This window comes from Carex rostrata, chromosome 19 (genome assembly GCF_964058835.1).
Source record: "Carex rostrata chromosome 19, lpCarRost1.2, whole genome shotgun sequence".
NCBI lineage: Eukaryota > Viridiplantae > Streptophyta > Magnoliopsida > Poales > Cyperaceae > Carex > Carex rostrata.
Window position 1 is genome coordinate 5,748,646 of NC_135936.1, and position 72,089 is coordinate 5,820,734.

General features: G+C 35.9%; 4 protein-coding genes, 1 long non-coding RNA gene and 1 pseudogene across 5 annotated transcripts; 5 read left to right on the plus strand and 1 right to left on the minus strand.

Annotated features, from left to right (window-relative positions):
• Positions 1-26,831: 26,831 nt before the first annotated feature.
• LOC144571486 (abscisic acid receptor PYL8-like) lies at positions 26,832-30,327 on the plus strand. Its single transcript, XM_078320782.1, has 3 exons — positions 26,832-27,222; positions 28,250-28,468; positions 29,830-30,327. The coding sequence occupies exons 1-3, from the start codon at positions 27,028-27,030 to the stop codon at positions 30,031-30,033; spliced, it is 618 nt and encodes a 205-aa protein (XP_078176908.1). The 5' UTR covers positions 26,832-27,027; the 3' UTR covers positions 30,034-30,327.
• On the plus strand, positions 28,480-29,582 carry LOC144571487 (uncharacterized). The gene is made up of 2 exons (XR_013517524.1): positions 28,480-28,875; positions 28,914-29,582. It is a non-coding gene; the product is annotated as an uncharacterized LOC144571487 (long non-coding RNA).
• Positions 30,328-36,014: 5,687 nt separating the features above from the next.
• Positions 36,015-39,578, plus strand: LOC144571969 (uncharacterized). Its single transcript, XM_078321364.1, has 4 exons — positions 36,015-36,031; positions 38,484-38,904; positions 39,213-39,359; positions 39,456-39,578. Exons 1-4 carry the CDS (start codon positions 36,015-36,017, stop codon positions 39,576-39,578), a joined length of 708 nt encoding a protein of 235 aa, XP_078177490.1.
• A 375-nt stretch (positions 39,579-39,953) lies between these two features.
• On the plus strand, positions 39,954-41,222 carry LOC144572029 (uncharacterized; annotated as a pseudogene).
• Positions 41,223-60,546: 19,324 nt separating this feature from the next.
• On the plus strand, positions 60,547-63,723 carry LOC144571970 (putative polygalacturonase). The gene is made up of 6 exons (XM_078321365.1): positions 60,547-61,096; positions 61,398-61,518; positions 62,042-62,216; positions 62,331-62,401; positions 62,672-63,047; positions 63,344-63,723. The coding sequence occupies exons 1-6, from the start codon at positions 60,764-60,766 to the stop codon at positions 63,585-63,587; spliced, it is 1,320 nt and encodes a 439-aa protein (XP_078177491.1). The 5' UTR covers positions 60,547-60,763; the 3' UTR covers positions 63,588-63,723.
• A 259-nt stretch (positions 63,724-63,982) lies between these two features.
• On the minus strand, positions 63,983-66,351 carry LOC144571973 (uncharacterized). The gene is made up of 2 exons (XM_078321369.1): positions 65,719-66,351; positions 63,983-64,545 (listed from the first exon to the last, which is right to left on the minus strand). The coding sequence occupies exons 1-2, from the start codon at positions 66,241-66,243 to the stop codon at positions 64,294-64,296; spliced, it is 777 nt and encodes a 258-aa protein (XP_078177495.1). The 5' UTR covers positions 66,244-66,351; the 3' UTR covers positions 63,983-64,293.
• Positions 66,352-72,089: the final 5,738 nt, after the last annotated feature.

Sequence of the window (72,089 nt, forward strand, 5' to 3'; positions counted from 1 at the left end):
TGGTAATGTTGTAATCGTGTATTAAGAAGAATAATGTACTTTTTTTCCTTCACTAGGTTTTTATCTCATATGATTTTTCCTAATAAGGTTTTAATGAGGCATATTTTGATATAATGGTCATCTAAAGGGAAGTGTTATGAATAAAGTATTTAAGGATGTCCATGTTGCAACTCTCATGAGCAATTACTTCAAAACTTCTTCTTCAAAAAGTATGTTTCTCTCCCACATTTATCAATAGAGCTAATTTAGTTAGCTTGTAATTTACATTTTCTAGCCTATAAATAGAGGTTTTGTATGGATGTATTAGACACATCAAAAAACATATGAAAAAAAGATAGTCATCTTTATACTTTATCAATATCTTGTTATTATTCTTTTGTTTTATTTTATAACAAGACATCAATTTTTTGTTGTTGTTTGTGTGTCATCTTTTATTTGTTTAGCATGTACTATATATGTTTGAACTATGGATCCAAATATGTTCTATTTCATAAGTGATGTGTGTACATTTAAATTTTTGTATAAAAACAAGCGGTCAAAAAATAAAAATTAATAAATTATTTTAATGTGGTTAAAAGTTTGCATGTGCACACATCAACTCTAAAATAGATTGATTTAGACAGTTTAGATTCCTCATATGAATTCAATTCGATAAATTTAGAATTATGCTAACCAAATTCTCGTGATCAGCATATATAGCACAAACTAACTCTGCTCCTTTTACGGTATAACTATCGGTTCCTTTGTGTTTTATTACATAATTTTTTAGTATGCTATCTAATGACAAAAATAACTATATAAATATTCTTTTTGGGCAATGATTTATCGTCAAATCTATACACGCTAATAACGAACTTCGAAACAGTATAACATGAAACCACTATCAAATTCATACCAAAAAATAATTCCGGTTTGAAAAATCAAAGAATTTTCCATATTTGGGCAACCTTTTTTTAGCGTTTTCCTCTTGGCGTAAATGGAGCTCCAATAATAGGTGCCTTGCTCTTTTACCTTCCTTCCATATCCATTCCTACTTATCAAGCAATTAAAATTTGTGGCAGTGGATTTAGAAAAAGAAGTTAGCGATGTTTCCGTGCTGCGCGCATGGGCAATTCACATGGTGCCATGTTAGGGCACATGCCCACCTATATTAGGGAATACGGATGTATTATTTTTTATTTTTTAAATAGAACCGCAAAACAGTAGATACTACAATCTTTGATACATGTTTATCCTTACAAAATAATACTGTTATTTTTTTTCTTCGAGCACACCTTATGTAATATATATTTTTCCTACCCATATATATATAAGTAAATGTAATCGTAATTATATGTGATTGTTATTTAATAAGAAAATTATATAGGGGTGCAAACAGACCGGATATATTATCCGTCCGTATTTAGATCTATGTTCAAAAATTAGATATGAATATATGATATTCAAATATCTATGCGGATATGAATACATATGTAGTTTTTTGTTATTCTTAACAGTACCTAGAGGTGATGACTATAATATCTTAAAGAATCTTAGACATTTTTCGTAATGATAGGTAAAACAAACAATAACCGCAATCAATCAACAATGAAAAGTAAATAGATAGATTAAATTGACACTCGGGGATATTAATGGAGTTCGACATAAAACGCCTACTTCTTCGGGGCAACACAACCTCGTCGGCATGTCTTTCCTATTACCCAATGAAAGAAATGATACAACTCATGACACGTGAGTCCCATACACGTGAGAAGTCACGGCCTAACTCGTATACAAGGTTGAACCTAGAAGCATGAGTTGGAGAGTCCTACAAGGAGGATCGTCAGACAACTATGGTTATATGTGAGCACAAATGCTCGAGCCGATAAGCCCTTAATGACCTACAAGCAGGAAGTCACACGGCTATTCGAGGGGACCACTAAAGTAGATCTTCACGCTATAGAACAACGAACCAACACTCTAACTAAATCTAGAAGTCAAGTGAATTTGAGATTATCAAAAGAGTATTGAAGTTTTGGCTCTCTTAAAGATGGAAGCTCTCAAGAACACAAAATTAGTATTTTTTTTTTTAAAATTTAGATAGTGCTAGCTTAAATCTGAACTTAGAGTATGAATTATATTTAGAGAGGGAGCTTCAGATATAGGTATTTGAACGATCTATTTAGTACGGTAATTTTTTGTTCGAATCGATACAAATATATTTGAAATTAGGGTTTTTACCTTTTTGAATTATATACTTAATTATCGTTCGGTACGTTAATTTCAGTACATAATAGATAGTATATTTCATCCTAATTATGTGTAACTTGAATAGCGTATAGTATACTTAGTATCTGTTCGAAACAGAGGCTATCTAGGGATTCCTTGTGAACAAAACTTTCCGTTCTAAACGGTTGCCACCATTTATTCAGTACTGAATGCATAAATATTTGAATATAAATAATTAAAATATAAAATTATATTTATATGCGCATAAATATTCAAATATCACATGTCTTTATTTAATTTTCAAATACAGAACATATATTATCTGCTTTGTTTTTCACCTCTAATCGTTGTTCATTTAAACATGGTAATAACGTGCACTTGTATATTCTTTGATGGGATATGGCAAAAAGTGCAAATTGTACTCGAACATTTTTTTTAATGAAAAATACTTCTTTACAAATAAAGGGAGTGGATATCAATTAGCTAGGGGCCGAACCGTGACAAGATAGGACAATTTGTTAAGATGGAAGAATCATTTTACAATTATTTGAACATGTATATTTTTACATTTTTGTTAACAAAAATATAATAATAAAAACATATTTATCAAATTATTTGAGCTAGAGGATGACAAGTGCCACACTAGGAATCATGTGTCTCTGCCCCTAATTATTAGTTATATTATTAATTTAATCTTTTGAAAATATATTATCAAACTTTTTTTTCATAATTCCTCTACAAATATTGAAGTTGAATTCCAATGATCTCATTATATATTTGTTTTAAATAAATTTTCTTATATGGAAATATTATTTTTTTTCTTGTCTTTCCGCAAAAAAGTTGCATTTGGAGATAATATCAAAAAGGAGAGTGCTATACTAAGTGCACAATTTGTGATTTTGAGAGCTGAAAGAATTTTGTATACTACAATACCTAATTTACCCTTAGTTTTTAAATTCTTAATAATCTCACATCTATTTAATTCTTTATATATCTTAATTAATTAATACTTACAAGTATGCATGAAAGGAAACAATTAAATTCATTTATATACTAATAAGGAAGTTTGATTCACAATTTTTTTAATCTGCTGAAATGATTACACAAAGATTATTAACCCCCTGAAATGAGCACACAAAATAATGTAATCACAGCTGGTGATAAGTAATAATCCATAATTAATATTTGTTTTAAAAATATTGATATAAAATCAATAATCGATCTATTATTAAAAAAATACTTGCCAAAGAACTGATTAAATATATATTTAGGTTGGCTAAGATTAAAGTGGTAGTTTCTGAGCTTTGGTGCTACCAATTCGTTTTTTAATTTTCAAAGTTCAAAACGTCGATCCGAACCGTTCAAGTTGTTCTCCATATTAAATTGTGCCTGGAGACCAAATTTTATATTTTTCTGAATTTTTTTACTATTTATTAAGCCACTTTGAAAATCGCTAATCCAACGATGGCTTAACAATACAGTATATATATATATATATATATAGAGTTAGGCTGGGGTGCTATGGATAGCATAGAGGCCTCTATGCTACGGCTCAATATTTGTATTTTCAAAATCCAAACGGTCGATCCGAACCGTTCATCTTATTCTCCATATTAATATCTGCTTGGAGACCAAATTTTACATTTTTATGAATTTTTTTACTATTTATTAAGTATTTTACAAAATTGTTGATCCAACGGTGGCTGCACAAAACAGTAAAACCGTTGGATTAGCGATTTTCAAAGTGGCTTAATAAATAGTAAAAAAATTCAGAAAATTATAAAATTTGGTCTCTGTTCGCTTCTCAGAGTGTGCTTACAAAGTTTCAGGTACAACAAGTTGTACCAGTTTAAACCTTGAATTTACTCTCGTCTAAGGTTGCAAGTGCACAACCCTATTCGTGTAGTATATTAAGGTATCGATCCTCAGGGACGGTTTAATTCGATTCTAAATTTCTACAAATCCGAGTTAAGTACTAGAAGTGTGAAGGGTTTGGTTTGAATTCGTTTCAATTTCCTAATTTCGGGTGTCAATTCAATTAACAGTAAATGAAAGCAATTAAAAGTTTTGGTTTTGAACAATGATAAAAGGCGTTCCTAGGGTTTCAGGTTTCATCCCAAACTTTGCCTTCTCTGGACCTATCATGCGACTCGCATCATCTCTGATGCGACCCGTATGATGCGACTCGCATCATCTCTGATGCGGGTCGCATGGCCCTCGAGCAGAGCTGACATGTGTTCGTATCTAAGTTGATTTCTTGTGCGAGGCTTCAACCTGTGGCTCTCGCCTACTGGTATCTAACCTAAATTGATTGTCTGGTTAACTAGAAGTATCTACAACCTTTCGATAATAGAAATTTCACCTCTCGGCTACTATTGATCTTAGATCTACCTCAAATGCTCAATCACAATTACAAGATACATCAAGGCCAAATTACTAGAAGAGATGCTATAGACATCTAACAGTAGACAATCAAGAATCAATCAAGAAATCACAATCAAGCAAACAATGAATACTCAAACAACAATCACACAAGTTCAAACTTAGATCGAATCATCATGCAACTCAAAGACAAGGTTTAGAGACTACATCCTAACCCTAAGAACTAGAGATCTACTCAAGCATAGCAAAAGAAAGCATAAAAGAGAGATAGAATAGGCAGATCATAATGAAGCTCGAAGATCCAAGGTGGATGGGAGATGATCTTGAAATCTTCCCTTCTTCTCCTCTTCTTCAATCAAGCTCCAATCTCCTTCTTCTCTCTTGATCTCTGCTCTCTAAGTGTACTCGAATCTAAAGGGGGAAAAAGCTCTCCGAATTCTGGCATAGGACCTCCTTATATAGGCAACAGAGTTGACTTTGGGCTTGTCAGATTTAATTTGAACTGGGCGGCAACAGTTGATGCGACTCGCATCAGGTAGATGCGACTCGCATCAGATGGTCTTCAAGAGAGAGCAGTGAGGGTCGCATCGCAGGTCGCTTTGGGCTTGGATGCGACTCGCACCAGATGAATGCGACTCGCATCAGAGCTTCCTGAAGTCTGCCAATTGCCTGATTTTGCCCAATTTCGCCTGATTCCTGCAAAGTAAGAACCAAAACTTAGCAGTACCACATTCTATGGATGTTCAATGTAAAAGGCACCCTTTGTTGGTTCAAAACATAGATTTTCGTATGGAAACAAGTCGAAATGATAGGTCTAATAATGTGATAACAAATTCCCCCAAGCTTAACCTTTGCTTGTCCTCAAGCAGAAATCTAAACATTGGTACCAATCTAAATTCTAAATGCGAGTTTCCTAAATGTAAGAATTTATATGATTTGTTTCAATTGGGAACTTTTTTAAAAATCATGTTGGTATAACTTGGACTTTCCTATTTAACCTTGATTCTCCACACAAATCGACCAACCAAACTTCAAATTCTGAAATATTTGAATACTTGTAAAGCTGAGCACTTGAATCAATCAAGTTATCATTTATCTATTTAACTATTGTCCTCATTTGTGGAGATTTTCCCTTTTTAACAAGCTTGGAACAAGCTTAGGTCAGAAAGTTGCAGACTTCGCGTGTTGATATGTGCAAAATTTTTTTTATTTTTTTTATTTTTTTATTTTTTTTTTAAGTGGGAGACGAGCTCAAAGGCGCCCTAAAAGGACTTATTGCCAGTACTCTTATGTTCTCTGTCTTTTCGTTTCTTCTCTTTTTTTTTTATATATATATTTTTTTGTTTTATTTAGGAGATGAGCTCAAAGGCGCCCTAAAAAGGACTTATTGCCAGTACTCTTGGTTTCTTCATTTATTATTATATTTTTATTCTTTTGCACATATCATGAATACACACATCCTTTGATATTCATTCATACCAAATGATATCCCAAACTTTCTTTATCAATAACCCCCATTTTCCTATTTGAGAAGGCACAAGTCAATTTCTAAATGAGTTTCTCAATGCATTTCAAGTTTTCATCATTACAAATGGTCAAAACATTCGTCCTCATCAGTTTGTTGGTTAATTATGGGATAGTTCGAATCTCCTAGGGTCATCCTGATCAACACCAACAATTATTTTTTAAAGTTTCCAATTTACACAATCACACAAATATCTACCTAAAAATGCAATAAACAAGTAAACATGGCCTAAGTGAGAACGAATAAATCCTAAAAATCCTAAAGTCACCCCCCCAAGCTTAGTCTGAGCATTGCCCTCAATGCTTCAAGACTCTAGGATAAAGCAAAGGGAAGGGGAGAAGAAAAACAAACCTGCTCAGTCATCGGAGGGGTCGAACCTCCAATCGCGCAAAACATCCTCAATGTCACCCACTCTGCGCTGTAAGTCGTAGAGAATGGCACCCTGCTCAGACCTCATGTCATAGACGAGGCTGTAGATATCCTGGATAGTGGGTGAGGGAACTGGTGGTGGATAGGAAGGACCGGCATATGAAGTGGAGGGGCCAGCATGATAGGTAGATGTGCCTGCCTGGAAGGGAGATGTGGCTGCCTGGAATGTGGAATCATGGAAGTGCATAGGAGAAGTGTAAGGGTGGGTAGGAGAGAGAGGGACATCTGGCATGGCGACGTCATCATGGACTGGAGAAGTGGGCTGGATAGGAGGAGAAGGTGGCGCCGGCTCGTCTGGCAGGGGCTCGGTGAAAAACCAGGTGCTCTCATCATCGAAAGACAAGGGTGCAAGGCGGAGAGGCATCAGATGCAAGCCATGACCCTTCAGAGCCCAGAAGTACCGAGAACGGTGGCCAGCAGGACCGCGCTCAATCTTTAGAAAAGTCGCCCGCTCGTATGCCCTGGCATCCAGGGTGAGATGGCCAGTAGAGAGAGTGAGGCCTGCGGTCGAGACGCCAAGCCTGTCAGCGATCAGGGTGACATAGGCGCCAATGCGAACAGCGCCACCCACCTTCGTGTTGCGCTGGAGATCCACCCAGTGACGGACCATGAACAACATCAGGTCCGGTCGCACCAACTCAGCCTCAGGACGGAGCATGTGGTCCATAAGGCAAAGGTCCTCCTCATTGACTCGGGCTGCAGTCTCCCCGCGTGCGAAGATAGAGCAGCCGATGGTGCGCTGGATGCACCGCAGTACCGGGTGAGAGATGGCAATGCTGCGGTACTGGGCACTGGTGGCACTCATCATCCCAGAGATCAGACGCCAGAAATGAGCCTTGTCGAACCCCACACGATGGTCAAGGAAATCGGTATCGGGGTCGCTGTCAAATCCGAACCACTCACGGAGTCGGACCAGAGTGAGCCGGTGCGTCTGGTTGAGCATCTGGAACTTGATGTAGTAGTTGCCATGCACATCCTGACGCAGCTTGAGAGAGGAGAGGAACTCGAGGGTAAGCTCGGTGTAGCAGTTACGCTCGATTGCCCAGAAGGCGGGAGTGAACCCGATCCTTCCAGTGAGACGAAGGAATTCTTCGCGAACCCCAAAGGCATCCAAAGTGTCGAAATCGACTCGGCGCGTGTTCTCATAAGTGCGCTGCCTGAGGTAGAGAAAGCGTTCCAACATACCATGGCTGGAGAGAGTGAAGTGAGGGGCTGGGTAGTCTGCTGCTCGGGGGGTTTCCCTACCCGAGATGGGGTCAGAGTCATCAGAGTTGTACTCTATAGTGCCCAACCCAGCCCCTGCTTGTGCGGGAGAAGGGTGATAGGAAGACTGAGAAGAATGAGAAGAAGAAGAGTGAGAGGAGTTACCACTGGTGCGAGCTGAACTGGCACCTAGCTGAGACCAGTCGTGGTCCTCAGACTCTGAAGGAGAGGGAGTAGGGTCTGGTATCCCCTGTTGGATACGGAGATCCCTCTGTCGGCGGAGCTCGGCTTGACGTCGCTCAAAGTTATGCTTGGTGCGACGCTCGTTGAATGTGGGAAAATCTGGTGTATCTGACATGGCTGTGATGCGAGTCGCACTGTTGTTGATGCGAGTCGCCTTGAGATGATGCGAGTCGCACTGACTGGTATCTGGTGGCAGGGACGATCCAGCAGAGGCGGAAAAAGAAGGAAGGAGAGGGTTTTGATCGTGAGTGGAGAAGGCGATGGAGAAAAGGGTGAGGAGTAGGTGTTTCGGCAGGGGTGGATGGAGAGTTGATCGGTGAAGAGGTGGTGAAGACCGACGGGTAGGAGAAGAAGGGTTTAGGGTTTCGGTGGAGGGTTTCGTTGAGGCTCGCACGGAGGTGATTCGAGTCGCAACGAAGAAGAATAAGAAGAAGGAGAGGTGGGGTTCGCTGGGCAGAGGAAGAAGAAAGGAACAGGGGGTGCGGGTGAGGGTTATATGGTGAGACTCGCGTCGTTTGGGCGCACCCTTTTGATGCTGCGTCGGTTCGCATTGATGCGAGTCGCATCATGTGGGATGCGAGTCGCATCGAGTGATGCAAGTCGCATCTGAGATGATGCGAGTCGCATCAAGTGAAAGTTGGTAATTCTTTTCGATAAAAAGGAAAAAATATCTAACTAATCTAACTAAAAGTAAACTGAAAAGGCTTGGGTTGCCTCCCAAGAAGCGCTTGTTTCAGGTCTCAAGCTCGACCTTCTCTGTGCTAATCCTCTGGTGAGTCGGGGTCAGAGAGGTCTTGAACAACCCGCTCCTGATAATCATGATCTGCCACATAGTGCTTGAGACGCTGACCGTTCACTTTGAAATCCCCACATGTGTCATTCCCAATTTCAATCACACCGAAATGGTGCACCTTTCGTACCACAAACGGACCTGACCATCTGGTTTTCAATTTCCCAGGAAAGAGTCGCAACCTGGAATTGAACAAGAGGACCAGATCGCCTTCCTTGAAGTCGCGAGACATGATGCGTTTGTCATGAATTCGTTTGGTTTTGTCTTTGTAGATCCTCGCATTCTCGTATGAGTGCTGACGCATCTCTTCCAATTCGTGCAAATCGAGGATACGCTTCTCTCCAGCTGCTAACAAGTCCATGTTGATAGCACGAGTGGCCCAGAACGCTTTGTGCTCAATCTCAACTGGCAGATGACACGGCTTTCCATACACCAGCTTGAAAGGGCTCATCCCAATCGGTGTTTTGAATACTGTATGGTAGGCCCAGAGTGCGTCACTCAATTTCGAAGACCAATCCTTCCTTGTTCTTGCCACGGTCTTCTCCAAGATAGATTTGATTTCCCTGTTGGAGATTTCAGCTTGGCCGTTCGACTGAGGATGGTAAGAGGTGGAGACCTTGTGCGTCACTCCATGTCGCTGCAGGAGATTGTTGAATTGACGGTTTATGAAATGCTTCCCTCCATCGCTGATGACAGCTCTTGGCACTCCAAAGCGAGGAAAGATGACATCATTGAATAATCGCTTCACCGCGTCTGAGTCAGCTCTTCGACAGGCCACTGCCTCGACCCATTTTGAAACGTAGTCAACCGCAACTAGAATGTACTCATTTCCACATGAAGCTGGAAATGGTCCCATGAAATCTATGCCCCACACGTCGAAGACTTCGACCTCAAGAATGGAGTTGAGAGGCATCTCATTGCGATTAGTGATGTTCCCAGTGCGTTGACACTTGTCACATGACATCACCAAGGTTTTCGCATCCTTAAAGATAGATGGCCAGAAGAAACCACATTGTAAAACCTTGGCGGCCGTTTTGGAGAACGAGGCATGTCCGCCATAGGCGGATGAATGGCAGTGCTCGAGAATGGAACGTGTCTCTTCATGTGGTACACAGCGTCGGAGGAGGTTGTCGATCCCTAACTTGAAAAGAAAGGGATCGTCCCAGAAAAAGAATTTTGCGTCAGATTTTAGCTTTTTTCTCTGCTGGTAAGTCATGGCGTTTGGTAGGATCCCAGAGGCAAGGTAATTGGCCATGTCTGCATACCAAGGGTCTGGATACCTGCTCAGGCGGGTCGCATTGACTCCCATGCGAGTCTCATCATGAAGGATGCGAGTCGCAAGACACTCCATGCGAGTCGCATCAAGGTGAGCCAGAGTTGAAGCGGAGAAAAGCTGCTCGTCAGGAAAGGAATCATCGATTGGCAAGTCGGCAGAACTCTCGTCATCCAAACGGAGTCTGGAGAGATGGTCGGCTACGGTGTTTTCGACCCCTTTCTTGTCTCTGATTTCAAGATCGAATTCTTGCAGGAGAAGAATCCATCTTATCAGCCGAGGCTTTGCGTCCTGTTTTTTCAACAAGTACCTGAGCGCGGCATGGTCGGTGTAGATGATGATCTTTGAACCAACCAGATACGACCTGAACTTGTCAAGAGCAAAGACAACAGCAAGAAGTTCTTTCTCGGTAGTCGTGTAATTCATCTGGGCAGGGTCTAGCACCTTGCTAGCGTAGTAGATGGCACATGGCATCGTTCCCTTCCTCTGCCCAAGAACAGCTCCTACTGCGTAGTCGCTCGCATCGCACATGATCTCAAAGGGAAGAGACCAGTCAGGTGGTTGCAGGATAGGTGCTGAGATGAGAGCTTCCTTCAAGCTGTGAAAAGATTTGACGCATTCTTCAGTGAAGACAAAGTCAGACTCCTTGATGAGCAGATTGGTCAATGGCTTAGCAATCTTGGAAAAATCCTTGATGAACCGACGGTAGAATCCAGCATGTCCAAGAAAGCTTCGAACTCCTTTGACGCTCGTCGGAATCTCTAGTTTCTCGATCACTTCGATCTTGTCCTTGTCGACTTCTATGCCTTTTGAGGTCACGACATGTCCAAGGACGACTCCTGACTGGACCATGAAGTGGCATTTCTCCCAGTTCAGAATGAGATGGACTTCCTCACATCTCTGCAAGATCTTGCACAGGTTGGTCAGACAAGTGTCGAAGCATGTTCCATACACCGAGAAGTCATCCATGAAAATTTCAACCTCTTTCTCAATGAAGTCTGAAAAGATGGCCATCATGGCTCTTTGAAAGGTTGCTGGTGCATTGCATAGACCAAATGGCATCCTACGGTACGCGTACGTACCGTAGGGACAGGTAAAAGTGGTCATTTCTTAGTCTTGTGGGTGAATCGGTATCTGGAAGAAACCAGAGTAACCATCCAGATAGCAGAAGTAGGAGTGATCTGCAAGTCGTTCGAGGAGTTGGTCAACGAATGGCAGAGGGAAATGGTCCTTGCGTGTGGCTGCGTTCAGCTTCCTGTAGTCGATGCACATGCGATGTCCCGTCACCACACGGGTTTGGACCAGTTCATTCTTCGCATTTCTCACCACCGTTGCCCCTCCTTTCTTTGGCACCACGTGGACTGGGCTCACCCACCTACTGTCAGAGATAGGGTATATAATACCGGCGTCTAGAAGCTTGAGAATTTCTTTCTTGACTACCTCTTTCAGGTTCGGATTGAGCCGTCTTTGGTGCTCAACAGATGGCTTGTGATCATCCTCCAAGAAGATTCGGTGTGAGCAGATGGACGGGCTGATCCCCTTCAAGTCGTTGATCGAATACCCAATCGCCCCTCGATGAAGTGTCAATTTCTCCAAAAGCTTGGCGGTTTGTTCGGGATTCAATTCGGCGTTTACTATAACGGGGAGAGATTGATCTGGTCTAAGGTACTCATACCTGAGGTTGGCTGGTAGAGGCTTGAGCTCAAGAGTGGGTTTCTCTGCCTGGGCTTTGATGCAAGTCGCATCATGTTCCTTGCGAGTCGCATCACACTCCTTGCGAGTCGCATCAGGTGTACTTGAGTCGCCTCTATTAGCTCCAAATTCTCCAGACCTTGGGATGCGACTCGCATGGGGTTGATGCGGGTCGCATCCAGTCTCACCAAAGGCAGCTGCCTTCACATCTGCTCCACATACTTCCGAATTCGTTATTTCAACTTGCATTTCAGACAGAAATTCGAAGTGCTCGTTCATACTCTCATTGGTCCGCTCAAGAAGGTAGTCTTCTACCAAATCCGTTAAACATTCTTCGATCACATCTACTCGGAAACAAGATTCGGTTGAAGGATACTTCATGGCGCGGTCGATTTGAAAACACACTTTCTCTCCTCCAAAGTTCATGGTCAGCGTTCCCTGAGAGACGTCGATGATTGCACCTGCTGTTCTGAGGAAAGGTCGTCCCAAGATGATGGGGACTTCCTTATCCTCTTCCATCTCCATGACAACAAAATCGACAGGTACGAAATACTTACCGACTTGAACTGGTACGTCTTCCACAATGCCAAGTGGTAGTCGTACCGAGGAGTCTGCTAGTTGTAATGACATTCGCGTTGGTCTGAGCTCACCTACCCCCATTCGCTCGTAGATCGTGCGTGGCATGAGACTCACGCTTGCTCCTAGATCGCAGAGAGCTTTCCTGATTGTCGCCTTTCCTATGATGCAAGGAATGGAGAACTTACCTGGATCGTCCAATTTGGGAGGTAGGTCGTTCTTCAGAATGGCACTGCATTGTTCTGTCAACTTCACCGTTTCATTTCCCCCCAAGCTTCGCTTATTGGACAGAATATCCTTCAGGAACTTGGCATAGGAGGGCATTTGAGTCAAGGCATCGGTGAACGGGATCGTGATTTGCAGGCCTTTGATCACCTCAGTGAATTTCGCGAATTGTGCGTTCAACTTGTTCTCAGCTAATCGTCGAGGAAAGGGCACAGGTGGTCTGTAAGGTTTTTCAACTCCTTTCCCTTTCTCTCTGTCAGACTTGTCAGATTCCTTTGATGCGGGTCGCACTGTACCAATGCGAGTCGCATCCAGAGGTTCTTCTGGAGTCGATGCGAGTTGCACTGTGGTGGTGCAGGTCGCATCAGGGTTGATGCCAGTCGCATCAGGGGTGGTGCCAGTTGCATCAATTAGAATCTGATCAGTTGGGAAAGCTGGTTCATCGTACTGGGTCCCACTCCTCAGTGTGATCGCCTTAGCTTCTCCTCTGGGGTTTGGTTCTGGCTGCGCTGGCAGTTTGCCAGATTGAGGTTGGCTAGAAGTGACGATATGACTCAGTTGCTCCAACAATTTGCTTTGGGTGGCCATTTGAGTTGCCATTGATTGCATTTGCTCCCACATCATCTGGTTCATCTTCCCTTGCTCGTGTGTGAAGTTCGTCGCATAGGGAGGCACATACGGTCTGGAAGGGCCAGCTTGAGGTGCTCGGTTGTTCTGATTGGGGAAGGAGGCGTTTTGGTAGAAGTTTCTGTTGTTGCCTCCTCCAGAAGAATTGTTCCAGTTGTTGCCGGATGATGGATTGATGAAGGAGTTATGGTTGTTGGTGGGGTTGGTGAAAGGGGGCCTGGGAGCATTGTTGAAAGGCGCAGGGTTGTTTTGATTCCTATTCCAATTCTGTTGTTCCATTGGATCCTTGGAGTAGGATCGGTTGAAGGGAGGTTTTGGAAAAAAGGAAGGTTCATTGTTGATGGAATTTACCTGCTCGCTCTCCTCGTCAGCTTGCACCAACGGACATTGCTCGTAAGCATGTCTCTCATCACCACACATGACGCATGCTTGAGGTTGCTGTTCAACTGCTTTGACGCTGAGCTTGTCCATCGCTCTCTGCATGGCGTCCATCTTAGCGGTGAGAGCTGTGATGTGATCCACCTCGTACTTGCCACCTCCTTGGCTACCTCCTTGGCCTCCTCTTCGTCTTGAATTGTCACGGCCGGACCATTGCTGGTTCTGCGCCATGCTGTCTATCAAGTTCATAGCCTCTAAAGGCTCCCTCGACATCAGCGCGCCTCCAGCAACAGCGTCGACGTAAGCACGAGTGCTTTCGTTCAAGCCGTCATAAAATGTTTGGATCAAGAGCCAGTCTGGTATACCGTGGTGTGGGCAAGAGTATTGCAATTCTCTAAACCTTTCCCATGCCTCATTCAGGGGTTCATCAAAAATTTGATTAAAGCTGGTCAGGTCATGTCTTACCTTGGCAGTTCGTTTATGAGGGAAAAATCTGGTCAGAAACAATTTGGACAATTCCCTCCAAGTCAAAACTGAGTCCCTAGGTAAAGATCCTAACCATTTCTTTGCTTTGTCCCTAAGAGTGAAAGAAAATAGAGCAAGTTTGGTGTAATCAGCATTCTCACCGTTGGTTTTGATGGTCGTGATGCACTCGAGGAATGTTTGGAGATGAGAGTGCGGGTCCTCGTGGTCGAGTCCATGAAAGGTGTTCTGCTGCACCATGTTGACAACTCCCGGATTGAAGTTGGGTTGTTGTCCTGGAATGCGCGGCAACCGGATTGCGCCTCTCACATCTCCAGCCCTTGGTACATTGAACTCTCGCAAGGTCCTTGGCATGAAGACATCCATGTCGTCGTCAGACTGGTCAGTCAAGTCTTCTCGCTCTCTATTTCTTTCTGCATCCCTGTCCTCCCTGCTCGGATGTTCTGACATTGTCTCTGTGATGCGAGTCGCCTCAGTAGTGATGCGAGTCGCTTCGGTTGTGATGCGAGTCGCGTCAACCTCTGTGCGAGTCGCTTCAGTCGATGTCTGAGCAGGAACTGTGTCTTCTGGAGGTGTTTCGTCGAAGAGTGGTCCTCTACTCCTCAGTTGGTAAGTCAGCTTGTATTTACCTGCAGGAGGGGGGATGAAAGCCAGTTTTTAGTAATAAAGAAGTAAAGCAAAAGAAAAGATACAAACTAAAATCTAGATTAACTAAGAAAAGTGTAAATCTAGAGAGGAATTGATAGCCGTCCCCGGCAACGGCGCCAAAAACTTGTTCGCTTCTCAGAGTGTGCTTACAAAGTTTCAGGTACAACAAGTTGTACCAGTTTAAACCTTGAATTTACTCTCGTCTAAGGTTGCAAGTGCACAACCCTATCCGTGTAGTATATTAAGGTATCGATCCTCAGGGACGGTTTAATTCGATTCTAAATTTCTACAAATCCGAGTTAAGTACTAGAAGTGTGAAGGGTTTGGTTTGAATTCGTTTCAATTTCCTAATTTCGGGTGTCAATTCAATTAAAAGGCGTTCCTAGGGTTTCAGGTTTCATCCCAAACTTTGCCTTCTCTGGACCTATCATGCGACTCGCATCATCTCTGATGCGACCCGTATGATGCGACTCGCATCATCTCTGATGCGGGTCGCATGGCCCTCGAGCAGAGCTGACATGTGTTCGTATCTAAGTTGATTTCTTGTGCGAGGCTTCAACCTGTGGCTCTCGCCTACTGGTATCTAACCTAAATTGATTGTCTGGTTAACTAGAAGTATCTACAACCTTTCGATAATAGAAATTTCACCTCTCGGCTACTATTGATCTTAGATCTACCTCAAATGCTCAATCACAATTACAAGATACATCAAGGCCAAATTACTAGAAGAGATGCTATAGACATCTAACAGTAGACAATCAAGAATCAATCAAGAAATCACAATCAAGCAAACAATGAATACTCAAACAACAATCACACAAGTTCAAACTTAGATCGAATCATCATGCAACTCAAAGACAAGGTTTAGAGACTACATCCTAACCCTAAGAACTAGAGATCTACTCAAGCATAGCAAAAGAAAGCATAAAAGAGAGATAGAATAGGCAGATCATAATGAAGCTCGAAGATCCAAGGTGGATGGGAGATGATCTTGAAATCTTCCCTTCTTCTCCTCTTCTTCAATCAAGCTCCAATCTCCTTCTTCTCTCTTGATCTCTGCTCTCTAAGTGTACTCGAATCTAAAGGGGGAAAAAGCTCTCCGAATTCTGGCATAGGACCTCCTTATATAGGCAACAGAGTTGACTTTGGGCTTGTCAGATTTAATTTGAACTGGGCGGCAACAGTTGATGCGACTCGCATCAGGTAGATGCGACTCGCATCAGATGGTCTTCAAGAGAGAGCAGTGAGGGTCACATCGCAGGTTGCTTTGGGCTTGGATGCGACTCGCACCAGATGAATGCGACTCGCATCAGAGCTTCCTGAAGTCTGCCAATTGCCTGATTTTGCCCAATTTCGCCTGATTCCTGCAAAGTAAGAACCAAAACTTAGCAGTACCACATTCTATGGATGTTCAATGTAAAAGGCACCCTTTGTTGGTTCAAAACATAGATTTTCGTATGGAAACAAGTCGAAATGATAGGTCTAATAATGTGATAACAGTCTCCAAGCAGATATTAATATGGAGAATAAGATGAACGGTTCGGATCGACCGTTTGGATTTTGAAAACTTGAATATTGAGCCGTAGCACGGGAGGCCACTATGCTATCCATAGCACCCCAGCCTAACTCTATATATATATATATATATATATATATGCTAGCATGCTATGCATAGCATAGAGCCCTCCGTGCAACGCCTTGGATTTCGACTTTTCAAAATCGTAACGGTCGATCCGAACCGTTCATCTTGTTCTCCATATTAATATGTGTTTGGAAACCAAATTTTACATTTTTTTGAATTTTTTTACTATTTCTTTAGATTTATTGAAAATCGCTGTTTTTTTAAGGTCCAGATTTGCTGAAAACAGCGATTTTCAATAAATCTAAAGAAATAGTAAAAAAATTCCAAAAAATGTAAAATTTGATCCCCAAACACATATTAATATGGAGAACAAGATTAACGGTTCGGATCAACCGTTTGGATTTTGAAAAGTCGAATTTGGACCGTATGTATTTCGACCCATATACATACGACGAAAATGTATTAAATGCATATCCGAACCCGTTTTCTCTTCCTTCTTCTCCTTCAAACCTACCCGACTCCTCAGTTCTCTCTCTCTCTATATACTCCGCTGCCCTCTCTTCCTACTCCGGCCTCCACACTCAATCATTTCAAGGGTTCTTTAGTCTGTTCTTCTCTCCTCTCTTCCCTCTACCCGAATCTCCTCTCCAAATTACTCTTCTCATCTCTCCATAAATCCTAGCCAAAACCCTCCGCTCAAATCTAGCAATCCGATTGTTCAATCGACGATCCACCTTCACCACGTGCTTCTCTTGCTTCTCTCCTCTCGGATTAGTTCTTCATTCTTCAATCGGTAAACTTTCATCTCTTATTCAATCTAATGGCACCAAGGAAAGCTATCGGTAAAACCAAGAAGAAAAGAGCCCGATTGGAAGAGGGTCAAGGTAGCGGTAGTAACCTAGAACCAAACTTTGAATTTCACCAAACCAACCGTTATCTTTTTCGGGACATTGTGGGATATGAGAACTTCATGTTCCAAATTAAAGACCGGTCTCTATTGGATTGTTATTACTTTGATAAGTCTAAGGTTATCTTTCATCAACCCGAGGATGATAAGACCATTGCATAAATAAACCATTGGAATTGGAACCCTCTTTTGAATTGTTGTGAACCATATACCGACATCATTACCCGTACCTTCTACGCCAATCTTACAATCCAAGAAACCCCATTTATTCTCTCTTCGTGGGTTTGCGGGCAAGAAATTATCATTTCTCTTGGGAACATAGCCGTATGGCTTGAACTACCAAATGAGGGTGAAGAAACTTATCTTCTAAGGGGTTCGACACAATCGGCCATTGATATGGCTGATAATTACAAAAGATGGTTTGACCGAAATAATATTGGCGGGGCACCTCTATATGTATCATCTCTTCTATCCTTACACCGGTTGCTTTTTACCTTCATCAACAATATCCTTATCCCTAAAGCAATCCTCAAAACCAACATTGAATGGGGTCCCATGTATTACCTACGCCACCTTATTCAAATGGATGACAAAACCTTCAATATCCCATATATCACCCTTCGCCACATGAGAAGCGTCTTTATAAGCAAGGTCTCTCGGCTGCCATATGCTCACCTCATTCATAAGATCATTCGAGCAAATGGTATTGCAATACCCGAGGAGCAACAATTTTCCATCCCGATTCATTTGGTTGACCATTTAACAAGGATGGTTTGGGTCCAAGCTTATTCTCCTTCGGGACTAAAATTTGGTCTACAAGCACATTCTAGTATGGAGAACATGTTGAGTGCTTCAGATAGACCGTTTGGACATTAAAAATGCAAAAATAACTTATAAGCATATACCATCACATGCCATCATATTTTTATAACATATATATATATGATTCATCCTAATTATATAATCTAAATAGCGCGGTCAACCTTGAATGATACAACAGGACTTGTGATCCAGAATAGTAGAATTATGGCAGCAGGAAACCTCAACATCATGAAGAAAAACTCGTTTCTAGGCAGACCTTGAAACATTACTCTGGTGTAGTATATATGGAGTCATTCCTAGATAGCTTCATCTATCCTGACGGTTGACTACTTGATTGGAACAATTCTAAAATAAGTACCATGTACTATGTGGAATATGACAGCAGAGGTCTGGGTTCATGGACATGTGCCCTGATCCGATAACTTGGAATTCATATCATCAAAGATAACCAAATATTTATATTTAGATTTGGACTGTCTGATCAGACTCCGCACAAATATTAAAGGAGCCTCATGTTTCCCACTGATGGTTATTTATATTATAATTGATTATTTATGTTTACTTATCTTAAAAATTTCAGCAATTTGAGTATGTAGTTTTTTGAAGTTTCAGTGTTGTTGTCTGTAGCATACTTAAAAAGAAATATATTATAAATCATAAAAGGAGAATGGGGTGTCACTGTAGCGAGGAACAGTGACACCCCCGCAGTTAAGCGTCTGATGCGGGATGAAGCGCCCCCATTTTCTAATCTGACGTCCGCTCTCGTCATCAGCCTGAAATTCATCCCTCGATCGAATCTCGCTGTCCATCTGGCGCTTCAACTTTCTCCTTCGCTGCCTCGAAAACTCTACAGGTGTCCCTCGCTCTCTCCTCTTTTACGACGGCCGCGTGTCCCCAGGCATCCCACACGTGTTACTCGATGCGCCCACTGTTTATTCTTCCTGTTCTCCTCCGCATTTCGTACCCTGGAGATATCCTCCTTCCCAATTAAGCCTAGTCTTCGTTGAGCTCTTCTCTTCCCTTCTTCCTCGGCCAATCTCCTCCGTCTGTCACCCTCTTGCGCATTCAGCTCTTCTCCTTCCCTTACGCCTCCTTAAGTAATCTTCTCCACTGAAAAGACCCTCCCCGCTCTTCTTAATCGGTGTTTGCTTCCTCATTCGGTAAGCTCTTTTGCAGTCTACCACAGCATTCTCCCCATTCATTTTAGCATTTCTCAACTAGGTCGGTAGTCAACTCAATTCTCATTGCTTCTAATTTCGTCGCTCATTTTTCCATCTGCTAATTTCTGCCTGTTTCTCTGACATTGCAGCTTTCCCAGGTGGAGGTACATAATCAGGCAACTCAGGAACAGTTAGAACGAAAGGAATGAAACCGGTGAAGATCAGCTTCCTCTAATTCTCCACTCTTACTAAGGTATATTCCCTCTGCCACTGAGTCCTATTGTTACTGATCTGGACCAGGGTATGTAATTTTTTTCATTGAGGATTATTGTTGTGATGTTGATCTTATCAGTGGTTTGAGACATGATTGTTAATGGTACTGTTATTTACCAGTAAGTAGGGATTCGAATTTTCTGGATTTTTTTTGTGTTGCTGGTGAGCATAGGGGAAGGATTTAGTGATGCAGGATCGATGTCCGCTCTGATACCATTATGTTTTTAGAGGAAATTTAAAGGAAATGATGAACAATTGTTCTTTATGTTGTTGTTCCATCTTGAACGTAACTATTTTTTTTTTTTTAAATTCTGAACACTGACTGCCGAGATTACATAAACATCTTAATTTGGATGTAACTATGGCTGTTATTTTACATCCTTTCCATTTTTAAACATGATTTATCAATTTTTACATGACAAGCTTCTAATTGGTTTCAAAAATAAATGGGTCTCGGTTAGTTCGAAATTTTTTTACTTACATGCTTCATTGAGCATCTTCCTTTCCATTTTTCTTATCAAGTCAGTTAAGATTTGTTTGAGCTATGAACAATTGTTAAATTTTATCAATTGTAACTTTGTAGGTTGACTCCTAAACGACATCAAACTTTATCAAAGATGATGTTTACTGATGTGTTCTATGTACTATAATGAATTTGTGTATAGGTTGTTGGATATTCAACTGGATGTACTTTAAAATTTAAATCAGACTCACTTCCATGGAGCATCAACACTGGAATTTTTAGAATTGGCAAAAAATTCTCCCCCATGTATGCCAACATATGGAAAAAAAAAAAGAGTGAGAAAGTAGTGATTTCTTAATATATTTTTATTAGATTTGAGCAAATAATCTCTACTAAATCATTAATACTGTTTTCATTTGTGTAGTACATCTCCAGTGAGGCTACTATGCTTCAATTTGATAAAGCAAAATATTCTTCGAAAAACCCCAACCAAAAACCTGCAGTAAAAAAACCGCAGTTATTTTCATAAACCGCTTCCCAGAAAAACTGTGTACCAAAAAAAATAATTATTTATTAAAAAAAAAAAAAACCACACCTATGCCATATTCAATACTCTATATGTGGACTATGCATGCAATTACTGTTTCTTATGACTATTTACACTATCAGTACTACTATTCATGTAGTCTTAATTACCTTTTCGGTCTAAGATTTATAATTCTCAGCTTACGGTTTATGCTAGGGACATTGTTCTCGGAAAATACAAGTAATTAGATTACCATGGAGGAAAATGCTAATCTGTCACCCCCATAAACAAACACCAGAAAAAAAATTGCGGCGGAGCCGCAACAAGGTAGCTAGTTTATAGTTAAAAGGCTTGAAACTTTGGCCTGCACATGTGTATGCTCAAGCATAAGCAAATTCTTTAATATTTTTTTCCTAGTGCACTGGTGCAAGTTTATGTATAAACAACATGTGTAATCTTTAATTCATTATTGTTATACAATACCTTTAGAGCTATTTGTCAAAAATAAAATAAAAAATTAAGGATGTAAATATTTATGTTTATTAACAAAATTATTCAGCAAACTTCTTTATTAGTATATAAATAAATTTAGTTATTTTCTTTCATGCACACTTACCAGTATTAATGAATCAAAACATATATAGATTAAAAAGATATAAAATTATTAAATATTTAAAAATTAAGAATAAATTGAATATTATAGTGTAAAAAATTCTCTCAATCTCAAAATCACAATTTGTAAACTTACTGTAGCACTCCCCTGTCAAAAAAAAGTGAACTCCTTGAATTCATCAAACTCTCATGTAAATTGGGAAAGTACGGCGATCAAGTGGAGCCATATATATCATAATCACTCAATCTGACCGCACGGAAATCATTTTATATTATTATTTTGTTAATTTTCCGTATGTTGCGGATTGTTGCCTCAACTAATGCAGTACAACCCATGGCGTGGCGTTGTACCCCCCCAGAAGGCAAGAGCCAATGAATATTTTATGAAATTGACCTAAACCAAAAATAAAATATTCACTAGGGCGGTCCAATCTCCTTGAGCCACGTGTCCAACTGTTGCCTGGGCAGCGATGAATTCGTATCCTCTGAGATATCTCAAACTTTGCGTGACTTTATGGAACATTTGAACCGTTTAAATAAGTTATGCACGAATCTCAAAGCAAAAAAATACAGGCCCCCTGCGCTATCACCGAATAGACACCGGACACGTTGGTCACGCAAAAGTTGAGATATCTCAGAGGAAACACACTCGGCAGCGATCCGGCTTCTGAGAACTGTGACAAGTTGTTGTGAAAGACGAGCTGTTATAACAATAATCTAATTTTCTGAAAAATAAATATCAATACTTAATTGAAACTGCTATGTATAATAATTAGTCGGAATTATTAAATAAAAAATAATCGCAAAACGACAATAAAATATCATCGTTGAGGTCGTAAACAATTTTGATATTCTGTGGCTATAACTGTGTTTGTCATCTGTAGGATGTTATTGATTGAATTGCACTGCTCGTGATGAAAAAAACTCAACTTATTAGTTATATGCATAGTCACAAAATTTGCGAATTAAATCTGAATAATTCATTTTCTTGGTGATGCCGAATCGAACGCTGAATTATTCGGTTGACCGAACTTTGACCGAATTAAACCCGAATTAGTCACAAATTTTACAAACTTTTTCCGAATTTTACGAATTATTCACGAATTTTTTCTAGAACATTTTTTTCCTCTCTTGAAGGACTGAAATATCTAGTCCGAATCATTCCTGAATTATACCTAAATTATTTCTGAATCACAAATTTTTAATCTCGCCAAACCGTACCCGAATAATTCATTTGTCACTATGTTGTCGGATTGTCTCTTTTTTGTATACAGATTACACAATTACTTCATCGAGACAGCAACAGTAGATCTGAAACACTTTTAGGGGATTCCGGATTCTTCGTCGCTCTGGCTTTGTTTCTGAAAATATTCTTAAATATACTACACCAAAAGAAATATACGTGATTATACCAATTTTATTTTACGTCATGCAACTACAACTGATGGACACAGAACCATAGATAAAGTATGTAATCTAATCGTCAAAGATTAATGTAGCTTTGTAATTGAACTAGGTGCCATTCATACAAAAATAAAAATAAAAAATAGATCGGTTACTTTCTAGATTTAAGTATGGTGTGGATTTGTCAGAATTTTTTAAGCTTAAATTTAAGATTGTTATCCAAAGTAAGTAAGTGTCATAAATAGATTGGTGTCATTTATACTGATCCAAATAAATAAATAAAATATTAATAACAATTTAGATTAGTCTAGATATGAGTTCAAATTTTGCATATTTGGAATCTCTAGCCGCAACTATAATCGTGTTTGATCATTTTTTTCCCAAAAATGTCATAAAGACTGACATATTGGATGATGCATAGTTACTTAAACTATGATCAATTAATTTTTAAAAATAATTTTGTAATTTTTATAGACAATATATATTTAAAATTGTAGTATACTGAATAGCTAGTTATAGCGATGTTATAGGTTTATCCGACAACTACAACGGATAAGGGTAAGGTATGGGTAAGACAATTTGTAATGGGTAAGGGTAGGGTATGGGTAACGATAATTTGTGATGGATATAGGTATGAAAATGCTTCCACGTGACCCTTACCGTACCCGTTGACACCCCTATCACTAAGCACTTACCTCATGTTTGGTTGTGACCTAAAGCTAAGGAGGCCTAAATGGTTATTCCAACTTAGGCCGGTCTAAATTATTCATGTTTGGTTGAGGCCTAAAGTTAAATCATAACTTAAAGTATTCCTTGTTTGGTTAGAGTTGGTGGAGGACTAAAGTTTTATAAGCCTAAATTGGTTAATTATTTATAATAAGTAGGGGTGTCAATGGCACCCTTTTATCCGTTTACCTGACCCATACTGTATCCGATAAGACGGGTGTGGGTAAGATTTTTTTCCATTATCAAAACGGGTAAGGGTACGGGTAAAGCCTATTTCGTACCCGTTACCCAGTTGGATAATTATATATATTATATATCTTAAATTCTTAATTAGCATTGATTTATTATCCTCCAACAGTCCAACCGCCAACTCTTTATCTTGAAAAACAAAGTTAAACATAATTACCATTAAAGCATTCCACGCTTTCCAGTAATTCCAAATTTCCAATAAGTTTAAAAGCCTACTGTTACACCAATATTTCTTAACAGTTTAGAAGAAAGATATTATCTCTTCAAGCACAAAACAATACCTCCCTTAAAATTTACTAGAAAGATGGAATCTACAAAAGATTCTGACATTACCGAGCAAGATACAAAATCATACAATAGCATAGATCATGATGACGAGTAAGAATGAAAATCTTCTGTAAATTTCAATTTCTTTTTTTTTCAAAAATTTCCATTTATATATAATTGTTAGTATTTATATGATACTTGTATTTGCAAAAAATGCAACTATGCAATGTCAGTATAAGAACAGACTCGAAAAATAAAAGAAGAAAAATTGGATTAAAACTTACCAGTATCAACCTAGGGACAAAAGGGTAAAACTCTGGAATTTGTTTTTATATTTTCATGATGGTGAAATTGATTGACATGAAATTGATAAGATGAGAAATTGATGAGATTCTTTATAATTTAGAACTTTTTTGGGGTAAGTTATAATTTCAATAAACTAAAGTGTTTTTTTAGAAAAATCAAGGGCAGCATATCATTGGTACGAGAGGTCCTAGTTTTTATAGGCGCTATTCAACTTCCTGTTTGAGTTTTTGATTTGGTTGTTTTTGTCTCTTTATGAATTATGATGTTTTTTTTTGTTTTATTTTATTTTATTGGTTGTTTAAGGTTTTTCCTCTGGCACCAACTGGTACAGAACAAAAATGATGCAAAGATGTTTTCAGTTTAGTTCTAAATATATTTAAAGTATTAACCGTTATTTACCCGTTACCGTTTCGTTATCCGACAACTACAATGGGTAAGGGTAGAATGCGAGTAAGGCAATTTGTAACGGGTAAGGATAATTTGTAACGGGTATGAAAATGCTTCCACTCGACTCTTCATGTCCCCGTTGACACCCCTAATAATAAGATACTAATTATATAATATTAATATATTAATAATAACTGTAATATATTATATTATTATTATAAAATTTATTTAATATATTAATAATATAAAATATTAATTATAAATTAATAATAATTATTAATAAAAAGATACTAATTATATAATCTTACTAAAATAATTATTTTATATATTAACAATATAAAATATAAATTATATAATTATATAATTATATATTAATAATAATTATTAATAATAAGATACTAATTATATAATATTAATATATTAATAACGACTATAATATATTATAATATTATTATAATAATAATTTACTATATTAACAATATTAATTATTAATTATATAATTATAAATTACTCATAATTATTAATAATAAGATACTAATTATATAATATTAATATATTAATAAAAATTATAATATATTATAATATTATTATAATAATTCTTTAATATATTAACAATATAACATATTAATAATAATTATGAATAAGAAAATACTAATTATATAATATTAATATATTATAATATTATTATAATAATTATTATAATAATTATTTAATATATTAACAATATAGAATATTAATTATATAATTATATATTAATAATTATTATTAATAATAAGATACTAACTATATTATATTAATATATTAATAATAACTAGAAAATATTATAATATTATTATAATAATGATTTAATATATTAACAATATAACATATTAATTATGTAGTTATATATCGTTAATAAGATACTAATTACATAAAATTAATATATTAATAATAACTATAATATATTATAATAATTATTAATTAATGCACGTTTGGTGGAATAGCGATATCTAAACTAGCACCCTTTATGCCTCAACCAAAAATGATGTTAAGCAGTAAGCACGCACTTCGGCAGCAACCTAGAGAAAAACCAGATCACTCGCGCATAGAGGTTTGCTAATACCCTAAATGGGTTATTCGAACCCGGTCCGCCCGTACCCGTTACCCGAGGTACCCATACCCGTGCCCGGGTATAGGCGAGTAAACGGTTACACAGGTACGGGTTTGAGACGGACCAGACACCAATATTTAAGAAAAAAAACCCACCCAACCCGTACCCGCCTTACTCGTACCCGAAACCCGCCTACCCGGACCTGTTGTACCTGTACCCGCACCCATTTACCCGAACCCGAACCCGCACCCTTTACCCATTTAACCTATACTCATTAACCTGTTTAATTTTGAAATTCAAATTTAAAAAAAAAAATTCCCGCCGGTTCAGAAAAAAAAGAAAAAAAAAGAGAAAAAAAACACAAAAAACAGTAAAAAAACCAGTAAAAAAAAAACCCGTACCCTACCTGAGGTACCCGTTACCCCTATCCGAGATGGGCACGAGTATGAAACGGATAAGGTACAATTTTTAAAAAAAATATCCATCCTACCCGTACCCGCCCTACCCATTATCTGTCCCGGTTTACTCGAGATACCCGTAGCCTACCCGAGTAGGGCTGTAAACGAGCTGGCTCGGGCCGAGCTGGGCCTTAGCTCAGCTCGTTTATTTTGGCCCAAGCCTGGACCGAGCGAGCTAGACCTAGGTCACCCGAGCCAAAACCCCTGGCTCAGCTTGTGACAAGCCAGCCCGAGCTAGCTCGCGAGCTGACGAGCTGGCCCGTTGGGCTTTATTGGGCTGTTATTATACAAATTCAAAAAAAAAAAAATAAGAAATCTCATTCAAAAAATTTAAGAAATTGTCCAGCAGGCACATCTTCAAGCAACTAAAGCCATATCCTTTCTTCCCAAACCGAAAATACATCAATTTTGCATAATTGCACCTTTAAAAATGAGACTGGACTTGAAATTATACGGGACTAAACCCTAAATTCACTATACCTTAACGATCCGAGCTGGCCCGGTCCGAGCTAACTCCTGGCTCAGCTCGTTTATTTTGACCCGAGTCTGAGCTGGCTCGTTAACAGCTCGGTCCACTACCGAACGAGCTGTTAGCAAGCGAGCTAGAGGCGAGTCAGGAGCTTTTTTTGACAGCCCTTGACCCGAGAGCACTAAACTACTCTCGCTCACCGGAATGCAGATTTCCTCTCCTCAAAAAATAAAAAAAGAATGCAGATTTCGTCCTTTACTCTGCTACGTGACAGTTTACGAGTGGCTCAAATTTCCCCAAAGTTTGTCAGCGACCCCACCTCGCAGTTTTTACTCATCTCGGTTCCCGCTTACATTAGCACTGCACTACTGCACCATAGTTTCACCCTTCCACCTACGGTGTATAAAGACCGGGAGTGCCAAAAGATTATGAACCAAAGGTCAGGATAAACCTGTGATTCCCTGTATTGGGCCCACCTTTCTCTTTCTCTCTCGATATTTCTATCGCTATTCGCCTTTGGTCTGAACGAAGCATCAGTGTTATCAATAGACAATAGGGCCTCGCTCGCTCGCTCTCTCTCTCTCTCTCTCTCTCTCTCTCTTTAGCTCTATCTCTCTGTGGTACATAGAGGGCGTATATAGAAGATGGTGGAGGTGAACGGAGGGGTGGTGGCCCCACCAAGCAGTGGTCTGTGGAGGCTGACCGATGAGATGAATTCGTCCGAGGACGGATTGAGAACCCTGGACTCGGAGTATCTGAGACGCCTACACCAGCACGATCTCAGAGACAACCAGTGCAGCTCCATGGTCGTAAAGCACATCAAGGCTCCTGTCAATCTCGTAAGATCAACTAATTGCTTGATTATTCCGGTTCTTTGATACTTTATTCATCTCCGTGCTTATATATTTGATTGATTTTGTATGCGGTATGTTTGTATTTAAGTTTGATAAATTCTAATTACATGTCTACCTTGTAGATATATATCCTGACTATGGATGGAAGTAACTGAGTTATAGTAATTCGAATACAGAGTAGGCTATTACTTCTGATTTCTGAACTATGGCAATCGAATTTCAAATTAGGATGTTCATTTTAAGAGCAATTCAGTTTATTTCTGGTTTTTATTTTTATTTTTTGCTTCCGTTTTTGTTTTTGTCGCTTGTGAAACGTAGAACAAATCTAATCCGTTTGATTTTCAGTCATCGATAGTGCTTTTAGTTAACCATCCAAGGAATATAAGTTTCGGAGATCAAAATTTCTCCTCCAGAGCTAAATTTATTTTTATTGACCACAAGAATAATGTTTGGTAATATTTTTTTTTGTTGGTTACCACGTCAAGATTTGCCATCTATGTTCGTTTTGTCCTTTTTTTTAATTCAAATTCCTTTTGTCCTTTTCTCTATCTCTTTCTCTGTTTTCTCGTTCTTTCCTTTTTTCTATTATTATTATTTTTTTTTTAGAAGTTATCTTTTCACTTGAACAGTTGAACCTCTCATTTTGTGCAAGTATCAGGATAGTACCTTTTCGTTAAAATGTATGAAATGAGAAGCTGTACTATTCTCAACTGAAAAGATACCATAGGAACATGAGATTATAATGAGAAAAACCTGAACTTGTAACTTTACGAGCAGAGGTCGCCTTTAAAATTTTGATAGCAGGGTCCTTCTTCAAATATGTCATATATACCCGTCATTAGATCAAACATGCCTAGCTCTGGGTGTGTCTTGGAAGTTTCATTGGACATCTCTCACTGTTTACACCGACTTAAGTTGCTCTATCTTTCAATTTTGAAATGCGCAATGGTTTATCTACAGGGCTACTGATACTGCTACATTTATTAACTAATGAATGGGATGGCATGTGTAGGTGTGGTCCTTGGTGAGGAGATTTGACCAGCCAGAGAAGTACAAGCCATTCATCAGCAGATGTGTGGTGCAGAATAACAACCTTGAGATTGGCAGCGTGAGGGAGGTCAATGTAAAATCGGGCCTCCCAGCCACAACCAGCACTGAGCGCCTGGAGAAGTTGGATGACAACCAGCGCCTCCTCAGTGTCAAGATTGTAGGTGGGGACCACCGCCTCAAGGTGCGTGCATAATTACTTTATTATTTGTATGAGTAATTGTACAAATGTCAGAAGTATGTCATCATGCTAAATTGCTAATGATATGAAAAATTGGGGTTGTGGGGAAACTTTTTGGTATTTTATGTGAATTTAGATGAGATATTTCTCATTATAAGTACCATTGAAAGAAAAGTTGAGCATCTACATTCCTGAAACTCAAGAGTTTCTAATTTGATGTGGCAATTTCTAAATCAATTTTAGAGATGCAGATGGATTTCTTATTTTGCAACTTTGCTCTAAAGTTTCTTAATAAGAAATCGTTTATAAACTCTGACGTAGCCAAATAATTCATTGAAATTCTTTTATTTTGTAATTTATTTGCTGATGTGTCAATTAAAAACTCTAATTTTAGTTTCAGGGATGTAAAGGTTTAGAAATTTTGAATTTTAGTTTCAGGGATGTAAAGGTTTAGAAATTTTGAAAGACAAAATTTTTAAAAATTAGGTAATAGTTATTTAGAAACTCCAAGAATTTTAGGAATGTAGATGCTCATTCTACCGCTTACATAAAAGGAAAAATATCACAACCACAGATTCCTCCACCTCTGGGAAAAAAAAAAAAATTAACAAATATACTACAACCCTTCTTCGTTGTGTACTGGTCTATTTTGGTCAGATTTCTCATTTTGCAAGGGTATAGTGGATATGTCTTATTTTGAGTGTACACTGGAATGAACCTCTGTTTGAGATCTTTTCTACTTTCAGCATCATTCTGGTAAATAGTGTATTATTTATGTACAGTTCAGCATTTGATATTTTCATTTGTAGAGACGTGTGTTAAAACAGTAATTTTGCAAGAAAAAAGTTGCCTCATTTTCTATTTTTTTAAGTAAAAGTAAGGTCTAGCCACTTAACTTTTTATGCATCAATTTCCATTTTATTAATCTTTAATGGTATCCTATTCTATCTTCATTTCCTCTTGTTGTTTCAGCAATTCTGCTCTTATGGGCCCAAAGTTGAGAATTGGTTCTTGATGTCTAATCCTGTTCCTGTATTAAATTTGGGTGCCCATTACTAGGGCATAAATTTTAAATTTTGAAAAGGCACATATTCCATTACATTCTATTCCTCTTTTGCTAGCAATTTTGGTAAGGAGAATTTTTTAGGCTCTTTTCCCGTCTTGTCATGAGTATTTTAATGTTCAGAACTTATACTACACTAAACTATAGCTTTAATTTATCTTTAACTATTCCCCCTTTATCAATTTTGTCATTTTATAAGAAAATGCAGATGCTTAATGCCTATATTTGGAGCATATAGAACTATTGATTTCTATATAACCTATGCCTTCTATAGTGTCTCACATATCTGTTACATCAACAGAACTACTCTTCAATCCTGACTGTCCATCCTGAGACAATTGACGGCCAACCTGGCACGCTTGTAGTGGAGTCTTTTGCAGTAGACATACCGGAAGGAAACACTGATGATGAGACTTGCTATTTCATAAAAGCACTACTGAAATGCAACCTCAAGTCCCTCGCTGATGTGTCTGAGCGCCTGGCTTCTCTGGAATTAACACCGTAATCACTTAAATTAGTTCGCATTATTGTGCACAAAATTTAGGGTTCTAGAAATTAGAGTCTAGACCGCTCCCTTTTTTTCTGATTAATTAAGAAATTAGTTTGGATTTGGATAATTAACTGGGGACTTGGTGGGAATTGTTAGTGGTTGTCCTGTAGATAATCTAATATTGAGACCTACGGCTAAAAGAAAAGTATGTTTGTTGGAGTTTAGGCATTTTAGCAAGAATATTGTCAAATGTATTTCTGTTTTGGACTTTGCTTGCTCCAAAATCTTTTAGTTAGATTTTGTATCTCAGTGACTTCTCTCATTTGTTTTAACTACATTGATATTCTTCGTGTATTGCTAATCTAATTCTCTGTATCTTGTACTCAGTGTTAGTTTTAAACCCATGATATTAGAGGTAAATCAGGATATTTGTACCAGATAGAAAACAGAGCGGGTATGATGTACAGTTCATGTGCTCTCTCTGGGTACGGACATGTTACAGCAAATAGCTTATCTTATTTGCCAGGTTAAAAATCCTAACTGTCCTAGAAATAAATTACTGGGAATACAGAGAGAGCCTCAGATTTCAGATTTCAATCTCTATTTTCCTGAACCAGAAACTACACAAGTTTATGAAACTCAAGTTGTAGCGGATCAGGACTTATTTGAATTGTGTACTATTATGCTTCTTCATTTTTTTGTGGGAAAGTGTACTATCATACTATGTAAAGAGTCCGAAGCATAATGCTGATTCCAGCCGAAAATTGAGATAACTAGGGAAGCAGGTAAAAAAGTGATTTTCCCTTTCCCTTGAAAAGAACTATCAGATAATCTGGAATCCATATCATCTGAGGTAACAGAATATTTCTGTTTGGATAACGGCCGTCTGATCAGAACCCAGGCCAATCTGGCCTGAGATGGAACGCACGGAGCTACTTTAATAGACGTGCGGATTCTGATTGAACGGTCCATATCAAAACAAAAGTATTATGTTTCCTTAGGTGATACGAATTCGGTAATCTGTTTGTACATGATATGTAAACTCCCGGATCTCATGCGTGTTCTGTTGTTACACATGTTTCAAATAGTGCCATATATGATACGAGATAAGGACAGTATGTATACTGTCAAGTTAGTTTTATTTTGAAAAGTATTTCCATGACAGGTAAATACATGTGAAGACGTACTTTTCCTTCAAAAGTTATGGTTACAGTCAAAATAACATTTATGGATCTTTTCTAAAGCAAAATTTAATATACAAGAAACCCGGTAAGGTTGGTTATTTTGTCTATGCTTATTATTCAAATCAGGGATATTGCAGTCTCTTTTGAAATTAATAACTAATGATATCAAAAGATCTTTAGCAAAATCATCAGATACTTCGCACGAATAAAAGTATGAGAGGCCTGTGAACAGAGAGAAATAAAAAAAGAAATCAGAGAGAAGTTGATCATGAGGTCACGCTGTTGCATTAAAGTGGTCAACATTTTGCATGCAGCCAAACATTTATTAACACAGAATTATGCATACATCGTCTGTCATATTTTAAGTTATGGTTTACTAAATGACATTTTTTTCTAAAATGCATACATCGTCTGTCAAATTTTAAATTAATCTTTAGTAGCTAGTTTGTGATATAAGAATGTTTAGTAAACTCTTAAAATAATTTAGGATTTGTCTAATAATAATGATCTTCAAAGCCAAAAGCTGGGACACTAAGTTGGGATGCAATAGGAAAGCTATACGGCCTCTCTGCATTATAAGTCAAGTTCAAATAAAACAAAATAAAGTTCAAGCACCACACAATTATTGGTCGGTTTGACACATGAGGATGAGGTACCTTTTAGCTAGTCAGATAGAGACTGCTCACCTTACACTCACTGGCACTGCCCATCTGTTTGGTGTTCACTAAAAGATAAAACCCATGACTCGCTTTACCTCATCATATGTGTGATATTGATAACCTCCTAAATAAGAAAGAAAATGCTAAAGACTTGGTCTAGGTACATGCATGATGCATGACAAATGGCTTTGGACTCTTTGGATCAGGATTTATTATACCCAGCTCCAAGTTGTCCTCCTATTCATAGTGACAAATGAACTATTTGGGTTCGGTTCGGCGAGGTCAAAAATTCGTGATTCGGAAATAGTTCGGGTATTATTCGGGAATAATACCGAATTATCCAGATCAGAAATCTCGGTCCTATAAGGAAACAAAAAAAAATGTTATGAGAAAAATTCAAGAAAAATTCACGAATAATTTGTAAAATTCGAGAATAATTCGGTCAAAGTTTGGTTAACTGAATAATTCAGCATTCGGTTCGTCATCACCAAAAAAATAAATAATTCGCGAATCTTGTGACTATGCTCCTATTTATGAAAAAAGTTAGGGAATCCATCGTGGACACCTTAATTTTTTTTTTGTTTTTTTGTTTATAGCTAGTTAAATGTTATAAGAACGAGCATCTAATTGTTAGATAACAAATATATTTATCAATTGCACGACATAAAAAATTATCAATTTAAAACTGTACTAATATTTTTTTTCTGTTTGTTTCAGAAAAGTGCATATCTGATAAGTATGTTGGTTATTTTAACAATTAAATAGTCGTGATGAAAAGTGAAAATGTGATTGCATTCTTAAAAGTGTGTCATATACTTTGATTACCATTGTTTTTAGGCAATCGTGATGAAATAGTTTTTTTTTTTGTTTGTTTGTTAGTATAAATGAATATAACGTTATTACTAACATATAATTAGGCTATGGCTAAATTGCTGCTGGCAGCAGTTCTGCCCAGGTGCTGCCGAGGCTATTTTTAGCCGTGTGATGTCCAAACAACAAATCCAAACCGTTAGATGTTTAATCTATATTATAATCTACTTGGAGACCAAATTTTACATTTTTTGGAATTTTTTTACTATTTATTAAGCTGGTTTGAAAACCGCTGATTTCAATGCTGCAGAAAATTACTGAAATCAGCAGTTTTCAAACCAGCTTAATAAATAGTAAAAAAAATTCCAAAAAATGTAAAATTTGGTCTCCATGTAGATTATAGTATAGATTAAACATATAACGGTTTAGATTTGTTGTTTGGACATCAGAAAATAAAAAAATGGGCGGCAGCACCTCCGGCTAAAATGCTACCGGCAGCAAATTAGCCGGACCCCATATAATTATATTTGACTAACCAGTAATATCATCCACAAACATATACTAATATATACTATATATTGTGTTGTTCACAACACATTTTTTTTTACTTATTATGATTTTATGAATTTAAAGCTGTTATATTATTAATGAATATGTTAATTAGTCCTTTTAATAATTAGCAACTAGTACTTAATATTTAAGCTAGATGTTGACAGCATCAAGAAAACTATTATTTAAATCACTTGAGATCGATGTCTAGTCCCTATTTATTTATTATGCGAAAACAATATGCAAGGAATAATAAATGTCACAGCCTCCTATAGAAGGCAATGTTTAATAATTTGCCTGTAGAGACTGGACCAGCTATAATGATGCCTCTTATTATTGGCAATTTGGCACATATGTATTGGAAATTTTACAAAATACTTTATCTTCTAAAAACATCAAACAAAATACTTCTCCTCTAATTTTTTTGACAAAATGTTTTTGTGGGACCCATATTTACCCTCCCTCCCCCTTTTCCTCCTCTCTCTCATATATTCCCACTAAAATAGAATGATTTTTTGCATTTATTAAAAGCCAAATTCTGCATCCTTTTGAATAACCTTATTTATAGTTTTCTTATATTTACCGAGGAGTTTAATTTTAAGCAGTGTCAATTTTAAGAGCTCGATTAGTTGTAGTAGCAAATGTGCAAACAGAATTTAAATGAGGAGGAGGAAGAATCAATAAGATCATTTAACAGAAGGCTGAATTTGGCTTGCACTTGAATCAATAAGATTATTCTATTTTAGAGGGAGTAAATAGAATACACTTGACTTGAAATGTGTCAACTGTTCAAGTCAAGTGTTATCAGAAATTAAACTTCTATTATGTTAATTTTTTTCTTCTATTTTTTTTAGAGATGTTATTCTTTGTTAGAGTTGTATATAATATGTTTTATTCAACCAATTAAATACATACTTAGACGTAAAAGTAAATAGCTATTTTAGCTTTTGAATAATAAGTTATATATGTTTTAAGAAACCAGCAGTTGAACCGATTGACCTACTGGTCTGACTAGTGAACTGTTGACCCGAAGCTTTATCGGGTCGACATCTGGTCCAGTTCTGATAACATTGAAAAATGAGGAGGGAGGGAAAATATGGGTCCTACAGTGACATTTTGTCAAAAAAAATTAGAAGAATGGTATTTTGTTTGATGTTTTTAGAACATCTACATCAACTCCTGGAGTTTCTAAATAACTGATAACTAACTTTTAAAAATTGTCTCTGAAAGTTTCTAAACCCCCACATCCATGAAACTAAAATTAGATTTTCTTAATTGCCATATCAACAAATAAATTACAGGAGAAAATAATTTCAGCGAATTATTTGACCACGTCAGAGTTTATAAATGATTTCAAACTGGTTTAGAAACTGCCACATCAGATTAGAAATTCCAAGAGTTTCAGAGATGTAGATGCTTAGAATGTAGGATACTAGGGTATTTTGTTAAATTTTTCTGTATGTATGTTCGTCAAGGAAAAATAAGAGAATCTCTCCCGGTCTCCTTGGACCATGGCGCCAGCAAAATCACCGTAAAGGCTCGACCCAGACTCTACTGTAATCATTAGTATTTTGAAGCAATGATTAAATGAGATATATATTTTGGATACCATAGGCGTAAAACAATATTCTTAAACAGAAAGTAATTAATTATGTCCAAATGATAACAAAAAAAATCATAAATTAAGATCTGATAATTTCGAATTATTTAATGACGAATTCATAATCATATATGATAGAAATAAATTGTACTTGAGAATGAAGTACCATGGGTAAGACAATTTTAATTTGTTTTTTTTTAATCAACTTTATTACTATAGAAATGGTTTCGGTCAATGTTATTAGTTAGTTTAGCTGGCTTTTATGGGGGGATTGAATGATAATAATAATAATAATAATAATAATAATAATAATAATAATAATAATAATAATAATAATAATAATAATAATAATAATAATAATTGTTATTATAGTTTAGTGATTAGACTTTTATTTTGTAATCGTGAAAATTTGAATTTAAAACTCAGTTGTTTCACGTTGTGTATTTTACGTTCTTAGCCTCCCAACCTAATTTTTTTAAGTTCTGCCCCTAACTATAATATTTATTCGTAACGTGTGTATTTCAGATAAATAAAATGTCGGTCATATATTTAAGTCATTGAGTGGCAATTGTAACTCTAATGCATTTAATTAAATGAAGAGAGAATTAAATTATATAGTTCGTCTCAAATAATTACACAGAATTATTAACCTTCACAATTTAATTAGGTGTCCAATATGAAGAATGACTAACTCGACATATTTCAAGTAAAAATGTAGATTTAAATAAGGTTCAATATGAATTAATTTATCATAGCTCCGCTAAATTCCGCATAAACCCAAAGTGCCTGCCCCATATATGCATGATGGATGCGTGGAATAAAAAAAAATCTAGATAACAGAAAGAAAGAAAATGTACAGCCATACCATAAATTTTTTTTTTTTTAGAAACATACATTTTAGTTTTGGTTGCCTGTTTGGATGCTAGTATATATTTATATCACTATTACAAAAATAATGTGTTTTGACAAGATCGTATTGTTGTTGACTTTGTAGTGTATGTTTCGAGGCTGACGCTTTTATGGACAGAAAACAGGAATCTGATACAGGCGGCGGCGAACTATCCATCGAATTATTTTTATAAACCATAATTAAAAAATAATAATTTTATGAAACTAACGTGATTACTTTTTTTTTTTTTTAAATTATAAGGACTAAAATGTTATTTCGGTCAAAAAAAAAAATTTGGAACTGAAATGGCAATCGATCCCAGGTATTTTCACAATTTTTCAATGTATTTTTTCCTTGAAATATGTGAAAAGGCTGTGGTCGAAATGACATCTCGGTTTTTATGATTTTTGTAAAAAAAATATATATCAAATTAGTTTGATAAAATCTATATTTTTATTTATGGTTTCTAAAAAAAATTCCACTATCTATCCATCTGATAAAAGAAACAAAAAAAATAAAAAAATAAAAAGGTAAGAAAAGAATGATTCGTGTAATATCTGTTTATTCCATTTTATTTTTCCTTGTAAAAAGGAGTCCTGGTTTAATTTGTTATATAGGTGCAGATTGTGCGGAAAAATGAGGCCCACTGACAAAAAAAAATTGAAGAAAGAAAACGTGGGTAAATAAGCTTCAAATGAGGCCCCGGTTTATCTTACACAATAATAACTGGTCCAGGTCAAGATTTTATTAGAGGCCCAAATTAATTGTACCTAAACTAAATTTCTAACAGGACCAGATATTGTTATATATTTGTTTAGGCCAGTGGACTTTCTAAGTAAGAAATAATTTTATTTTATCAACCGATTACCCAAATTATTCTAGAATTAAATCTTAACCTTGGAGTTCTTTTAGCTTTATTTTTATTTTTTTAGTTGTTTAATTTTTCAAACACTGGTTTTTTTAGTAAAGATTATGATCATCTTATTTAGTCTTTTTTTATTCAAATCTTAATCTTCTGTCCAATTTAGTTTCTTTAGTTGTTTAATTCTATTTGTGCTGCCGAACAGTCCGAATGAAGGATTGTACTATTTCGAGATTGAGGAGTGTAATCAACTGATCTACCATGAATTCCTAAAAAAAAATCACTACCTACTTAGGGGTGTAAACGGATCCGGATTATCCGTTCCGAATCCGCTCCGTATCCGATTACTATTCGTATCTGTTTTAAATGGAGTGGATACTTCACGAATTCGGATCCGAATAAATATTGAACATAGTCAAAATACACTGATACGAAAACAGATAAATTTCTACATCTCTAAACGGAGCAGATATCCGCATTTATCCGTATCCAATATTCATTTCTCCGTAACCCGTTTATATTTCAAAGGCAAAGCAATTCTATATATAGTGTCTCACGATTATATCTTTCTCACTAGTGGGACTAACTTTTATATTTTTTAGTAGAGATCCGAACCTTCTTAGTCTCTACACGGTTCCCTTTCATTTTCATTTCCCTTTGCTGCTCTTTCTCACCTCTCTCTCTCTCTCTCTCTTCGCGCTGTCCCATCACTCTCTCTCTCTCTCTCTCTCTCCCACTTTGCACACACTTACTAATCACCCCGCCACCGGCCTACGGCATCTACTCTTCTCCTCTCCCTTGTGAGGCTAAGTGACTGATTTCCATGTCCTAAACCCTACCCGCCATGTCCTCCAACCAAGAAGGAGCTTGAGTGGCTAATCTCCCTATGAGTGCTTGAGTGACGATTTGGAGCAAATTCTAGGTAAATCAAAACTCTCTATGACTCTACTAGATTTCTATTTGCTTCTTTGTGAGGGCTTGGCAGTTAGGCACCCCTTTCATTCCAAAAAAATTGAACTAATTTGGAACACCTTTGATTATCATACAAATTGAACTAATCAATGAACCCAGTGAATACCAAGACGCTTTGTTATATAATTATATACAGGGGCGGAACCAAGACCTGGGCCAACCTGAGTCTTGCCCCCCCCCCCCTGGCCCAAAAAAAATACAGAGCCCCTTTAATAAAAAAAAAAAACTGGCACCCTCGTTTATGGGCGATGGCACTCTGGCGAGTGGCGACTAGGCTCCGACTCTTTTGATTCGATTCTCGTCTCTCTGCGCCACGCCAAGAAAGGCAAGATTGTGTGATCCGTCTCTTTCGATTCCCGTCTCTCTGCGCCAGACTTTGTCTTCCTCTCCGCGCCACGCCAAAGCAATAGCCGACAGGCGACTCTGACTCCGTCTCTCTCCACGCCATGGGTTTTCTGGTTCTGTGCAGGAAATAAGTTCATCCGTTCAGGTTCTTGAATTTCAACCTTGCCTAATGGGCTAAATCAATGCATCTTGGTTAATAATTTCAGTTTTAAGATGTATGGTAAAATATAATAGGAAAAAGAATAAAAAAAAGGATAAATTTAATTTGCAGTTTGGTGCTACTCATGCCTTTCTTGTGTGAAGCTAGACAAACATCACAACCTCTTCGTTTCTATGTATAAATAAACCAAAGCAGAGACTAATCTATCAAATTAAGTAACTCCTCAATGAAGTTGCTTCTCCTCTTTATCACAATTCTTTCTGCTGGTAATTTCATATTCCAATCATAGTAATGGCTAATGCTTAACAAATTTCTCAAACTGAAACCTCAAATAGATTTCATATTCCAATCATATGTCATTAATGGTTTTATTTTTATCTGTTGAATTGTACGATTCCTGTTTATTCATTGTCATTTTTTTTTGTAAAATTGTAGGATGAAGAAGTATTACAAACCTACGTCAAGAAGTAGTGAAACTGAAAGTAGTTCGCAAAAGAAAGCATGTGTCGAGTTGAGTCCAAGTGATATAAATGCTGATCCAGGACTTCGCAAACCAATTGACGAGTATGACAAGGAAATTAGAGATCAAGTTAGAAGAGCATACTTGTTGAATGGACCAACTCAACCAATTGGCCATACTTTTTCTCGTAAACAAGGAGATCATTTTAGGAGTTTTCAAGAATCATGGTTCAAGAAGTTTGATTGGTTAGAACATAGTGTAGAAAATGATTCAGCTTATTTCTTTTACCGTTATCTTTTTAAGCAACTAGTAACGAGTGATAAATTTGGATATGAAATCTTCACACGACATGTGTTTAACAATTGGAGGAAAGCATTGGATGCCTTCAAGGAACATGTTGGTGGAGTAAATTATTGCCACAATAATGCAACATGACATTGTCAAGATTTCAAAAATCAAAGACAGAGTGTGTCACACGTGTTCACTTCACATAGCAAAGAAGTCGAGATTGCATATAGAGTTCGCCTCACTTCTATTTTACATGTTACAAGATTTATCTTATTGCAAACTCTTGATTTTCGTGGACACAATGAGACTTTTAGTTCTAACAACAGAGGAAATTTTTTGGAGTTACTAAGCTGGTATAAAGAAAAAATTCCGAAGTTGCTAAAGTGCTTTATGAAAATGCTTCTGGAAATAATCAGATGACTTCCCCGCTCACACAGAAAGAGATGGTGAAGGCTTGTGCACAAGAGACCTCACTTGTCATTCTTGAAGAGCTTGGAGATAAGTTGTTTTCTGTACTTATTAATGAGTCTCGTGATACATCGATAAAGGAGCAAATGGCTATGGTTGTGAGGTTAGTAATTAATACTTCAAGTTTAACTATTATTATTGTTAGTAACATTCCTAACTTTATTGTTGTTGTATGTAAGTTTGTGAACTAGACTGGGCATGTGATTGAGACATTTCTTAGTATTGAGCATGTTTCTGATACTACTACGTCTTCATTAAAAGTAGCAATAGAGGGTTTGTTTGCTCGCCATGGTTTATCCATCTCTAGACTATGAGGGCAGGGGTATGATGGCGCCTCAAACATGAGAGGAGAATTCAATGGACTGCAAAGACGAATTTTGAATGAAAATTCTTATGCCTTTTATATCCATTGTTTTGCTCATCAGTTGCAATTGGTGGTAGTTGCTGTTGCAAAGTGTAGTTCATCTGTAGCTAATTTCTTTAACTATACAACTTTAATTGTCAATATTGTATGTGCCTCTTGCAAAAGAAGGGATCAATTACTTCAAGATCATCATGACAGGATTGTGATGAAATTAGAGAGTGGTGATATTTTTACAGAAAGACAAAAAAATCAAGAAACTAGTCTTGCAAGACCAGGTGATACCCGGTGGGGTTCACATCACACAACTTTGGTTCGCCTCTTTACAATGTGGGACTCAATATTGAAGGTATTGGAAAAGGTGAGTGATGATGCAACTAATGAGACACAAAAAACTATAGCTGCATGTTTGATAAAGAAAATGGAAAGCTTTGAATTTGCATTTATAATTCATCTAATGCTAAAAGTTTTAGGTTGTACTAATGAGTTATCACGTACATTGCAAAGGAAAGATCAGAATATCGTTCATGCAGTTAATTTGATTGTGGTTACAAAGCAAAAGTTGCAACATATGAGGGACAATGGATATGATGAACTATTGGAAGAAGTTAAGGGTTTTTGTATAAAAATAAAAATTTCCATGCCCAATATAGATGATAAAATACCAGCAAGAGGTCGTTCAAGGCATGATGGTCAAATGATAAAGTATTCGCATCGCTACCATGTTGATATTTTCTTGGTTGTGCTTGACTCTCTTCTTTTTGAGATGAATGAACGATTTAGTGAAGCATCTACTAATTTGTTGAAATGCATTGCTTGTTTTGATTCGAAGGACTCTTTCTCTAAATTTGATCATGAAAAACTTCTTGAAATTGCTAGTATTTATTCCATTGACTTCTCACCCTTTGACTATACATTTTTAAGAAGTGAACTCGGCACATTCATTTCTGATGTGAGAAATAGTACATAATTTTCAACTTGTCATGATCTTACAACTTTTGCTATCCTAATGGTTGAAACCGAAAGACATTTGTGTCATCCATTGGCATATCGCCTCATTGAGTTGGCCTTGATCTTACCAGTGGCAACAACAACAGTTGAAAAGGCATTATCAGCAATGAAAATCATTAAGACCGAATTGTGCAATAAGATGACTGATGAATGGATAAATGACAACATGATTTGCTACATTGAGCGAGAGATTTTTGCTGCTATTCATGATGAAAGGATTTTGCAGCATTTTCAAAACATGAAGACTCGAAAAATTCAACTATCTCAAATTAGTAATTAGTGGTACGTTTTCTAATTGAAAATTTAAAATCATTATGATTATGAGATATGGATTCATTATAAGATTGTTTCTTTAATTTTTTTTCCATGTAGGTTGTTTTGATGTTTTCTTTTGACTTCAAGACATGAAGAACGATTCATCAAATATGTGGTTTGTTATGTAATCTAATATTTATTTTTGTTAAATATTTTATTTTGAAAGTAAAAGATTATGACAATTGATAATTGCTGAATATTTGTTTTATCATTTAATCGTGTAACATGAAACTAAAACTGCTATCCTGAGAGAAACTAGTTAGCCCCCCCCCCCCCCCCCCCCCCCCCCCCCCACACCGATCATTCCTAGTTCCTCCATTGATTATATACATTGATTATGACTTATGAATATTTGATGTATGATGCCAGTCAGCCAATGGCCCATTAAGCATGTTATATAGAGGCAGTATGAAATAAGTTTTCTAAAAGTATTTATCTTAAATTTTATGGTAGTTAACAATTCTAGTTAAATATAAAAGAGAAAAAGAACCAATTACCAGCTAGTTAGTACCAGAACATAATTAGTGATATTTTATTAGTTGTAATTTCATTGGTCTATATCACTTACAATTCATGGTCTAATTACAATTTGTGCCATGTGCTGGCTAATTGCCTAACATAATATAATATAATTTGTTAAGCTAAGACTAATCTATAAAACCAATAAACTTGAAATACTAAACCTGACTCACTTATCCTTTATGCACATAATTTGACTTCCAAATAAAATATAAATTATCTTTATGTAATATGTAGAAAAATGCAAATGTCCACAGGCAATGGAGGGACTAATGAAGTTGAGGCAAATCAGCAACACGAGGAAGCAACTATATTGGTCCCAAAAAAGAAAACTTTAACATTTAAAGTATGGAAAGAGTTTCACAGAGTGGAGACACAAGTAAAAACTGATGGGAAGATGATGATACATGTAAAGTCTACTTGATTGTGCTAAAGTATTTGATGCATCTAGCCACCGAGGAACTTCTCAATTGAAGAACCACTTGAAAACTCACTCTACCGATAAACGTCAAAATTTGTTACAAACATCCATGAAGAGCGTTGATGGTACTTGTACTCTTAGTGCATACAAGTATGATGAAAGTGTGAGCCGAACTAAACTTTCACACATAAGTATCCTTTTGCTATGGTCGAACATACAGGGTTCATTGATTTTGTTAAATCTTTACGTCCATCATTTTCCTTAAAGTGTCGAACAACTCATGCAAAACATATCATGGGGGTTTATGTAGAGGAGAAGAAATTGTATAATTTGTTTGCTTCAATGTCTTGTCGAGTGAGTGCAACAATGGACTTATGGACCTCAAGGCAAAACAAATCATACATATGTGTGACAGCCCATTTCATTGGAGATGATTGGACCATACAAAAAAAAAATCATTAATTTTATACACATGGGTGAAAAGCACACATAATTGAATTTGTGCAACACGCTTATTAAAAACATGACAGGTTGGAATCTTGATCGGAAACCATTTGTTTTAACCTTGGATAATGATCGAGCTAATGATGTGTGTGTTAGAGAAGTTGTGAACCATTTGGCTAGAGAAAATGAATTGGTTTGTGGAGGTACATATTTTCATTTGAGATGTGCAGCTCATGTTATTAACATAGTGGTGCAAAATGGGCTGAAAGGGATAAAAAAAGCTATCAAAAATGTTAAAGAGGTTTTATTGGTGAAAAGTTCTACTTTGCAGCGAGAGGAATTTGAGAAGGTAGCAAAAGAGTGTAAATTGAACACAAAATGGCTCTAGCAACTGATGTAGTTACTCATTGGAATTCAACTTATATGATGCTTAGAGATGTCTTCTACTACAAGGATGCCTTTAAGCGATTACAACGGATTGATACGGTAAAGTTTCACATGTGCCCGACAAGTGTTCAATGGGATGAAATTAGAGTCTTTTGTTAATGTCTGGAGGGCTTTTTTAATGTCACAAAAGTCTTATTAGGTACCTCTTATCCAACTGCAAATCTATTTTTTGAAGAATTTTGCGAAATTAAATTGCAAATTTTTGAGTGGTGCATGGGCCAAGATGAGCGTGTTAGTGAAATGGTTTATTAATGAAGAAAAAGTTTGACAAATATTGAGAGAAAATGAACATAATTCTTGTTGTGGCTTGTTTCTTAGATCCACGTTACAAATGTAAAATGGTGCAATGTTACTTTCCCGAAGCAGAAGAAGAGATGAATGCATTTTTTAGTGTCATAAAATCAATTTATGATATGCTTATAAGTATTCTCTTCCTGTAGATGACACTCAAGCTGTAGGACAACAGTCTTCTCAAGTTGGTGGATCTTCTTTTCACGAAGGTCAGCCAAAGAAAAGAAGATTTGATGAGTTTATTGAGAAAAACACATATGTTGAATCACCTCAAACAGACTTGGATCAATACATGGCGTAAAATGTAGTTCCATGGGATAACAAGAATGGTCCCTTTGATATACTAAGTTGGTGGAAATGTAATGGATCGAAGTATCCCATTCTGTCAAAGGCTGCACGAGATGTGTTGTCGGTTCATGTCTCATCTATTGCGTCAAAATCCGCATTTAGTATGGAGGTAGAGTTGTAGATCCTCATTGTAGTTCATTAAATCCCAAATCAATTGAAGCTTTAATTTGTGCTCAATAATGGATCAGATATTCCAAGCCAGGTATATTTCTTTGAATTCTCAAACTATTTATTATGAAATTAAACTTTTGTTATTTTGGAAAGGACAACATTTTATTCACAAATATACTAATAATTGTAGGTGCTAATCAATACGTTTTTAATGACATTAATGAATTTATTGGAAAGACACATTCTACACTAGTTTCAAATGGAGAATGTATATATTTAGTAGATAATATTTTATTCACTCAGTACACTTTGCTATCATGAAAATGCTAGCTGACCATAGTAGCTACATGAATTAGAGCAGGAATTATGTTTCACAAGCTAAAGTGTTGGTAAAAGGCATACTTAAAAATCATATTTCACAAACCCTACAGATTTAATCAAAAATTGGAGAATTAACATCCAGTTGATATAGGTATGCTGAAAGGATTTCATATTTGAATTTTGTTAATTGGTATTTGTGAAAGGCGGATACAGATACGGAACAGATAATGGTAATAGCATTATCCGCTCCGTTTACCCCCCTCTACCTACTACTTAGTCTACCGTAATTTACCACTATTGTCTGTTGAACATATTTCTTTTTAATTATTGCAACGGAGCGATAGACCCGATGCAAAGCTAACAGTAGACAAAGCAAAGAAGAGAAACTGCAATGGGCCAAGGGGGCAAACGGATCGAATATTTATCCGTCTGGATCCGGATCCGTATCTTAAATTTTGTGGATTTAGATATTCGAATATGGATAATTTGCAGATATAGACATATATTATACGAATACGGATACGGATACGAATACAATTAATAATTATCACTATCTGTAATTTTTTAAATTTCGAGTATCTGTAATTTTTTAAATTTCGGATATCCGTGAAATCTTCCGCACTGACCGCAGCCTGTTATAAATTCGTGGTATTTTATTCCTTTTCTGTACCTTGTTCCTCTCACCGTGGAAGACTTTTAAATATTTAATGCGGACAACTTTTTTTTCTCTTTTTTTTTGTTGACGTGATGGGAAGTTGCAAACATATGCTTTTTTTTTTTTTTGAATCATCAAACATATGCTTAACTATAAGACACATGGACCCACAATTAAAAAAAATTATGAGATTAATATTTCCAATGCTTTAACTATAAGAAATTAATATAAAATCAAGAATAAAATATACGAATTAATATAAACAATATGATTCTAGTATTCTTCTAAAACAAATTAAGAATGTATATGAATTAATATAAACATCCTAGTATTCTTCTAAAACAAAGAAGAGAAATCAATCTAAAATTCAAATAGAATCGGAGTTGATAGTGTGATTATGAATTATTTTTGTTTGAGAAACAATATTTGTTAAATAATAAGTTAATTTTATTACAATATGTGAATTATGTATCCGAATAATGTTCGTATTCGTATTCATATCTGTTTAATACCTGATATGAATTTTTTTAATATCTGATCCATATCCGTATCCATTTAATATCCGAAAAAATAAAAACGGATAAAGATATGATACCACTATTCAATCCGTATCTGATCCGTTTGCACCCTCAATGGCCAATCGCACCATCCAACTGTCAGCGTGTGGGCGAAACAATAGAAAGAGTAGATTAAAGATCTAACGGCCAAAAGAAGGCAGCTCCAAAAAAATAAACAGGAGTTCATACATACAGCTGAGGAAAATATCCCAACCAAAATAATTTAAAGAAGCATAATTGAACAAGAACAAAATTAAATGTCTCATGTGAGTATGTGACCTCCTTTGTTATTTGCATTTTACGGAATGAAATCCGCTGCTATTCTCTTTCCGTGAACAGTAATCTTACTATTTTTTTTTTTCGAATCCAACTGTTCAATTTTTTCGGGAACGAATCTCAAAGCAATTTTTTTCAAAACTTTTCTGTATACGCATCTCGAAACAATTCAATAACTGAATTTGAAAAGGCAAAGATAGCAAGACCGCTGTTCATACACGATAATAACAGCATATTCTTATCCGCATTTTACACCCGCTGCACGGATATCATCACTGCAATTGCTACAGAAACCAAACTGCGCAAAATGGACAAGGAAATTCTGACCGTTTGGGGTGTAATTTTCTCGTGCCATAATTTCGTCTTATTCGTTTGCAAATTGCAATCCGTGAATCCGTGATCATCTCAGTTGGCCTGATCTCGTATCTCGCCGTTTCCAGGGGAAATGGAGAGATTCTTCTGAAGAGAGATGCTTCCAGTTCCAGTCCGATGTCAGCTCCACTTTTCGTCTTTTCGACCTCCTTTTTGTTTGGTCAAAACCGTCAAAGCTAATGCTCAGTTTTCTCGTGAGATTTGTCAGACAGAATCATTTTTCTGTATTGTTTCAGATTTTTTTCGTTTCTGTCTGTTATTATTTTCACCCTTTATTATAATTTATATCTATTATTATTATTTCTTCACCCTTTATTACAATACATACTTATCTAGTGTGTAAAATGAAGTGGGCAGCTTTAGTAGCCATCTCACAATTTTATTATTTTGAAGCGGATATAATGTGTATTTAGTGTAGGGGTGGCAAAAAAGCTTGTAGATGGTGGCTCGAATGTAACTCGTATCTGACTCGTTCATTTGTCATTGGACCGAGTTGTTAACGAGTCAGCTCGCCACTAGTTTGGTTCAGAATTAACGAGTTCAAGTTGGAGCCTAGCTTGTTCGTCAGCTCGAGAGTTAGCTCGGTTAGGCATCAATTTGTAAATTTGTATGTATTTTATATTGTCACGATTTCAAGCTGAGATTTTAGCTCGGATGCCCTAGGTCCAACTCGTTCGGCTGTAGCTCGGTTCAGAATTAACAAACTGAGTTAGGACCTAACTCAGACCGAACCAACTCGTTGCCACCACTAATTGAGTGTAGTACTGATTAGAAGTCAGGTGACACTAATTAATGTGACAAGTATGTTCAAAATCTTAATTTATCTTCGGGCTCGATTCTTACAAATTTAGAATTTCCGACCATTAATTGTAATTTTTTCAAGCATGCACGACAAGAACTTTTAATTTTTGCAGGTTAGGAAGCCGGATTCTCGGATTCATGCAATTTACATTCGCCTCATTAACCTAATTATTTCTAAAAAATATTAATTTCTCTTCTTCTTTTTTGTATTCCGTCGTCATCAGTAAATCAACAGTTTTTATTCAAAATGATAATAAAATAATCTACCAATACCGTACTTTTCAGAAGAAAAAAATACTCATAAATTAATATTCTGATACCAATAATAATTTAAAAAAAACACTCTATCTTTAATATAATGGTAAAACCTAAATGTTTTTTTTTTGACTAAAAGGCCGGAGCCCATTTCATTACTGAAACTCAAGTTAAGTTACAGTTTCTAGCAGGCAGGGTTATCCCGCATCAAAATGATACCCTGCATAATAGAAAGTCGATCCGATACCTCATATGGGTATGTACCAAAATATTAAACCAAATGAAATCCATCAACCTACTACTAAGCCACACACAAGGGCTGAGGTAATTAAGCTACACACAAGGGCTATGCAAAGTATTAAGTAAATGCTTATTACAAAAAAAAAAACATAATATTGCCATCTGCTATGCATTGAACAAGTATATGGTAATTAGCTGATAAGCATCTGTTGCCATCTGAGAATCTTTTGGCTCCATCAGATCATCTAGGTGCCAGCTGTTAAGAGGAATTTCATTAGTGTTAACAGGGAGCCATAGTTGTGTCCTCTTGGATATGAGATGCTACATGACCTGACCAATAATGAACCAAAGACAGGATTAGAAATATAATTTGTCGAGGAGTTCTAGTAGGGGCTGAATTAAAACATAAATCATTTATGTGCTTCCAAATCGTCCAACAAATGGTACTAACAAGTAATAAAAATGCTTTTCTAGACCTATTAGGCAGTTGACAAGCAAAATGAATTCTATATGAAATTTTTTGCCACGACACACTGGTAATGCCATAGGCGCCCATCCAACACCAAATCTGTTTGGCAAGTGAGCATTGTAAAAAAAGATGATCTATTGTTTCTACTTGATCGCAAAACTGACATTTGGTATTACCAATCCAGCCTCTCTTACTAAGTCTATCTTGAGTTAGAATTTATTTTTTTGTATGTGAACTACATGAAAATCCTAATTTTCAGGCATGAATTGTTGAGGTAAGATATCTCTATAGTTAATAACTTTATAAATGGATCTAACTGTAAATTTACCATCAGTTTCCCATCTCCAACTAAGGTGATATGAGTTATGTATATAAGAAATGGAACTAATGATTGTTAAAAGACAAGTATGAGAACCTAGAGGCGAGACTGCACTGTTGGTACCAAATATCTTTTCAAAATATAACACTGATGTATGAACTCTAGGTGTAATCGAAATACTTATTTTGCCTAGATTATCTGTAGCTATCAAGAATGCAGAGAAGCTAATTCTACTTGGTTCTGAATAATACTTAACTGTGATATATGAGATATTTCCAATTACTATGATAATTTGGATCATTGTATTTCCACCACCACTTCATCAGTAATGATAAGTTCATTTATCTCAAATCTAAAATTCTTATACCTCCAAATTCCTTAGCAAAACAAGATATTTGCCAACTAAGTGTATTTTTTCTTATCAGTACTTGTCCCTTGTCAAAGAAATCATCGTCTGATTCGATCAATTTTTTGATAACATATTGGGGGATTTTGAAAATAGAAAGAGCATATAAAGAAAGGACATACAACACTGAATTGAGAAGGGTGAATCTACCTCCAAAGGAGAGCAGGTTGCCCTCCAATTTTGTAATTTTCTTTCTACTTTATCAATGAGAAAAGCCCAATCATCTTGTTTCATTTTATGAGTATGGATGGGTAATCCTAAGTATTGTAAAGGAAAGTTGGCTGTTATACATCTAAAATAAGAAGCTAACTCATCTATTTGATCAGTATTAATGGGATACATAGCAGTTTTTTCATAGTTCATTTTTATACTAGAAAGAGCTTCAAATATTAGTAATATACACTAAGCATTTCTATGTTAGTGGGGTCTATCTTAAGAAACAGTATGATATCGTTTGCATAGTGACAATTGGTTGTAAGATGATTATCTAGCATAGCTGGATCCAAACCCTGTATTGAAAACCTAAATGTTTTACAAATTCTCTCCAAATTGAATACATAAATAAATTGAGAAACAACGCTTGTGATTAATTTATTTCTTGGGGGAATTTCATGTATCCCCTTCAAAAACTTCAATATTACATATGTTCCCCTCAAAAATTTAAAATATCATATTTACCCTTCGAAATCATAGAAACTCACATATTTGCCCAAAAATAATAAAATAATAAAACTTAACACTTAAATTTACCAAACAATATTAATTAATTAAAAAAGACCATCATACCTCTCTTCGTTCTCTCATTTTCTCTCTCTGGAATTCAGATCCTCCCCTCTGTGCCTTTCCAATTCCTGGCGCCTTGCTCCTCTTGCATATGGCATCCTCGCTCCTATCTCTTGCGCCTCTCCGATAGTGCATCAGACTTGAATCGCTCCTTTTTGTCTGCTCTGCCCAATGTCGATTCCTTTTTGTACCAGTAAAAAGTTTCATGGTTTAGACTTTAGAAGTAATTACAGTAGTATGTTTTGAACATCTGTTTGGGAACTTGTTTAGAACCTGTAAGAGCCCGGCCCTCTCGTGACTACATCTCAAGTATTTGAATCTGGTTACTCTCAACCATCAATTAGTAAAAGGTTATCACTTGTCTATGTTCTCATTTGGTTAATTTTTTAGAAACTAAATCTGCATATTTATGGATCCCTTATAGCTTATAAATACTAACATTCTTTTTCTTTTTTTTATTAGGGTACGAGGAAATAATTCACAAGCATGTAGGAGTAAGAAGTCGAAGCCATGTGATGCCACGAGTTGATTTTGTTTGATTGTCTAATAGTTATGATGTGATTTAATTTTTTGGTTGTGATTATGATTGGCCATACTTGGCAATTTGTATGTGAAAAACTTGTTGGTACTGCAATTGCATTTTTTGGGGCTTTTGATTTGTATTAGGAGAGTACTGATATAGTGACTTGATTTGTAATATGGTGGTGAGATAAATCAATTATAGAATTTTGGTCGAGAATGAATTAATATTATGATTTGTTCAATCCTGAATTCTCCATTTTTATGCATGACACTTATAATCTCTTGCTGTGTCGTCACACACCTATGTATAAAGTTGTATCAGTTCTGATGTGAACTTACATTCTTTTTTTTTTTTGAAAAGATAGACAATGGTTATCAATTTGTACTACCTCAAGGCAATTTTACAACTCTTAATGAGAGCATCCCTTCAATAAATAAAACAAACCAAACACTACCCTGTACAAGTGATCGGTACCAAAACTGATACAGCACCTTAGTGCTTAATCCAACCACTACACTGTACCAGTTACCGGTACCAACACTGGTACAGCACCTAGCAGTGCTTAATCCAAAGTAAAACCTTCCTAAACTGCTGTGTCCGCTGCAACGTTTGATGTTAGCTTTCTTCCATAAAAAACCCTCGCATTTCTTTGCTTTCTATCCAACCAACATGTCTATAAGAAGAGCGAGCCACAAGTGTCAAAATTCATCATTTTTTTTATCTTTTAATTCTTGCAGCCGAACCCAACCAGACTCTGTGTACTGACTTATGCGGCCACATTATGCGCAGCAACAAAAGAACATGTGTGTGACATTGTTTCAATCAGCCATGTCTCGCATGTAACACACTTCAAGTCACAATGAAATCCTCTTCTACTCATCACTTCATGCGTGAGAAGTTTTGCCGTGAGCACTAGATATGCAAAGATACACATAAATTCAATTAAATAAATATAATGAAGAAAACCTAACTGAGTTATAAATTCAGTTGTATAAATCTTAAAAAAATAAAAAAATCAAATTTAGGATATCAATTGCTGGAGCTCATCTCCCTTTTTCCATCGTTTTGAAATTGACAATGCTTCTAATGCCATCTCCATCCCTCAATTTTAAACAAAGTAAATTTTATTGTAATAACTTCAAGTAATAAATCAGAGCAGTTTTGTTTGATGCCAGGGAATTAGAGTGTGATTTGGCGCCAGGCAATTAGAAAGGCACAGAGTGAGAACGGAGAGAACTTAGGGGTATAATAGTCCCTTTTTTTATTAATTAATATTGTTTGGTAAATTTAAGTGTTAAATTTTATTATTTTATTACTTTTGAGTAATATGTGAGTTTTTATAATTTTGAAGGGTAAATATGATATTTCAAACCTTTGAGGGGGAAATAGGTAATATTGAAGTTTTGAGGGGGATACATGAAACTCCCCCTTATTTCTTTATTATTTTTTATACGAAGGTAGGAGTCCGGTCCCAACAACGATTACAGAGTAAAAGTAGGGATAAGGATTATTTTACCTTTTTTATCACAACTCAGTACTTTCATATTATCTTTTTTTTTTTTTGAGGAAACTTTCATATTATCAGGACCAACCGGCCAAGCATGGGATTGTACAGGAGTGTTATTTTTTAACTCGGTTCGTCTCCAATGTTTCATGCAAAAGCGGTGTGTTTGCAGTTAATCCAAGCCGTCATTTTCTGCTGGAAAACTTAAACAAATATCTAGCAACAATTCTTTAAAAATATAATATCCAATCTGGCATTTAAAATGTATGCTTATTATATCACAATTGAAGATTGTATTTGCCTCATCAATATGTCAGATTAATTTTTATTACAAAGAAATTCGACCATTCGAGTATTATTATTAGAAATGAACTGTTAGAATTGTGCGTCTGCCGTTGGAGATAATCCGAACCCATTGTCATGCGATAACATATATAGATGCGTCCAAGCAGGTGAATTCGTATCCTCTGAGATATCTCAAACTTTGAGTGACTTTATGGAAAATCCTAATCGTTTAAATACGTTCTACACGAATCTCAAAGCACACATAATACTGACCCCTGCATCACCCCCGAATAGGCACCGGACACGTCGGTCACGCAAAAGTTGAGATATCTCAGAGGATACTCACTCCAAGCAGGTGCCATAGGCATAGCCGGCTTTTTACCTTGAAAGGTACAACGTGCTCCCCATTTAATTGCGGTTAGATGCGTCCAAAATCAATCCATTTGCGACCAGGCTGGGATCTGTTTTTTCTTTTTTTCTTTTTTGGATATACTCTTTTTGTTCTTGGAAAGTGGAAACGACCATGGCAGCACCACATGCACAGATGCACATGCACCCTCCTTAAACCGGAAATAAATCTGCTGTTATTCCAAAGAGATAACAGAACCATGTTATTCACATCCCAACCATTCAAAATTTTCCCTGCGCGAATTTCAAGGAAAAATATTTTTCTTGTGCAAATCTCAAGAAAGATTAATGGCTGAGATTGGAATAACAGGAGATTCACTTCCCCTTAAACCTTACAGATATATCCGATTTTTTTAAAAATACCCAACAAAAAATTGATTTTATTTAAAATGACCAGTTTTCAACTGAAATTTTAAAAATACCCTCCCCGCAAAAAAAAATCTGCGCTCCCTAATATTTATTCCCACCCGCAAAAAAAATCTGCGCTCCCTAATATTTATTCTCACCCGCAAAAAAAATCTGCGCTCCCTAATATTTATTCCCACCCGCATATAAAATCTGCGCTCGGCCCTTTAATTTACAGATTCGCTGGCCCAGAATTATTGTTTGGAAGCGCAGAAATTATTTGCGCTCCGGGTCATTTTTTTTTTTTTTTTTTTTGGTGCATTTTTTTGTTATAAATAGACTCTTAGACAGAAAGAGGCAGAAGGAGAAAGAGGAAAGAGAGGAGAAGGAGAAAGGAAGGAAGAAGAGAGGAAAGGAGAAGAAGAAGGAGGAAGAAGGAGGAAGGAGGAAGAGAAAAACTGTTCAGCTGCTTAATCAGGTTTTTTTACGTATTGTTGTTTACTGTTTATTTACTGTGGATGTACGTATTTACTGTTCACATACGTATTAACTGTTCATTTACTGTGCACATACGTATTTACTGTTCGTTTACTATTCATTTACTGTTCATTTACTGTGCATATACGTATTTACTGTTTATTTACTGTGCACATACGTATTTACTGTTCGTTACTATTCATTTACTGTTCATTTACTGTGCATATACGTATTTACTGTCCATATACTGTGCACATACGTATTTACTGTTCATGTACTTTTCATATATGTATTTACTGTTCATTTCCTGTGCACATACGTATTTACTGTTCATATACGTATTTACTGTTCATTTGAAATCAGTAAACTTACAAAATATTTCCTTCTCCGAATGTAGTTTATTGGCCATACCTATTGCAATTTCAATACATTTTGGAGGGAAATTCATTTTTGACCAGAATGGGGCACGTTACTCCAAACCTCCAGTAAATACGTATTGGGTTGATGAAAATTTCTCATTTGAGCAGTTGCAATCGCTTATTTATGAAGTGAGCGGCTACAATAGGAATCGTTGGGAATTACAGATTCAAGCCCGAATGGTCCATGCAGGAAGGTATGTCAGAATCGCATTGGGTGATGACGGGGCATTGAGAGGCCTGATCGCGCAGGTTGTGCGGTCCGGTGGATTATTGGAAGTTTTTGCATGCAGAATTCGCGAAGAGTCAGTGGATGGGAGTTCAGGCCAAGCTTCGGTTGCAGAAAATGATCAACCAAATTATGAACCACACAATCCTTTTATCTCAATGCCAGTAGCAGAACCGGAAGCAGAAATATACCATAATTCACCTTAATCTCCACCTTTTGTCCCACCACGAGTACAATCTCCACCTTTTATCTCACCTATATCCATGCATGGAGGTCCTTCATCCTTATCTGGGCCTGAACCAAGTCCTGACCCCAGACCGGCACCAGTACATGAAGATCCAAACGAGTCAGAATTTGAATTTATGAACGAGGTACCGGAGGAAAATCTGCAAACTGGGGATGAATGGGGGGAAGGAGACTGGGACATTAATGATGAAGGAGATGAAGAAGATGAAGAAGAATACACACAGCCCACTGTGAGACAAAATAGAGAGAATATGCCGTTAAGTGGCCGTAGGCAGACTCACCCGTTTGTGAACTTCAATGACACATCTGCTTTTCAAGAAGCAGATGTTTCTTACTACGGTCGTCGGATTGAATACAGGAGTGAGCTCGCAAAAGGCCAATACTTTCCTAACAAAAAACAACTTACCAAAAAGATCAGAGAGTACCATGTTGACAAGAACAAGGAGACATATACGAAGAGAAGTGACACATCCCGGCTGGAAATTAGATGCAGCACTTCGGGTTGTCGTTTCAAACTGAAGGCAAAAACAACAAAGGCAGGAGATACATGGATGATAACCGAGCAAGACACGCCTCACACTTGCACGTCTGAGTACACCAGGACCGACCATGCACAACTGACGGCATCAATAATCGCAGATATCATCGAGAGCAACATTAAGGAAGACCCCACTATGAGCATCCGGAGTGTGGCACACTGTGTGAGGGTTAGGTTTGGCAGTATAACCCCAAAGTACAACAAACTTTGGAGAGGTCGTGAGATAGCAGTTGCCCGTCAATTTGGGAGTTGGGAAGAGTCGTACAACTTTATGAAACTATTGCTTATCGGGATATGTGATAAGAATCCCGGCTCGAGGCATGATTTTCTGACGAAGCCGAGCTTCGATAAGAATACAGGATTGGTCAAGCAAGGTGTTGTGGAATTCGTGGCCGTGGCATGGGCTTACGGACCATGCATCACCGCATTTAATTACTTGAGACCGGTGATCAGTATAGATGCAGCCTTCCTTTCTGGGCGGTATGAGGGCAGGCTTTTGATGGCTTGTGGCTATGATGCCGGGAACCAATTGATGCCTCTAGCATTTGCAATTGTGCACAAGGAGAATGAAGATAATTGGGGTTTTTTCTTGCAATGGCTTAGAAATAATGTGATTGGTGTTAATAGATTCGTATGTGTTATATCAGACCAACACAAGGGTATCAAAGCTGCATTGAAACCTGAATACGGATGGGACCGGAATAATTTTGTGCACATATATTGTATCCAGCATGTTGCCGACAATCTGGTTCAGGCTTGTGGGAAGGACAAATGGTACGGAACTAGGTTCAAACAAGGAGCCAAGAAGAAGAAGCCAAGAAGGCTGAAAGAGATGTTTGAAGATTTCGCCATGGTATGTCTAATATTGTCTAATTATGTTGTTCATTTTCTTTTATTTCAGATGCATTTTGTCTAATTTTACTTTGTTCTATTGCAGCAAAATCCTAGGTGTAATGCTTTTTTTAGGAGAGTGGGCAAAGTACGTCCTAATGATGTCATGGAGCAATCAAATTTTGATAAAATCTTCCAGACATGTGATGGAGGATACCGATTTGGTATCATGACAACAAACGGCTCCGAGTACTCAAAGAAGTACTGCCAGAAAAAATCATTGTTCCAGTTTAAAAAAAAACAACAAAATAATGAATTTCCTCTACAAAATATGTCAGTCCATTTGATGCCAGCATCAATTGAACACATAATTTCAATCACAACCACCAAAAAATAGAATCTTGTAGGCCTATTTAATAAATCTTTCAAAAAAAAAAAGAAACAAAACAAAAATTCAAATGACATATCGTCAAACCAGTAGAAAACTCTTGCATTAATGCCCTCAGAAAGTTAACTTATTGCTCATAGACAAGCACCAAAATGGGTTTTTAATTTGAACAAAGAGGAAGCAAGTTTATCCTGTCAGTACCAAGTTTTTTTTGAAGAGCTCCATTCCCTCCATACAGTGATGGTGATGATGATGGCAACGACAGTAATAATAATAATAAGAGTAAGGCTACGGTGCTATTGCATAATGCACATTGGTCCATACTATGATCTATATTCGAAGTCCAAACATTTGAATAATAATGATAATAACAATTATAAAGATGGATGTGATCATGCCAGCAATAAAGATGGATGTGATCAATTAATTACGGGAATGCCTAACCTGATTTCACGGCAGAGCGGGGCAGAGAGATTTCACGGCAGAGCGGCAGAGCGGAGCAAGAACGGAGCACGGCAGAGCGGCAGGGGTTTGGCGGAGAGATTTCACGGGCAGTCTTGCTTTCACGGGGGTGGGGTTTGGAGAAGAAAGGGGGGTTTTCACGGGGGTGCCGTTTGGAGAAGAAAGGAGGCTTCAAGATCTGTGCATATAATTTAAAGGTTGGAGCGCAGATAATTTCTGTGGGGCAGAATATTTAATCCCAAGCGCAGATAATTTCTGCGCTTCCAATCAATAATTTCGGGCCGCTCATTTGCTTTAAGATCCGTGCAGCGGATCTGTAATTACAAGGTCGGAGCGCAGATATTATCTGCGGGCGGGAATAAAAATTCCAGAGCGCAAATATTTTCTGCGGGGGGGTATTTTTAAAATTTCGGTTGAAACCTGGACATTTTTATTTAATTTATTTATTAGTTGGGTATTTTTAAAATAATCGGCAGATATATCCTTAATTCCTTATCTCATTTATTTTACTAGCCGTTACAAATGAGAAATAATAATTAGAAACATAACAACCAATATTTATAGGACATCAATTTTGATGTTTTACAATATTATTAAAAAAATTATAAATGTATTTTTTTTATTATTTAATAGAACATGTCTAAGAGTCCATTATTCTACCATCAAATAACTAAAAAAATTAACGGAATGTAGATAAAATTTTAATATTTTTTTAATGAATGTCAAATAAATTCTAAATTAACTGGAATTTGGTACATGTCTTATCTACATAAAGTACAATATATTTACAACTTTTTTTATTTTATAGTTTGAACAATATTTTTTAAATATCCAATATGCCATAAAAGCTGGAAGATTTAACAATGAAGTTCGATGAGAAAATTATATACATATAACTCAACACCTAACATGATCAAAGCTATTGATTAAATTAAGATTTGCCTAGCGCTAAGGAATATTTATAAAGTAGCCTACCAAGTAAGTATTTATATAGCTTCTATAATTGGGATGAATTTTATATAGCTTCGACTGTAATTGAGCTTCACGGAGCACAACAAATCGTTGAGCGTTGGCAATTTATCAAAACATATTTGATTGTAGCATAAATCACATAATAAGTGTCTTATTTCGTAATTATGCATGCTATCAAATATGAATAAAGTATGATGAAATAACATTAAACAAAAAAATATTTATGTTGTCGTAATTTTTTTTTTTTTTTTTAACATAAGTCCTAGATACACACACATTCTCTAATTTCTATTATCCAGTATCGAACTTAAGAACCTCCACAGCTCCACATGAGGACATATGCCTCAGCCACTGTGCTACACAATGTTTGGTTGTTGTCGTAAGTTAACCAACCCAGATAGGTGGGTTAACTTATTCCATGTTATTGTTATTAGCATTATTATCGTTATCATTGTCAACTATGAAAATCATCATCGTTGTCGTCGTTGTTGCTGTTGCTGTTGTTGTTGTTATAATAATAATTATTAATATATATTATTATTACAATTGTTGTTGTTGTTGTTGTTCTAATTTGAAGCTGCTTAGTGTTATGAATATTGCTGCATGATATATTATTTGAAGTAATATTAAGAACGTATTGTGAAAACTTTCACAAAGTTGCAGAGAAAGTAAAATTATATGTGATATGTTATATATTGTTATTAGATTTATATCACATCTCTAGTTAAATATATATTTTGTATTCAAAATTATATAATGTTATTTCTTTAGTTCTGAAAACCTTTAGTTGTAATTTTGTGTGTTTGCACATTAATATATTTACGTTTAAATTTTTGTCATGTAAGAGTAAAATTAGTGTATGTATATTTAGTAGGAGTGCAAATTAACTGATTAGATAGTGCTAAAATTATATTTGTATACGTATTAGTTTTTTTAATATAGAATTATAGATACAGATTGGATATTAAACAGATATGAATATGGATCGGATATTAAACAAATATGAATACTGATCGGTTATAAATGGATATGAATACAAATATAAATATAATTCGGATATCTAATTCATATAACAAAATTAACATACTTTTTTATTATATTTTTCTCATTAGAAAATAAAAAAAAAACATAAAACACAGATATATTTCGGACAATAAAATAATTTTTCTCATAGTCATATTTTACCTTCACTTCTTTGAACTTCTTTTTTCTCTTTTGTAAATCATTGATACAAAATACAACAGACCTGATCGATAATTATGATACAATACAATTGAAAACTAACACTATACACAATAAAGAAAAATACCAATCTAGAGTAGGGGTTGGGGTGTCAATGACACCCTTTTATCTGTTTATCCAATCCGTATCGTATCCGAAAAGACCAATAAAAGTAAGATTTTTTTTCATTATCTTACTCGTTATTCTATAAGATAATTTTAAAAAATAAAATTATATATATAGATATATATTTGTACGAAGATACTACATGATACAATAAAGTTTTGTATTTTATTAAATTTTCAATTTACCCTACTTAGGAGTGTCAACGGGTACGATACAGGGTTGGATGGAGGCATTTCCATACCCATACCCATTATGATAACAAACAAAAATTATTTACTCTTATTCGTCTTTTTAAATACGGTACGGTTGGGTAAACGGGTAAAAAAGTTTCATTGACATCTCAATTTGTACTTTTGATAAAATATTTTTTTAAATAAGAAAAAAAGAAAATAATAATAATAAATACAACTAATTTGTATTATGAAAATTTAATATAATATAAAACTATATTGTATTATGTATTAAAAATCGTTATTCGTACCCATACTCAATAAGCTAATAAAAAAAATATATAATTCTTATATTTCTTTTTTAATAGGATACAAATTGAATAAACAAATAAAATAATGTCATTCACACCTCTAACCTAAAAATCCATTTGAGACATTGTAAAGACCTAAATTGAAAACAAAAAAATCATACTTTAAAAGTCATCAAATAAGTATTACATTACAGACAATTATTTTTGCTCCAAACGGCTGAGAGAAGTTTTGCCAAAATTAATGCTTTGTCAGAGCAAACAGTTTTTAATTTATTCTTTCGCCAACTTTAGAGAAATAAGGAGTTTCATGTCAAAGCGGTGAGCTAGAATTGCAAGATTCATGAAAAAATTTATAGCGGATACTAACGGTTATCCGTTAATTAAATTAAAAGTTCAATTAAAATTTATGGATATAAATAATTATTCATATTGGTATCATATCCGCTTTCGAAATTGTATCCGTATTCGTACCTACAAATTATTTTTTAAAAAAAAGAAAAAAGGCAAAGGCTCATTTCATTTAACTGAAATTGATTTAAATACAAAATTAGACAATCATGACACGTCCAGCAGTCTGGAATCACACTGTCTGAATTGGCAATGTCTTAAGCCACAAAAACAGTAAACAGTTCATATATCAATCATAGCATTACTAAAGCTAATAACCAAAAGTACTTAAAATTTGCTAATACTAAGTCACTCAGAACGTGGTTATAACAAAATGTGACTGCATTCTTCATAGTCAATCTAGGAGAGCTCAGGGTTTGCCTCTGCTTCTGTAAGCTAGTACACCACAAGAGGCATAAGCATAAATTCGTTAAGAGGTATGGCGTCCTCAATCACTGGAAGTCAATTGCCGACGGTATCCTTGAACTTCTTCTTCATAACACCTGTCCAATATAAACAAAGAGACTTAATCATCATAATCAATGATCTTGCAGTTTTGATTTGGATATTATTGTAACACAAGTTATTTCTATGTTTCCAAATTGTCCAAGTGACAGCACTAACGTACCTACAAATTATATGTATTTAAATATGAATTCGGATCCAAATGGATAATAACCAATCCGTTTGTACTCTAGCATTCAGTCAGTCCCATAAATGTGTAAAACTAAACTAACATTTATAATATTTTAATTAAAAAAAATGCTGATGTAATAAATTAAATGCATAAGATAATATATAAGCATTAAAAATTCAACTTATTTTACCATAATTTTAACACACAAATATTAAATATTCATGCAATCTTAACTTAGAATAAATAACTTATTCTATATAACTTTAACCCACAATGAAACATGAATGCAAGGAATAAAACAATCTCATCTTGGTATCATCTACTCGTTTCATAGTAGAGAATGCAGTTGTAATTATAGGATATTAAACTATGGACGCTCCTGAACTAATTTGAAGTATAATCTTAATTTACTGTATATTCTTTCTTGATCTCTATGTAAAATTTATTCCGGTTTATATTTTCGAATTAATTTTTATGTCTGCTTTGTAGGGAGATATTGAGTCGAATTTGCTCGTAACCAAGAGGTAACAGTGCTGGTATGACTTCAATTCAGCAATAAATGAATTCCATCAAAACAAGTGTTACATAACTAATACATCAAATTGGCATGAATGAATTTCATTAAATTGACCTGTGAGGTATTGGAATTGAGACCATTTTCACTCGTCTCCTTAAAATCTGTTAGACCCTGGTCCCTTGATTCATTCAGCTATTTCTCCTGACATGGCAAGAACAATAAATAAACAAATAAATACACAGAAGATTCCTGTGTTCTCTCTCTCATCACAAGCCCACCACTCTACTCGTTTCCGAGTACGTATCCTCTGAGATATCTCATATTTTGCGTGACCGACGTGTCCGGTGCCTATTCGGGGATACCGCAGGGGCTAGTATTATTTTAGCTTTGAGATTCGTGCAGAACGTATTTGAACAGTTGAGATTTTCCAAAAGGTCACGCAAAATATGAGATAAGGATGCGAATTCGTCGTTTCTCCTCTTTTCGCTTTCCAATTTCCATCCCACCCAACCCGTGAACCCACTAAAATAAACAATCCGATACTTCCTGTTAAAAAAAAATTATCCTTTCTATCTACAACATTCTCTATACGCTCATGCATGCTGGTACCTCTTTGCTTACCTTAGTACTTGATTGACAGCACTCACAATCCCATAGCTTTTTCCCTGGCCCACTCCCTCCCCCTCTCAGTTATTTGTTCTCTTCCTCTTGTATCCTCTCCTCCTTAAAAAGCTCGCTTTGTTCCTCTCTGTTTGGCCATAGTTCCCCTTGAATTCACAAAACAATGGCACCAACAAGAATAATTTTATGGCTGGTTCTTGTGTCACCTTTCCTATGGCATTGTTACATGGCCAATGAGGTAGTGACATGTAGCGGGAAGGTGCCGATGAGGCAGCGGAGGGAGGTGATTTCAATTAAAGATTTCGGCGGGGTCGGGGATGGGAAGACGGTGAACACGTGGGCGTTTCGAAAGGCGGTGTACCGAATATCCCACATGAGAAGAATTGGAGGGACAATGTTGTATGTGCCTCCTGGAGTTTGGTTAACTGGAAGCTTCAACTTGACTAGCCACATGACTCTTTACTTGGCCAAAGGGGCTATTCTCAAGGCCACTCAGGTATTCATTTATTTTAATTTTGTGCTTGTCAAACTGGTATATACTGGTACGTAGCATTTGGCATGGGAATTTGAATGCGAGTAAATACTTCATCCTTTTTTTTGTTATTATTTCATTGTGCCTATTGTTGAGATAGGTGTTCTAATGAATAATTTTATTTTAAGGGTGATTTACTCTTAGATTGAATTAACACTTGATTTTGGACTATAGAATTGTACTGCCTTTCCTGATATGTAATTCCAAGATTAGTTAAGAAATAAGATATTTAGGCAATAATGTAACTCATGTTGTGTGTTTGTAGGATACAAGGAATTGGCCATTGATGGATCCTTTGCCATCTTATGGAAGGGGACGAGAATTACCGGGAGGCCGGTACACGAGTCTAATTCATGGAAATGGACTTCGTGATGTGATAATAACAGGTACATACTACATGCAATTTAATATGACTTAATTCTGTATATTACACTGCATGCTAGATGTTCTCTAGATTAATCTATGAACTTGTAACTTTTGGGGCTGTAAAATTAAGGACTCGCTTTGGAGTAAGCAACTAATTGGTTATCTTATCTTTGTATAACTATACTGTACGGTGCTAATTTGTATCTGTATCTGGATTCTGGGGTCCAGTTCTATATGAATAATATGATAATTGTGGGACCTACCTCAATGTATATGTATATATTGAGTGAATTAATTATATGTTTTCAAAAATAATATAGAGGAAAATTGTGGGCTTCATTCAACATTGGCCCAGTCTATTCAAACCACTCTTTGCAATACTGAATTTTATTGAAGTTTTCACAAGAATATAATGGACATTTGCAATGACTCCATTCGACATGAACTGATCCACTTTTGTTTATTAAAGTTCTATTTCCAATTAAACATAAAATAGTAATTAATGTACTATAAGATTAAGTTTTTTGTTGCATAATTGAATAGGTGAGGAGGGGGTAATAGATGGACAAGGAGAGGTGTGGTGGAATATGTGGAGGCAACGAACTCTTCGTTATACACGGCCTAATCTAATAGAATTTATGCATTCCAGTGATATTCTCATCTCTAATGTTGTTCTTCGCAATTCTCCTTTCTGGAATATCCATCCGGTTTATTCCAGGTATTCCAATTTTCTTCCTTTTTATTTTTCTGGTATATCTTGTTGTAGTTCAGCTTTTACTCATGTATAATTATACTCCATAAGAATGCATTTGACCGTTTTTATACCTTTCAGCAATGTGGTTATAAAATTTGTATCAATCTTTGCGCCTCATGATTCACCAAACACTGATGGAATTGATCCAGGTACTTTCACATCTTCCTCATAATAAAATAAGCATGCAACTCTTTCATTAATTTTTTTTTTTTGAAGTAGAAAAACCTGTAAATGTACCAGTTTTATCTCCTTTGAACTCAAATGCAACATATTTGCTTTGCTTTTGTATTTTATTGGCTTGTTTGGTGTTATTTGCATAAGCTATGGGTTTATGGATTGAATGAAACATGCAACAATTTGTATGAATTGAATGCAAATTACTTATCTACTGTAATACCTTACCTTTCTTTGTGTTCCAGACTCCAGTACAAGTGTATGCATAGAAGACACCTACATATCAACTGGTGATGACATGGTTGCTATAAAGAGTGGCTGGGATGAATACGGCATTAAATATGGCCGTCCCAGCTTTGATATCACCATCCGACGTGTACGTGGCTCATCACCCTTTAGCGGCATTGCCATTGGCAGCGAGGTATCAGGCGGAGTCCAGAAAGTACTTGTAGAGGATGTTAACTTGTATAATACTGGCATTGGCATCCATGTGAAGACAAATGTGGGTCGAGGCGGGTACATACGTGATGTGACATTCAAGAATGTGTACATGAATAATGTTCGTAAAGGGATTCGTATAGTGGGAGATGTAGGTGACCATCCCGACGACTATTTCAACCGGTATGTAATAAATCTTACTTTAATTATGTAAATACTAATTTGACTTTGGATCAATGCATTGATACCTATAGCTATTGAGAAGCAAATATTTCCCTGTAGGCACATTGGTTACAACTTATTAAACCAACAGTCACTCATGTCTTCACATGAAGAAATTGAGTATATCCAAAATTTTGAATAAAAGCATCTTAAGGACAAATAAAATGTGCACTTAACTCCAATAAAAGCATCTCAGGATAGATAAATTGTGCAGAATTATCAATCAAATGTGCACTTAACTCCAAAAGAATCTGCAGATATGCTGTGCCAATAGTTGATGGTGTGACCATAAAGGATGTATGGGGGGTCAACGTGCAGCAGCCGGGGGCCATTGAGGGAATAACAAGTTCAAGATTCACTCGAATTTGTCTAAACAATGTCAAATTGTGGGGGTCGAAGAATATGCAGTGGATGTGCCGGGACGTCAGTGGGGCTGCGTTGGGAGTACAACCATGGCCATGTGCTGAGCTGGCCACCTCATTCTCTGCAGGATATTGCTAAGAGAACAGAATGATAGTTACATTGTTATTGTTCTTTAGTATATTGGTTTTGTTTCCTTTGCTAGTTTTTGTGCAATTGGGCTTTGGTGTTGTTTGTTCTTTAAATTTTGATGGTCGTTTGATTCGACCTGATAGTTTTATTGCAAAAATGGCCCAATCTGTGTAATTTTTGCAATGAATGTGCCGGGTCGTCAGTGTAAAGCGTGCCCTTTCCTGTTTCCTGTCTCCTTTTTTTTTGGAAAAATTAATGATGGATATATTTATTCAAACATCTAGAATTTTTTAACTTAAATGATGGATATATTTATTCAAACATCTAGGATTTTTTAACTTAAAGGAAAATAATATATACACCTTATATGAACAAAATATATATATGGTAACACAAAAGAGCCATGATGCGTGACACATTTATTTGAATGTAGAACAGTAACTGACATGCATCAAAGATATGCAAATAAAGAGAAATAAATACATGAAAACATACAACACTGACTCGAAATAATACATGTTCAACGCCATAACTAGCACGAGAGTAACAGATATAATACAACAGGTCTCTCCAACAACTCATCAGAACACAAAGAAAGACGAGATGATACAAACCCAAGTACCCCCAACTAAATTACATGTAATACAAGTACATCAAAGGATAACATGTATGGTGGCACAAGAAACTGCACCGTCATCTATATGAGAGAATTTCCTCAGAAGTCGAAGAGATTCCAGAGCTTCTTGACGAAACCGTGTTCCTCTCTCTCCACTCTTGGATCCTCTCTTGGTTCCTCTCTAGGCTCGGGATGGTGGTGCTCATGGTGCCTATGCATCATCCCCCTTTCCATGTAGTGGTGCTTGCACTTCCTCATTTTCTTCACTATCTCCTTTGCTCTCTCCATCTTCTCTTCATTCTCCATGGGCATCTCTGTTTTGTCAGAGTTGACAAATTTCTCACGCATTGCCTGTACAGAAAAAATTGAATAGGTTCATATGACAAGTCTGCATAAAACACTGTTTCCTGATTCCAACACTGCTTAAGAAAGCACACACAAAATATTCCGATACCCATAAATGGACCCAATTTAATTGAAGTGTTTTGGGTACAAATACAGTGGCCCAAATGTCTGTTTCAACCCTGGCAAGTTCTACAAGCCTAGAATAATAGTGTATAGGGCTTTGCATTAGACTTTGCCAGAAAGTAATATATGAAATGAGGAAACATTTTGGTCCAAGCCATTATCAATTGCAACTCATTATTCAATTTTGAAACCCTGATTGATAAGACTCACCATGTTGATAAACCAGATTTATTTATTAAACAACTAAATATTATTGGTACATTGGAAACAGGTTGAGGTCAGATCTGTTTTAATCATCATAAGCAACATGCAACTCAACCCAACTAAAAAGTTTAGAAAAGCAATTAAGAATACTAGAACTTAAGATCTCTCACGAAGGAGATTTATTTAAAGGCTAGCCTTTCTTATTAACTAAGCCAACAAGTTCAAATGCTGAATTATTTACAATAATTTCTCCAATCAAATTATTTTCAATAATAATATTATAAAGGTTTGAAATGAATTGATTAAGGCATATTTTTGACAATATGGACAATGCTTTTTGAAACAGGCCAGATAATTTTCAAAAACCAAAGAGGAAAAAAAAAAACATGTATTTTGATTACCATTTGATATACAGACTGATTATATCTCACAAGGATGGTAGAAACATATATCCATCATTCTCAGGTGCATGAAAAATAATCCATCTACATCACAAGTAATATTTGATTTTAAATTTAGATTGTACTCTTGTTGATTGCCAAATTCTCTAATTAAATCCGTTATCAGTGAATCATAAGTGTTGGATCAATTTGGGTCCAGTGGGTATGCAAAAGTCAGTGTTTCAGTTTTAATTGAAAGAATTGAGTTTGATAAAATCAGACCCATTAATAAGTGTCCAATTTGAAAACCCTAAGGTTTGAAGACCCACTAAATTGGTTCAACGGGCATCGGACTCAACCTGAACCCACAATCCTTGATTAAAATCTGATCTTGTATAAAGTTCTATAAATGAACCCTAAAAGTATATCGAATTTCACTTCCACATAAAAAGAAAAAAGAGAAAAGAATTACCATCTCTGGCATCTCCATCTTTCTATCCTCAGCGCCGTTCAACAAACCAGGGTAACCCTCCATCTGAGGTCCCCGACCCGCAAACCCGTGCCTGAATCTGGGGCCAAATCTGTGCCCGAAACCTCCAAAGTGATGGCGGTGATGGCGGTGGCCATGGCGCATCGGGAGGCGGAGGGAGAACCCGATATCCCTAAGGTGCTCAACGTCGCGAACATCGTTGAACCTGTGAACCGGAACTACGATGTACTGGACGGTCTCGGCGATTTCAGGCTTCTCCTCGGGTTCTGTGTTGGATAGTTCGGGGATTTCAAACTTCTCCTCCTGTTCAGGGTTGGGGATTTCGGGCAGGGTAGCAGTTTTGGATTCGGATTCGAATTCTGGCTTGGGTAGTTGGGGGAGGAACGAGGATTCGGATTCTGTTTCAGGCACAGGAAGGAGGCCGTCATGTTCGGGCACGTAGAAGGCCAGCGAAAGGGAGAAGAGAGAGAGGAGGAGGAGGAGAAAGGAGAGAGAGAAGCGAGCCATGGTGTTGGTGGGTTTGAATTGGAAAGAGATTAGTTGGTGAAGAGGGGCTTTTGTAGAGAGAGGCTGGTGGGGAGGAGTCGAGGAGAGGTGTCTCACAGAGAAAGAAAGTCAATGGAGAAAGTGTCGTTTTGTTCGGGGTAGGAAAAACTGGGGCAGTGGGACCTGAGGCTGAGAACTTTGGGTCGGTATCTTTTGGGTCAAAATGGAGATGTCCTGGCTGCCCGGGATATATTAAGGCTTCAAGCAAATATTCCAAAGATAAACTATGTCAAAAATAGCCGATTTTTTTTTATATACCATGATAAAAAGTAAAAAAATCAGAACACCCCATTTTGGAGAATTTCAACTTTACCTAGACTGCAGAGCCAATTTATAGTTCCATTTTGAGAGGACTACAGAGCCAATATGTGACCCCACTTAACGATCCCAGTAGGTGTTTTGGTTTGTTGCAAGTTTGCAACATGCAAAGTGGGGTCTCGTATTGGCTCTACGGTCCTCCGAAAATGGAGCTGTAGAGCCAATCTGCGGTCTAAGTAAAAGTGGCATTCCCCCAAAACGGAATTGTTTTAATTTATTTTTTTTATTATGGTATCCTTAAAAAAAATCTTGACAAAAATAATGGATATTTTCATTTAACATAATATATTTCCGTTGTTACTCTTATGTGGAAAGATGGAAATAAATCTGCTACATGAACCTGTTATTACGATTCTAACCGTTGATTTTTGTTGAGATTTGGAATTTTTTTTTTTTTATCGAGATTCAGACATAAAAATTGGAATAAAAGCAGATTTATTTCCGTGGAAGGATTCAATGTAAATGACTTTTGATTCCGGTGTTAACTTTTTTCCGTTGGCTACTATTTGAGAGGTTAAATTACAATATTAAGAACAGCCAAAAAGTTTATATTACATATATACGTTGGATTTATCCTTATTTGAAGTTATTTTATTTTCTTATTTAAACTTAATCGCATATGCAATTTTATGACAGTACTAATTAAGGAACTTAATGTTGCATATGCGATTAAGTTTTTTCTTATTAAACTTTATTAGTACTAATTAAGGAACTTAATGTTGTATATGCAATTCTATGACCGTACTAAAAAGGTGCTGCTTAGCCGTTTACGTCGAATTCAACAACAAAAGATATAAGAGACATGATAAAATTAGCAAAAGAGAAAGATATAAGGAGTATACCTAAAGAATCTTGATCTCAAGAGATCAAGAGACATGATTAAGCACTTGCATGTGGTTGGTTATAAATATTATAAGCACTTCCATCAGTATGAAAATTTGAAAACCGGATGCGATATTCGGTATCAAATTTGAACTCATTTGAACTTATTTCCTTCCTGTTATTGCCACAAAAAAATCCAATGAATAAAAACTGGATTTGGTGCTCAGTTTGTGGAATTAAAAACCGAAAACCATTCTCTGTTTGAGGGAGTTAGAAGTGAGAGAATAAAATCGGATCCCAATTTCGACTTTGGTTTTAAGACCCTCTCCACTTTAATTATTTTATTGTTTTGAGATCCCATATATTCATACAATATATTAGATATAAATTATAAAAAAAAAATCACAGCCTTGCGATGATTTGACAAATTGAAAAAAAGGGGAAAAAAGAAAAGAAAGGAAAACCGACCATCAGGTCTGGTAAAAGAAAAAAAAAACCCGCCAATGATATTCGATTTTTCAAAATGAAAACCGACAATGATATTTGATTTTTTAAAATAAAAACCGGTTCCCGTCTTTGGTACGACTTTTAAATTGAAATGGATTGTGTTCTATGTAATATTGTATAGCATGTAATATCGAGTATATGGTATCTGATTTTCAAATTTTCATATCAAATATTATTTTTGGTGTAGATGATTTTTGTTAAAAAAAGCTGTAATTACGTTGGTTTCGTAAATTTTTAAAATTTAATGATACTTTTTGTATCGGAACATGTCTAATAGGGGAGGTAATTTATGACTTTGATTGTGGAGGTGAAAGGAAAGTTCGTCTGCATAAAAGAAAACGGATTGAAAAGACAAAATTAGGAGCGTTGAAATAACTGGAGAGCTGATCACTTTTAGTGCTTCGATTTCTCCTTTGTTTATTCCACGTGTCACTGCGCAAATGGATGTGGTTTTGACTTTGCTTTTAATGGGCGCTACCGACGAGGTACGTATTTCTTTACTCAGGAAAAAAATTCTTTTGCAGCAAACGGTTTTAAAGGGTCTAAAGGTGGATTCGGATCCGACAACCCATTGTCCTTAATAAGTATATTTTATTTATAATATTTAGAGCGAGACAAAACTTAATTATATTACTCTCATTACATGCATGCTTTTTTGTTATCTTTTTTATATAAAATCTTCACATTAGAAATGAAAATTTTTGGTATTTAATTTGAGCTAGGGTGATGTATTCGTCTATGATGAATTTTGTTCGATTTTCTCACGGGAAGTAAATATTACAAAAATCTTGATAAGACTATCAAACAGATACGAAGGGAGTAAGGCTATACGTGGATCAATTGATCTTCATTTTTTTTTATATTTATATGTATTTTTCTATATAATTTACAATAAAATATTGTAGATATTGTAAATTGGTTCCATTCATATCATAAAAAATTTATATTATTGATCTTCATTCATACTTGATACTCATTATTTGAAAGTCTTTATCTTCATGCATGCGAATTTGAGCCATTGACTGATTTGCCTCAGATAATCAGATTCACTGATTCACATTGTAATATTTCTTTTTTTATTTTTCTGATCTAGAAAGAGGAAATGAAAATATTTAGTTAGTGTTGCATATTATTTTTTGCTAATTTTTTTTCTTTGAAAATGAACGGTGAAGATTACTCATGTTCTACTTTGCAGTGCACGATGTAAAATCTTTTCAATTTAGAAGTGTCAATGATATCTTCTTAATCTTTTATCCGATCCGTATCGTATTCGATAAGACGGATACGAGTAAGGTTTTATTTTCGTTAGCTTATCAGATATGAGTATGGGTAAGAATTTTTTTCATTAACTTATTAAATAAGAGTACGTATAAGACTTATTTTGTACCCATTACTCTATACAATAATTAATAAATATAAAATTATATATAATTTTTTTTACATGTACATATAACTATATAATTTTTTTTACATGTACATATAACTATATAATTTTATTATTATAATTAAGTTGATTTGTATTATTATAATTAAATTGATTTATATATTTTATCATTTTATTTAAATAATAATTTAGATATTTTAAAATAATTGAATCAAAATTATAAATGGTATAAAAAATTATAATATTTTATATTTAGTGATATATGGTACTTGATGTATTTAATAAATATATTTATTAGTTATATTTTTTTATTAAATTATATGTGCTATCAATTTATTTGCTAATTACCGTTATTTATTTTGTTATCCATTGTCTTAATGTGTAAGCTAATATTTAAGGAATTAAGATAAGATATGAATAATATTAATTTTAAGTAGGTATGAATATGAAAATGCGATAGATACCGTACTCATTAATACCCCTAAATTAATTATCTTGGGAACATCATTTCTTTAAATTTTAATGAAATATGCTTGGTACCTACAATTATAGTGCATGAGGCTTTGCACACCTTTTGAATTGCTTTATTTTTTTTGTTTTTTAATTTTGATTTGCTTTATAAAGACACTTAAGAAATATCTTGGGTAGGTAAAAATAATATAAGTACAAACTATTAAAAAGGATTGATCAGTTATTTTATCAGATGAAAATGATGAGATGATGTTGAGATGGCTTGATTTTGAAGGATTAAAAATTTAATTTCCTATATTGTGGTGGTGTGTTAAAATATCTCATAAAATAAAGGCCTTTGCTAGTTTTTATTTTTAAAAAAAATGAGAAATTTAGATATATATCCATCAAAACTTCTTTAATTGGATATTGCCCCATCTAAACTTGAAAATAAATTATTTACCAATCTAAACTTGCCACAGGATTTGAGATATTCTTTTTTAAATACAACCAATTTTAATTGTTTTAACATAATAAGCACTATTGGTTTGATTTGTATAAAAAACAGCTCCATCGATTCTAGAGATCGGTGGAGGGAAAATAAGTATCCGACTCATGACTTAAACCAAATTTAAATTCTCCTTCCACTGATACCTAGAATAAGTATAGCTGTTTTTTTTTCTTTAGAAAAACTGAAACAACAATGCTTGTTTTATTAAAATAATTAAAATTAATTCTATTTTAAAAAAAAAAAATCGGATCTGAGTATCATACTAATCTAGGGGGTGGTACCGTGTCCAACCTTGCATGAGGACAACAGTGTTAGACTGTGCCACTACCACAATTCTAGACACGAGATTAGGTATGAAGTCAGACTTTGGTTTCCTGAGAAATAAACCATTGTTATATTATGTTTTTGCATGTTACTTAATTTTTATTTTTATTTCCTTCTATTTTTTGCTTCTTTGATTTTTGTATATATCACTCTGTACAGACTCTTATATTACACCGTTGGTGTAATTATTAATGAAATCTGGGAGCTTGACTCCCTTGTTTCTCTTTAAAAAAAAAAACAATTCTAGTCACGAGAGGGGCAAACTGGATTTTTTTCTTTTTTAAAAACTCTTTTGTTCAGATGCTTTGAAAAATGTAGGGCTCCAGACCTCGAGTGAACAAGTTAAGATAAATGTGTAGTTTATAGTGAGAAGATGTTGCACGTTATACTTGAGCCTTGAGGGAACAAGTTTGAATGGAAGGTTAGAATAGCTACAATAGCAAGCTATTTTAGTTAATTCCAACCTTTTCTAGCTAACTAAAATGAGAATAGCAAATGGTAAGGCTATTAGGTTTGTGCTTGCTGATAACATTATAAATCTATAACGGGTCGTTGAAGTCTCGAGTAGCAGCATAGTGACAAATGAATAGTTTGGGTTCGGTTCAACGGAGTAAAAAAATTCATGATTCGGTATAATTCGGAAATGATTTGTGCAATAAAGAAGAATTTATTTTTTCGCGTATAATTTGTTACTCGCGTTTTATTTGCGAATAAAACGTATGATACGTTTTTTTTACGTTTTATTCAGAGTTCGGTTTGAAAATGTAAAAAAGACGAATAAAATTCGAATAAATCACGAATTAAACGCGAGTTGTGTGACTATGGATAGCAGTGCATGTTTGTACCGGCTTCTGGACTGGTACAGAGAGAGCTCTGTTGGAGCATAAACGTTGATGAAATATAGAACGGCTGAAGTCATTGTTTTTTTTTTGAGAGGAAAATAGTTTTTTCCAACTTTAAGCTTATTCAATCTAGGACTATATATTTCATGAGGGGCCTCTTTCTCGGTCATTTTTCGTTTTTTGAGGTGCTAAACATTATAATTTTTCAGGATTTTTTTATAAACCATAAATAAAAAAAGAAAAGAAAATTAACAAATCAACTTGAAATGTCAAATTAGCACATAAGTTTTTTTTTTGTACTCCGAAATGATATCTCCGCCAAAGAATTTTCACAAAATTTTAGTAACAATACCACAAATTTTTTTTTTTTCACGAAAAAAATTGTCAAAACATCCATCGGACATAAATACCATTTCAGCATAGCTAGAAAAAAAAGGACTGATTTGACATCTCGATACTTATGATTTTGTAGAAACTAAAACAATCAAGTTAATTTGTTAATTTATTTATTTTCATTTATGGTTGATAAAAAAATCGTTATTTTTCATGCTTTGGAAAATAATCTCTTCTAGAAACTTTGATCCCTGGATCTGGGACTCTGGACCTTGGTGTCGGTGTCCTTGTTGACTAAATCAGAGAAAAAAATGTT

Coding starts and splice junctions, on each gene's coding strand:
- LOC144571486 (XM_078320782.1), top strand. CDS start 27,028: ATGGTGGAGGTGAACGGAGGGGTGGTGGCCCCACCAAGCAGTGGTCTG. Junction 27,223..28,249: donor TCAAGGCTCCTGTCAATCTC/GTAAGATCAACT, acceptor TGGCATGTGTAG/GTGTGGTCCTTGGTGAGGAG. Junction 28,469..29,829: donor GTGGGGACCACCGCCTCAAG/GTGCGTGCATAA, acceptor TTACATCAACAG/AACTACTCTTCAATCCTGAC.
- LOC144571969 (XM_078321364.1), top strand. Junction 38,905..39,212: donor TGGATGCCTTCAAGGAACAT/GTTGGTGGAGTA, acceptor GGAAATAATCAG/ATGACTTCCCCGCTCACACA. Junction 39,360..39,455: donor TAAAGGAGCAAATGGCTATG/GTTGTGAGGTTA, acceptor TTTGTGAACTAG/ACTGGGCATGTGATTGAGAC.
- LOC144571970 (XM_078321365.1), top strand. CDS start 60,764: ATGGCACCAACAAGAATAATTTTATGGCTGGTTCTTGTGTCACCTTTC. Junction 62,217..62,330: donor ATCCATCCGGTTTATTCCAG/GTATTCCAATTT, acceptor TATACCTTTCAG/CAATGTGGTTATAAAATTTG. Junction 62,402..62,671: donor CACTGATGGAATTGATCCAG/GTACTTTCACAT, acceptor TTTGTGTTCCAG/ACTCCAGTACAAGTGTATGC.
- LOC144571973 (XM_078321369.1), bottom strand. CDS start 66,243: ATGGCTCGCTTCTCTCTCTCCTTTCTCCTCCTCCTCCTCTCTCTCTTC. Junction 64,546..65,718: donor AGATGGAGATGCCAGAGATG/GTAATTCTTTTC, acceptor TTTTCTGTACAG/GCAATGCGTGAGAAATTTGT.